The sequence below is a fragment of the Magnolia sinica genome, chromosome 7 (genome assembly GCF_029962835.1).
Source record: "Magnolia sinica isolate HGM2019 chromosome 7, MsV1, whole genome shotgun sequence".
Taxonomy (NCBI): domain Eukaryota; kingdom Viridiplantae; phylum Streptophyta; class Magnoliopsida; order Magnoliales; family Magnoliaceae; genus Magnolia; species Magnolia sinica.
Genome location: NC_080579.1, coordinates 91,387,658 through 91,459,746, shown reverse-complemented (window position 1 = coordinate 91,459,746; position 72,089 = coordinate 91,387,658).

Here is a 72,089-nt window from a genome sequence, read left to right as displayed (position 1 = left end):
TTGTAGTTTTCATCTTAGATATATTGAAGGTGACGCTCTTAAACAAAGAGAGTCAGATCGTTCCTAAAGCCTTTCGATTCAATAAAAATCATTCATCATCTGTCATCTTTTTTGGTTTCTTCTCTTTTCCTCCTAGAGGAATATAGAAGTCCTTCTGATACAGATATTCCTCCATCTGCATCTTTCAGAAGGCAAAGTTTGAACCATCAAACTTCTTAATTATAGTCTTCCCTTCTTCCATCATCGCTCCCAATAGAACTAAAACCAATTGCTTTAATATCAGTTGTTGCGCAACACGCTAACAACGCAGTGAACCGAGATCCAATCTCCGGTATCACCCACAAACGATAAATAGAAAGAAATATAAACTAGAAAAAGAATCAAAGCATTCTAAACAAACCATAAGACAAGATACACGTGGAAAAACCCCAAACAAGGGTAAAAAATCACGGATGCAAACTTCCACTATGAAAGAAAATGAAGATTACAAGGTAATATACTAACCTCTCCCTTGGAAGTACAGAGAAAACCCTTTGCCCATACAATATAATTATTTTCCATTATATAGAAAAGCTTTCCCATGCATTAGAAAAGCCCTAAGGACACCTATTTATAGTTTAGGCAACTCCCCTTTCGTACCTCTATGAAAATCGACTCAAATTTTCGCAGTCCGAATCAAATTCGGACTCAAATCTGTGTAAGCTCGACTGGTTGTGTGGCATCTTCGACTGGTCGAGCGGCACCTACGATCGGTCGAGTACATCCCATGACTGGTCGAGCACCTTGGAAATCTAAAATCCCAACTCGCTGGAAAATGAGTTGAGCCAGTCCATGACTGGTCAAGCAGGTCACTCGACTGGTCGAGTGGCCGTCCAGATGTGGCTCCACATCTCAACAATCTCCCTCTTGGAGACACATCGCCATAAGCTTTTATCTTCTTCATCCAGAGTGCACCATCTCACTGTCTTCAAGCCTGAAGACAAATCAAAGCTGAATAGAGCTTCAGCTTCTCCCATGTGAATGCCTTGGTCAGCATATCCGCAGGATTCTCACTTGTATGAATCTTCTCCAGAGCAATCAATCCATCTTCCAGTAACGAATGTATGAAGTGATATCTAATGGCAATATGCTTGGTCCTTGAATGAAAGGCTGAATTCTTAGCCAAGTGTATTACACTGTACAGCTTGCAATCTGCTTGCTTCTTACCCAACTCTTCCATGAAACCCTGCATCCATACCATCTCCTTGCACGCTTTTGTAGCCGCAACATATTCTGCTTATCGTACTGATAGATACTCTCTTCTGTAACTGAGAGACCCAACTGATTGCAGCACTACCCAGAGAAAAAACATAACCTGTAGTGCTTCTTCTGCTGTCGATATATCCTGCCAAATCTGAATTCATGTAACCTTGTAGCTTGATTTTTGATCCTCCATAACAGAACCTTAAATTCTTAGTACCTACTAGGTATCTAAGGATCCACTTCACAGCTTCCAAATGTTCCTTCCCGGGGTTGTTCATGAACCTGCTAACAACTCCCACTGCTTGAGCAATGTCTGGCCTCGTTCTTACCATAACATACATGAGACTCTCAATAGCTGACATGTATGAGACTTTAGCCATGTAGTCCCGTTCCTCCTGCGTCTTTGCCCCTTGCTCCTTAGATAGCTTGAAGTGACTAGCTAATGGAGTGCTAACCGGCTTAGCACCTCCCATATTGAATTGATCAAGTACCTTGGCTATGTACTCTACCTGTGACAAAAATAGTTTCTTATTTTCCCTGCCACCTTTATCCTCATGCTTAGGATTTGTTCTGCAGCTCCTAAATCCTTCATGGCAAATTCTCTAGACAGTTGTCTTTTTATATATGAGATGTCTTTTATGCTTGAACCGGCCACAAGTATATCATCAACGTACAGAAGAAGGATGATATACGACATATCAAGTATCTTTAAATAACAATAGTGGTCTGCATGACATCACCTAAAACTATTTCCCGACATGAAACTGTCAAACTTCTTATACCACTCCCTCGGGGCCTGCTTCAGGCCATATAAACTCTTCTTCAGTTTGCACACTTTGTTCTCCTTTCCCGGTGTCACATATCCTGTCGACTGATGCATATATATCTCTTCTTCTAGGTTCCCATGAAAAAAGACTATCTTAACATTTAGCTGCTCTAGATGTAAGTCTTCTGTAACCACTATACTCAAGAGCATACGAATCGTAGACATTTTCACTACTAGTGAAAATATTTCAGTGAAATCAATACCTGCCTTTTATTGAAACCCTTTCACAACCAATCTGACCTTGTACCATTTTGAACCATCATGCTCCTCCTTTAGTCAGTAAACCTGTAACGTCTCGAAAAAAATCCCTACAAAGACCCGAGTATCACCTTAGGCAGAAATCGCTAAGAATCAAATTATATAGAAATTAGCCAAAAATTAACTAAGTACTAAATTAAATTAATTAGTAGATTACCTTGAACCACTTTCTATGCGAACTGCCAGACCCAAAATTAGTAGAATCGCTAACTCTATATTACCTAAAAACCTAGGAGAAATCTCAAAACCTAGTTGCTCTCAGGAGCACACTGAAACTTCGTATCGGACCTGGACCACGCGTCGATAGTCCGATTACTATGAAACTATATGATTATGACCGCCTTACTGGGCTTGACAATCAACTCAGGAATCAGGTCCAAATAGTATCCAGAAACGTACAACTTGAGCTTAGAGCGAAGTGTGTGAGAAACGCGAATATCTTTAGAAAATAAACTCAAACTTAAGTGAATTGGGCCGCTCACTTGCATGCCAAATTTATGGTTTCAAATCGTCAGATTCTGACTCAACTACACCCTTGGATCAGGGAAATTTTTCAATACATGTCAGTATACTTGTGGCCCTGATCGAGTGACAGTGGCCGTTGAACTGAAACTGGTCCTCCACGGTCGATCTACAAATTCGATCAGACCCAAACTTTAACCTGGTAAAGATCTATTGTCAGGAAACTTTCTTCAGACCGTATGCAGGTAATGGACCTCGAGATGAGCTCTGTTGGCTCGAAATAGCCACCTCTTAGCTATAACCTAAGTATACCATGGCCCTGGGGCCATTGACATCACTTCTGGGCTTATTTGAAGCCCTAAACCCACCCCTCTTTCATTCCATATGAATTTCCTAAAACCCTAGGAGAGAGAAGAGAGAAAAGAGGAGAAAAGAGTGAGGAGAAGAGAGTGAGATCAGTGGTTAGTTGCTGGGATTCATTCCTACCACTCCACGTACTGAATCATCTCTCTCGTGTCACTACACAGTCAAATTTGAATCCATTTTTAGGTAAGAAATCCTAACCCTAATCTATTTTAGGGATCCAAATAGAGAAACCGGTGAAATAGTGTAAGTGCTATAGTTTATATCCCTGTTTGTTGTCAACTTTGTGGTGCCAAAATCACTGTTATGTTATATATAACCTGCTTAAGTGAAGCTCTCTCAAGGATCAACATACATGAACAAACTAAGCTCACATCAAGCAAAGCTCTCAAGTACAAGACTCAAGATCTTGAATGCAAGAGCTGCTCACAAAACAAGACTCAAGCTGAAAAGAAAAAGAAAGTACAAGGCAAGACTCAAGCTGAACTCAAGACTCAAGTTGAAAGTCAAGCTGAACTCAAGACTCAAGCTGAAACTCAAGCCACTTTCATGATTGAGCTACTTCAAGGTTTAGTCTACATCAAGACTTCAAGGCTCATTCTTCATGGTCTCTTGTTTCAATGTCCATACTTCATGATTGAGGTTTGTTTGACCATAGGATGACCTTAGAAGTAGGTCATTTCGGATACATAAGTCGAATGTTATTTTACATGTGATTGGTCTGTTCTTCGACCAGTCTTAGGTCTGCTTCGACTAGTCCTAGACTTGCTTCGACCGATCTAAGAAATTCCTCGACCGATCATAAGTTTGTTACTGATTTTCATAAAACTGTTAGCCTTCGACTAGTCCAGAATCATTCGACCGATCGTAGGAACAGTGTCGACGACTTCGACCCGTCGTAGAATCTACGACTCGAAGTGCCGCGAACCTTTGCAGGACCTACGACGAGTCGAAGGTACCTACGACCCGTCGTAGGTGACCTACGACCGGTCGTAGGAGGGCTACGACCAATCGTAGAACGGTCTGCGCTTATCCCGCCTAATCTTTCAAATATCGGTGATGGCTTGACTACTCGAAGAGCACTCTACAGAAGTCGAAGACCTGATCTTCTCACCTATAAATAGAGCACGAATCTCAGAAGAAATCATCGATTTAATTATAGTATTCAAGCCAATCTTCGTCGAACTTCTGAGAGATAATTCTGTGCTCCATTTAAGCTAAGTGTGCTTATTAATATCTTCTTTCCTTAGCTTTATTTTAATTGATTTTGTTTCTGCTATTCCAATCTGATTTGAAAAGAGGAATTGTTATTCCCTTTCTTTGGAATCAAAATCAATTAAGGCAAGCCCTATTTGGTTTAATTTAAAATCTATTAGAACTAGAACCATTGTAATCGAGTATTGGACATTGAACTTGGACATTCAATCATCTACTTTGATTTGGTTCTACCGGGCTGCTATCGAAGGAGATATTCACGTATTTTACATATTGTAAATTCCTTTCTATTATTTTGGTTTCTTTCAAGATTTGCCAGAAAAATCTTGTTATATTGGTTATCTGAGGAGAGCCAGGAAAACTCAGAAGTGGGGGTTTTTAATTGTGTAAGCCCACATACAAAGACACAATTGTAAGGGTTTTGGGTGAACCGGGAAAACCTATTTTTAGTGAACGCTAATATCCCTGTGTGAGGATATTAGGAGTGGAGTAGCTTTTTGTGTGGCTGTTGGATAACAGTTGGTGAACACACAGGCGAACCACTATAAATCCTTTGTGTTGTGGTTGTTTATTTTATTCTTTTAATTTTTTTTTATTCTTTTTGTGGGATGTATGTATGGTGATGAATGTTGTAATTATTTCAAGCTTTGTGAGAATGTTGTAATAGCTTAGAATTTACTTTCTGCTATTCCTTTATAAGCTTGTTTTTCAATTTCATTTGAAAGTTGTTCCAGCAAGGTTGCCCTGCCATTTTTATGGTGTATGGCTGTCCCTAGAACAATACATCTTTAATTACAAGTTATTTCAATTCAGTTCATATTTGTTTTTGTATTCCTCTTCGATTTGAGACTTGATACAAAGACCTTTCTAGAAATAAGGTTGTCCTACCATAAACTCTGTTTTTGGTGTAAGGTTGTCCTTAGAATAACGTTTGTATCAACCTCTCAAGATCTGAATTTTGAGGTTGTTTTACTTTCCTGCATTGTTATTTAATTTGGCTATCATTTTCTTTATTATTCCGCTGTTATAAGTTTTTATTTGGCATTGTCTTATTCACCCCCCCTCTAGGACATATAGCTTGGCCTTTTCAAGTGGTATCAGAGCCTAATAGCTCCTTTTTGATTCTTGGATTTAATTCCTGAGCTAACGATTTAAGCTATTCAGATGTCAAATTTTGATAGCCTTTCAGTCACTAGGCCTCCACCCTTTGATGGCTCCAACTATGCTTATTGGAAAGCCAAAATGAGGATCTTCCTCAAATCAATGGATGAAAATGTGTGGCAAGCCACAGTGACTGAATGGAATCCTCCTATCATGGAAGTTACTGGGGTTGATGGTTCAAAGTCTATGAAAACCACACCATATTACCAATGGACCACCCTTCAGAAAAGTGAGAGTAGTGCAAATGCTAAAGCACTAAATGCAATTACTTGCGCACTATCACCGGATGAGTTCAAAAGAATCATCTCTTGTGATACTGCAAAGCAAGCTTGGGATATATTAGAAATGACACACGAGGGTACTACAATTGTCAAAAAATCTAAAGTCCAACTCCTCACAACCAGATTTGAAGAAATTCATATGGAGGAAAATGAGATGTTTATGGACTTTTACACTAGATTGAATGACATTGTAAACTCAATGTGGGGTCTTGGCGATAAAATCCCAGAAAGTAAAGTATGTGCAAAAATATTACGCTCACTTCCTGAACGGTTCAATTCTAAAGTAACCGCAATCCAGGAACTTCGTGATACGGATAATATGAGGGTTGAAAAACTAGTTGGTTCTCTACAAACCTACGAGTTAAACTTTAAAGCTCCTAAAGGTAAATCTATCGCACTAAAATCTTCTAAATGTAGTTCAGAAGAAAATTCTGATTCAGAAGATGACATTGCTCTTTTAGCTAAAAAATTTTACAAAATTTTCATAAGCAATAAAATATTTAATTTTAAAAAATCAAATTACAAAAGAGAATTTTAGACCAATATCTCTAAATTCTTTGAAAGATAGTCAATGTTACAACTGTCTAGAATATGGGCACTTAGCAAATAGATGTCCTAAAAGGGACAAACCCAAGAAGAAGGGTATGTTGGCTACATGGGATGAATCATCTGATTCTGAAGGTTCTTCTGAATCAGAAGATTCTGAAACCAAGTCGGGCAATGAGGTCAAAGCTCTTATGACTCTAGCCAAATTCACATTTTCGGATAATGACTCTACAAGTGAAGAAAATCGAATAGTGAATGTGAAAATGAAGATGATCTTCAAGATGCTTACAATGCCCTATATAAGGAAAGTTGTAAAATTGTTACAAACTTAAACTTCAAAAAGAAAAGTTTTCTAAACTCAAAAATTGTTTTGAATCGCTTGTCTTAGAAAAATCACAAATTTCAGATAATTTTGAAAAATCAAAATACGATTTGGAATTTAAAAACTCTCAAATTGTTGATTTAAAATCTGAAATTGAGAAACTTAAAACTGAAGTTTCCTCTCTTCTGAGTTTAAAGGACACATGGAAATATGCCCAAGGTGATCCAAAGTTAGAAAAATTGTTATCCGGATCAAGAAAATGTGGCGATCGATCCGGGTTGGGCTATGATAAAAATCAACCTCCTAAACAAAAGTATACTCCTCCTATGTTTGATAAAGGAGAGTCCTCAAACTCAAAAGGGAAAAGTACTTATTAAGATTTTTTTAGAAATTCAAAAACTTTTCAAAAACCTAGAAGCAGCCATGTCAACTTTAATCAGAATCAAAATCCACTAGCTGAAAAGATAGTTGATTTACTCAAGGAGCTATTAAAATCTAACTCTATAGGTCATTCCTACAAATATACACAAAAGAAGACCAACTATGTTCCTAAACCCAAAACAGTTATGAAATGGGTTCCTAAAGTCACCTGCTTGGTTGCTCACACTGCTTTCAAAGCAACAAGTCATTCAAAGTGGTACCTAGACAGTAGATGCTCCAGGCATATGACAGGTGACAAAGCCTTATTCACCGATCTGAAAGATATGACTGATGGTTCAGTCACATTTGGTGATGGAAGCAACTGCAAGATTTTAGGCCAAGGTACGGTTCAACTTTTTAATCTTCCAGTGTTTAAAAATGTTTTATATGTTGAAGGCCTAAAGCACAACTTGCTTAGTATATCACAAATATGTGATAATAACCATAATGTTCGGTTTTCTAATCAAAGTTATGAAATACTAAATAATAAGGGTTCTGTAATATTAACTGACGTAGAACGTCTGAAAATTGCTATATTATTAGCGAATCCAGCTCATCTAATCAAACATGTTACATGGTCCATACAGACGAGACGATTTATGGCACAAACGTCTTGGACATGTACATTATCGAAATCTATATCGATTGAGCAAACGAGAACTTGTAAGAGGTTTACCCAAACTTCAGAAATTAGATAAAATATGTGGTGAGTGCCAGATAGGCAAACAAACAAAGAACTCACACAAAATGGTGAATTCAAATACCACATCAAGACCACTCGAACTTCTCCACATGGATCTGATAGGACCTACCAGAACAGAAAGTCATGGTGGGAAAAAGTATATCCTAGTAATAGTTGATGACTTTACCAGATTCACTTGGGTAGTCTTCTTAAGGGATAAATCTGAAACCCTTGAAGAAGTAAGAAAAGTTCTCAAAAGGATTCAAACTGAAAAATCCTCTCAAATCAGTAAAATTCGTAGTGATCATGGATCTGAATTTGAGAATAGCAATTTTGAGAAGTTCTATACCGACCAAGGAATATTACATGAATTCTCTGCTCCCAAAACTCCACAACAAAATGGAATTGTAGAAAGGAAGAATAGGGTGCTTCAAGAAATGGCTAATGTCATGTTGAATAGCATGAAGCTCTCTAAAAATCTTTGGTCTGCAGTCAACACACTTGCTATATTATTAACCGAGTCTACACAAAAAGATAATAATAAGACGGCTTACGAATTGTGGTTCAATAAAAAGCCTCTGTTAAATACTTTCGAGTTTTTGGCGAAGTGCTATATTTTACGTGATCGTGAAAATTTGGAAAAGTTCGATACGAAGAGTGATGAAGGTATTTTTCTAGGATACTCTTTAAACAATCGAGCTTATAGGGTCTGAACAAAAGGATTGGTGTGATTCAAGAATCCATTAATGTTGTCATTGATGATCATTTAAACACACCTACTTCTAATTCAGCTAATGATGAAGTACTAATCATTGATATACCTGATACTTCATCAAATCAAACTGATTCTGAGTTGTGGACTGTTAAAGATCATCCAACCACACAAATTCTTGGAAACCCTCTCACCGGTGTTCGCACCGTAGACAACTTGAGGATATATGTAATTATGTATGTTTTACATCCCAAATTGAACCATCTAACGTAAAAGAAGCGCTTACGGATGAGAAACCGGATTGTTGCGATGCAAGATGAACTCAACCAATTCATAAGAAATGATGTTTGGTATCTCGTACCAAGACCTAAAGATAAACACATCATTGGAACAAAATGGATTTTCAAAGATAAGTCGATGAACGTGGAAATATAATTAGAAACAAGGCTAGACTGGTGGTACAAGGTTATACTCAAATTGAAGGGATTGATTTCGATGAAACCTTTGCACCGATAGCACGTCTTGCATCTATCAGACTCTGTGTATCCATTGCATGTTTTAAAAAGATAAAGATCTATCAGATGGATGTAAAAGTGCTTTTCTAAATGGCGATTTACATGAAGAAGTCTATGTTGAACAGCTAATGGGTTTTGAAGATTCCAAAAATACTGATTATGTGTATCGGCTTAAAAGGCACTTTATGGATTAAAACAAGCACCTAGGGCATGGTATGAGAAACTAACGAAATTTCTTTTAACTCATAATTTTCAAATGGGATCTGTTGATAAAACTCTGTTTGTTAAAAAACAAAATGATCATATCTTAATAGTACAGATTTATGTTGATGATATCATTTATGGATCAACTTGTACTGACTTGACTACTGAGTTTGCAGATTTGATGAAATCACAGTTTGAAATGAGCATGGTTGGGGAATTGACTTATTTCCTTGGATTGCAAGTAAAGCAACAATCAAGGAATATTCATTTCTCAATCTAAGTATGCCTTGAATCTAATTAAGAGATTTGGATTTGAGAATGACAAGAATTTCGATACTCCTATGAGTACTATCCTGAAACTATCAAAAGACTCTAATGGTAAAAATGTTGACTCAAAACTTTATCGGAGTATGATTGGTAGTTTGTTATATTTAATCGCTAGTAGACTGATATTTCTCTAAGTGTTGGTATTTGCGCAAGATATCAATCGATCCAAAAGAATCTCACTTGATTCTGTCAAGCGAATTATTAGATATGTCGCAAGTAATGTTAATCTCGGTCTCGGTATCCTCATGAAACCAATGTTCAATTAGTTGGGTACTCGGATGCTGACTGGGCCGGTAATCTAGATGATAGAAAATCAACCGGTGGTGGTTGTTTTTCATTGGAAATTGTCTAGTTTCTGGTTTAGTAAGAAACAAAATTCTATATCACTTTCAATAGTTGAAGCTGAATATATCAGCTGGTAATGCGTGTACACGACTTGTTTGGATGCAACGAATGCTAAGTGATTATGGAATTAAACAGGATTCTATGTTATTACACTGTGATAATTCCAGTGCGATAAATATTTCAAAAAATCCTATTCAGCATTCTCGTACTAAGCATATTGACATTAGATTTCATTATATAAGGGAATTAGTAGAAGAAAAAGTTATATCTCTAGAATATATTCCTACTGAAGATCAACGTGCTGATATTTTCACAAAACCTCTTGATAAAAGCAGGTTCAAAAAGATGATATTTGATCTTGGCATGTGCATTTTAAATTGATAATTTATGCCTTCTTGTATATTATTGTATATATTTGCTAGATTAAATTTCAATTTTTGTGTATATTGCAAGATATTGAATTTTTGGGGTTTGTACGACCAGTCGTGAGTATACACGACCAGTCGTACTACGACCAGTCGTAGATACCCACGACCTGTCGTGGAGCACGGATTTCACTTCATATTGGGGATTTTTCACTTTCTTCCTTATTTCTTCTTTCTTCTCCTTGGAGCCGAACTTCGACTCGTCGAACCCATCCTTCAAGTTCTTCAAGGTTAGTGTTCCAAATCCGTTTTTCTTGCATATTTGTGTCAAGATTGCTTCCCTTTCTCTCTTGAAGCTTTCTATCTTGAAAATCATTGAGATTTGGGGTTGAGATTTTGAAAAATCTGTTTTGAGCAAATCCTCTTCTCAATCCTTTGCAACTTCTTTATTCCTTTAAATCCTTGTTGCAAATGGCTTCTAGAGGTAAGAAAACTACTTCACGTGGTCCTTCTTCTTCCTCCAGATCTACCCCTATATCTAAACGTCATCTTCTTGTTCCCAATGATGATCCATCATTTGTTAAGGACATTAGATCTCGTAAGGTTATCGTTGAACATCCTGTTGATGTCAATCATATTGCTCCATTTGACATCCTTCCTATACTTGAAGCTGTAGGTTGGACTAACTTATTGCATTGGGGTGGGCCTGCATACAGGTCCATTGCCCAATCCATGTTTTCACGTATTAGTGCATTTTCACAGGATAATTTATCTTTTCAAATTTCTACTAGAGAAGGGCCATTTGACATTGATCGTCATTTAATTTCAGCCCTTATGGAAATTCCTGTGAATGATGAGGGTATTCCAATTCATAATTTAACTGATAAACCCTCAATGACTGAAAAACGCATGCTCACTAGAGACTTGTGTAATATGGATGTTCAATGGACTCAAAAAGGGAATGCGCTCCCTGCAAGGTATTTGTTACCCAAATACAGAATTCTTCACAGAATCTTTGTGTCTAATCTGTATCCTTGATCGGGTAATAAATCTGATTTAACTTCATTTATGGTTCGTGTTATCCATGCTATCTCAAATGGTACTCAGATTTGTTTACCTTCCTTAATCTGTCATTTCATTATTCAGTTTCGACTCCATCCTGGTCATAGTGACATTCCATTTGCATACTTTATGACTGTATTGGCTACTCATATGTTAGTCGATATGCCTGTTGATGAAGCACCTATCCATCATCTGATCTTCAACAATACAAATATTAATAAGATGAAGTTGGATCTGCTTCCTGAACAAGGTGGTGGTGTTGGTGGTGATCTTGAAGAAGCTGGTGTTGATATTAATATGGATGATATTTTTGAGGAACTGGATTCTGACTCAGCTAATGATCCAGATTTTGTACCATCTGATGTTGATGCACGTTTGAGTGCATTAGAAGGTAGAGTTGAGAATATTAATGTTAAGTTGGAGAACATGTCTGTTGCTCATGATTTGCAATTCAAGTATATGCGTAAATATCTTAGGCGCTTGAACAAAGGCATGCACCAACTTGATCCTTCTATTCCTGCTCCATCTTCAAGTTCTAATTCTGACTAGTTTCTATGAGACTTTTGGTATGTAATAACTTTATTACTTTGCTCTTGTTTGATTGAGTTTGAGTTGGATTCTATGCTGGATATTTGTTCTTAATGTACTATTTATGCTGGATATCTGTGATGCTATCTTGAGTATCTCTATGTCTCTTTTGCTATACTCTATTTCCTCCTCATGTTTACTCTCATTCCTTTATTTAGTTCTCCTTTGTCATATTGTGACAAAAAGGGGGAGAATGGTTTGTTGTTAATGTGCTTGTGAGAGGAGTAGCATTGGTTATGTTACTCAGGGGGAGTGGGGTGTCAAGAAGAATATATGTTTGATCTTGTTTCTTGTTGAATGTTGAAACTGGCTGAATGTTAAATGTTGATTATTGATTTGCATGTATTAACCAGCTGTTTTACTTTTGTTTGGTTATGTGTTTTTGTCACTAATTTGACAAAGGGGGAGATTGTAAGTGCTATAGTTTATATCCCTGTTTGTTGTCAACTTTGTGGTGCCAAAATCACTGTTATGTTATATATAACCTGCTTAAGTGAAGCTCTCTCAAGGATCAACATACATGAACAAACTAAGCTCACATCAAGCAAAGCTCTCAAGTACAAGACTCAAGATCTTGAATGCAAGAGCTGCTCACAAAACATGACTCAAGCTGAAAAGAAAAAGAAAGTACAAGGCAAGACTCAAGCTGAACTCAAGACTCAAGTTGAAAGTCAAGCTGAACTCAAGACTCAAGCTGAAACTCAAGCCACTTTCATGATTGAGCTACTTCAAGGTTTAGTCTACATCAAGACTTCAAGGCTCATTCTTCATGGTCTCTTGTTTCAATGTCCATACTTCATGATTGAGGTTTGTTTGACCATAGGATGACCTTAGAAGTAGGTCATTTCGGATACATAAGTCGAATGTTATTTTACATGTGATTGGTCTGTTCTTCGACCAGTCTTAGGTCTGCTTCGACTAGTCCTAGACTTGCTTCGACCAGTCTAAGAAAATCCTCGACAATCGTGAGTTTGTTACATATTCCGGATAAAATCTGTTAGCCTTCGACTAGTCCAGGAATCTGTTCGACCAGTCGTAGGAACAGTGTCGACTGATCTTCGACCAGTGGTAAAACCTTCGACTCGAAGTCCAGCGAAGGTTTACAGGACCTACGACCAGTCGAAGGAAACCTACGACCAGTCGTAGGAGATCTACGACCAGTCGTAGAACGGTCTGCGCTTATCCCGCCTAATCTTTCAAATATCTGTTATGGCTTCGACTAGTCGAAGAGCACTCTAGACCAGTCGAAGACCTGATCTTTTCACCTATAAATAGTGCACGAATCTCAGAAGAAATCATCGATTTAATTATAGTATTCAAGCCAATCTTCGTCGAACTTCTGAGAGATAATTCTGTGCTCCATTTAAGCTAAGTGTGCTTATTTAATATCTTCTTTCCTTAGCTTTATTTTAATTGATTTTGTTTCTGCTATTCCAATCTGATTTGAAAAGAGGAATTGTTATTCCCTTTCTTTGGAATCAAAATCAATTAAGGCAAGCCCTATTTGGTTTAATTTAAAATCTATTAGAACTAGAACCATTGTAATCGAGTATTGGACATTGAACTTGGACATTCAATCATCTACTTTGATTTGGTTCTACCGGGCTGCTACAACGAAGAAGATATTAAGGTATTTTACATATTGTAAATTCCTTTCTATTATTTTGGTTTCTTTCAAGATTTGCCAGAAAAATCTTGTTATATTGGTTATCTGAGGAAAGCCAGGAAAACTCAGAAGTGGGGGTTTTTTAATTGTGTAAGCCCACATACAAAGACACAATTGTAAGGGTTTTGGGTGAACCTGGGAAAACCTATTTTTAGTGAACGCTAATATCCCCTGTGTGAGGATATTAGGAGTGGAGTAGCTTTTTGTGTGGCTGTTGGATAACAGTTGGTGAACACACAGGCGAACCACTATAAATCCTTTGTGTTGTGGTTGTTTATTTTATTCTTTTAATTTTTTTTTATTCTTTTTGTGGGATGTATGTATGGTGATGAATGTTGTAATTATTTCAAGCTTTGTGAGAATGTTGTAATAGCTTAGAATTTACTTTCTGCTATTCCTTTATAAGCTTATTTTTCAATTTCATTTGAAAGTTGTTCCAGCAAGGTTGCCCTGCCATTTTTATGGTGTATGGCTGTCCTTAGAACAATACATCTTTAATTACAAGTTATTTCAATTCAGTTCATATTTGTTTTTGTATTCCTCTTCGATTTGAGACTTGATACAAAGACCTTTCTAGAAATAAGGTTGTCCTACCATAAACTCTGTTTTTGGTGTAAGGTTGTCCTTAGAATAACGTTTGTATCAACCTCTCAAGATCTGAATTTTGAGGTTGTTTTACTTTCCTGCATTGTTATTTAATTTGGCTATCATTTTCTTTATTATTCCGCTGTTATAAGTTTTTATTTGGCATTGTCCTATTCACCCCCCCTCTAGGACATATAGCTTGGCCTTTTCAAATAGCTAACTTATTTCAATGTTTAGGTAGTAGTTGTGCCGTAGATAAAGACGTGGTGTACGAACCGAGTTTGTAACGAGCGTACTAACAAAAGGTGAGGACTATAAATGTTTAGGTTATGGTTTTCAAGGCTTTCAATGTCAGTTAATGATTTATGACTGGCTTGATTGCTGTCACATGTATTTAGATGCGATGTTTCCCATATATTACACATATATATGAACTATGTTGAATATAATGTATTCCATGTGTTTGTTGAAATGTTTGAATGAATATGGAAATCATGATTTGTACTTGTCATGATTATTGATTAAGAATACATGTTGTTGTATGTGTGGCAACTCCTTGTGAAAGGATTTGCTATAATATATGTTATAACAAATTTATTACATGTACGTTGATATGTGTAGTTTAAGTGTTTGATAAAATGCCTGAATGAGAAATGCTTGTTGAAATGTATTTAATGAGGGTGTTGAGATATGATTCTTAATTACCTTATTTATAGATACAGTTTCCTTCACCTATCTTGCTACTACGTGAGTTATGGATGAAATGCCTATGTATGGCAACTGTGTCCTATGTGTTTGTTAAAATGCTAAAATGAGATTTATATTTGAATTGGTTGTCACATGCTGTTTGACTATCATGTATGGATGCCTATTGTGTTTGAGTATGATTGGCACTAATACGTAGTCCAGGCAATTGATAACGGTTTACGATTACTGGCCGAACTAGTTCACCACAATGGATACGTTCGATGAATCCGAGTCGTACGGTGATTATCGACAGTGGTTAGGCCACGAGGAGTACGTATGCACTCCATGTTGATTAATTTAACATGCGCTCGTACCAGTCGATCTTGTCAAGTAACCCGATTGGCCTAATGTATGTTCACCATGTATGGACGCTACTGCTTGAATCTAAGGTACCACTTACCAGTGAAAAGCCCATTTAACCTTGGTACCATGATCTGCTAAGACTCATGAGCCGGGTATGGTGGTATGGGACACTATGGTCGAGCTGTCGGCCTACGCTGGGGTGATGGGCCTCCCTGTAATGTCCAGTGAGCAAACCAAACTCATAAGCTGAATACGGTGATATGGGACACTGTATTCGAGCTGCTGGCCTACGCTAAGGTGACGAGCTTTTTCATAGTAACCTTGAGTATAAACTAGGCCTAAGTTGAGGTGACGAGCCTCTCCGTAGTGACCTGAACTTGCCTATCTACTGCTTTTCAATCAGGGGTAATGTTGCCCTATAACATGCCTATCGTATGTGATTAACTAGGATTGACGACCCTAGATGGATCATTGTTTGGGTAAATGATATAAAGGGAGGTACCTTAGCTTTCCGAACTTGCTGTATGAATAAGCCTAATTAAATATTGGCTAACATGACCATGCACCGCATTGCATGTGCTTTGGCAAGGAAGTGCACATGTCTGGAGTGATGCATGTGCGATCATAAGATGATGTCGCTGTGGAGTGCAGGCGAGGGCATGTATCATTGTCGCATACCATTCTTGCATTAATAAGAGTACTTAGGATATGATTGCTATATTGCTTTATCATTACTACTTGCCTTATAGCTCCACTGACACTACGCCAAAACTGCGAAAAAAGGACGGTCCAAAACCGTCTCAAATGATCAAAAAGGACGGTCATGGACCGTCGCAAGGGCCGTCAAATTTTGACGTGTCGTATTACTTAAAGGACGGTCGAAAACCGTCATTTTTATTGACAAAAAAAGACGGTCATGGACCGTCCTAAAAAAGGACGGTCGTGAACCGTCCTTTAAAAGGACGGTCTCGGACCGTCCCTTATAAGCCTTTAAAGGACGGCCATCGACCGTCCTTTAAAAGGACGGTCATGGACCGTCCTTAAAAAAGACAGTCCTAGACCGTCTCTTATGGGCCTTTAAAAGGACGGTCATGGACAGTCCTTAAAAAGGACTGTCGTAGACCGTCTTTGATAAGCCTTCAAAGGACGGTCATAGACCGTCCTTTAAAAGGACGGTCATGGACCGTCCTTAAAAAGAATTGTCATGGACCGTCTCGTATGGACCTTTAAAGGACGGCCATAGACCGTCCTTTAAAAGGACGGCCATAGACTGTCCTTAAAAAGGACTGTCATGGACCGTCCTTTTTATCAGGGTCAATATACACCTGTTACAATATATTTCATCATATTCTTCCTAATATACACCTGTTATATAATATATATCATCATATTCACATTCACATCCATCTAAACAACCCAAACTACGTAAATCCAACACAAATACATTTATCCAAACATAAACTATATCCATCCAAACACAAGCAATCTTATCTACATTACATTCATCCACACATAAATACATATAAGTTTAACATCATAAATAAAAAAAGAAAAAAAATCAGCAACAATTTTCTTTTTGTCTTTCACCTGAAAAAAAAAATTATTAAACCAACAAAACATTATAATTCAGAATCATGAAAAATTGCATAAACTTCTTCCAAAAAAGTGGGCACTTTTTAAAAATAAAACTGATCATTAAAATAGGTTTAGGTTTAGGTTTTAGGTTTAGGTTTAGGTTTTAGGTTATAAGTTTAGGTTATAGGTTATAGGTTAAGGTTTAGGTTATAGGTTTTGGTTTAGGTTTAGATTTAGGTTTAGGCTTAGGTTATAGGTTTAAGTTAAGGTTTAGGTTTTAATTATAGATTATAGCTTTAGGGAATTGAGAATAGGTTAAGGTTAAGGTTTAGGTTTAGGAAATCGGGTCCAAGTTCGGGATCAGGTTTAGGTTTGGGTTATCAAGTTTAGGTTTAAGTTTAGGTTAGGGAGTTGAGATTAGGATTAGGTGTAGGTTTAAGTTCAAGGATTTAAGAATACATTTCGATTTTAGGTTTAGGTTTAGGTTTTAGGCTTATGTTTAGGTAATAGGTTTATGTTATAAGTGCAGGTAATAGGTTAAGGTTTATGTTAGGTTTAGGTTATAGGTTATAGGTTTAAGTTTAGGTTTAGGTTTAGGGATTTGAAAATACATTTAGGTTTTGGGTTTAGGTTTAGGTTATAGGTTATAGGTTTAAGTTTAGGTTTAGGTTAAGGTTATAGGTTATAGGTTATAGGTTTAGGTTTAGGTTATGGTTTAGGTTTAGGTTTAGGTTTAGGTTATATTAGGATTAGGTGTAGCTTTAGGTTTAGGGATTTGAGAATACATTTAGGTTCTGGGTTTAGGTTTAGGTTATAGGTTATAGGTTATAGGTTTAAGTTTAGGTTTAGGTTAAGGTTATAGGTTATAAGTTTAGGTTTAGGTTTAGGTTATGGTTTAGGTTATAAGATATAGGTTTAGGGAATTGAGAATAGGTTAATGTTTTAGGTTTAGGAAATCGAGATCGGGTTCGGGATCGGGTTTAGGTTTAGGTTAAGGAGTTGAGATTAGGATTAGGTGTAGGTTTAGGTTTAAGGATTTGAGAATACACTTAGGTTATAGGTTTAGGTTTAGGTTTAGGTTAGGTTATAGGTTAAGGTTTAGGGAATTGAGAATAGGTTGAGGTTTAGGTTTAGGAAATCGGGTTCGGGTTCAGGATCAGGTTTAGGTTTGGGTTTTCAAGTTTAGGTTTAGGTTTAAGTTAGGGAGTTGAGATTAGGATTAGGTGTAGGTTTAGGTTTAGGAATTTGAGAATACATTTAGGTTTTAGGTTTATGTTTAGGTTATAGGTTATAGGTTTAGGTTAAGGTATAGGTTTAGGTTTCGGTTTAGGTTATAAGCTATAGGTTTAGCGAATTGAGAATAGGTTAAGATTTAGGTTTAGCAAATCGGATTCGGGATTTGAGAATAGGTTTAGGTTATATGTTTTGGTTAAAGTTATATGTTAAGGTTAAGGTTATAGGTTTAGGTTTAGGTTTAGGTTTAGGTTATATGTTTAGGTTTAGGTTAGGTTATAGGTTTTTGGTTAAGGTTTAGGTTATAGTTAAAGGTTTTGGGATTTGAGAATAGGTTTAGGTTATAAGTATAGGTTTAGGTTAGGTCATAGGTTAAGGTTTAGGTTTAGAAAATTGGGTTCGGGTTCAAGATCGGGTTTAGGTTTGGGTTTTCAAGTTTAGGTTTAAGTTTAGGTTAGAGAGTTGAGATTAGGATTAGGTGTAGGTTTAGGTTTAGAGATTTGAGAATACATTAGGTTTTAGGTTTAGGTTTAGGTTATAGGTTATAGGTTTAGGTTTAGGTTTGGTTTTGGTTTTGATTTAGGTTATATGTTTTAGGTTTAGGTTAAGGTCTAGGGAAATGTAATAGATTTTGATTTAGGTTATAGGTTTTAGGTTTAAGTTTAGGTTTTGATTTATGTTATAGGTTATAGGTTTAGGTTAAGGTTTAGGTTTAGGTTATAGGTTTTGGGATTTGAGAATGGGTTTGAGTTTAGGTTATAGGTTTTGGTTATAGGTTATAGGTTTAGGTTAAGCTTTATGTTTAGGTTATATGTTTTGGAATTTGAGAATGGGTTCGGGTTTAGGTTATAGGTTTTGGGATTTGAGAATGGGTTCGGGTTTAGGTTATAAGTTTTGGTTTTGGTTTAGGTTTAGGTTATAGGTTTTTGGATTTGAGAATGGGTTATGGTTTAGGTTTAGGAAATCGGGTTCAGGTTCGGGATTGGGTTTAAGTTTGAGTTTTCAAGTTTATATTTAGGTTTAGGTTAGGGAGTTGAGATTAGGATTAGGTGTAGGTTTAGCTTTAGGGAATTGAGTTTAGCTTATAGGTTTAGGGAAAGCTTACGTTTAGGTTATAGGTTTTGGGATTTGGGAATAGTTTTAGGTTATAAGTATAGGTTTAGGTTAGGTTATAGGTTAAGGTGTAGGGATATGAGTTTAGGCTATAGGTTTAGGTTTAGGTCTAGGTTTAGGTTTAGAGAATTGAGTTTAGGTTATAGGTTTAGGAAAAGGTTAGGTTTAGGTTATAGGTTTTGGGATTTGAGAATAGTTTTAGGTTATAAGTATAGGTTTAGGTTATGTTATAAGTTAAGGTTTAGGGATTTGAGTTTAAGTTATTGGATTAGGTTTAGTTTTAGCAATTTGAGTTTAGGTTATAGGTTTAGGTTCAGGTTTTAGGTTTTAGGTTTAGGTTTAAGTTTAGGTTTGGGTTTTAGGATTTAGTTTTGATTATATGTTTTGGTTTAGGTTACAGATTATAGGTTTAGGTTTTAGGTTTAGGTTTGGTTTAGGTTATAGGTTTTGATTTAGATTATAAGTTAACGGTTTAGGTTATAGGTTTTTGGATTTGAGAATGGGTTCGGGTTTAGGCTATAGGTTTTGGCTTTGGTTTAGGTTATAGATTATAAGTTTAGGTTTAGGTTTAGGTTTAGGTTTAGATTATGGGTTATATGATTTGAGAATGCGTTCGGGTTTAGGATATAGGTTTTGGTTTTGGTTTAGGTTTTGGTTATATGTTTTGATTTAGGTTTAGGTTATAGGTTAAGGTTATAGGTTTAGGTTAAGGTTTAGGTTTAGGTTTAGGTTAAGGTTATAAGTATAGGTTAAGGTTTAGGTTTAGGTTTAGGTTTAGGTTATAAGGTATAGGTTTAGGGAATTGAAAATATGTTAAGGTTAAGGTTTAGGTTCGGGTTCGGGATTGGGTTTATGTTTGGGTTTTCAAGTTTAGGTATAGGTTTAGGTTAGGGAGTTAAGATTAGGATTAAGTGTAGGTTTAGGTTTAGGGATTTGAGAATACATTTAGGTTTTAGGTTTAGGTTTAGGTTATAGGTTATAGGTTTAGGTTTAGGTTTAGGTTAAGCTTTAGGTTTAGGTCATAAGCTATAGGTTTAGGAAATTGAGAATATGTTAATGTTTAGGTTTAGGAAATTGGGTACGGGTTCGGGATCGGGTTTAGGTTTGGGTTTTCAAGTTTAAGTTTAGGTTTAGATTAAGAATTTGAGATTAGTATTAGGTGTAGGTTTAGGTTTAGGGATTTGAGAATACATTTAGGTTTTAGGTTTAGGTTTAGGTTTAGGTTATAGGTTATTGGTTTAGGTTAAAGTTTAAGTTTAGGTTTAAGTTTAGATTTAGGTTATAAGCTATAGGTTTAGGGAATTGAGAATAGGTTAAGGTTTAGGTTTAAGAAATCGGGTTCAGGTTCGGGATCAGGTTTAGGTTTGGATTTTCAAGTTTAGGTTTAGGTTTAGGTTAGGGAGTTGAGATTAGGATTAGGTGTAGGTTTAGGTTTAGGAATTTGAGAATATATTAGGTTTTAGGTTTAGGTTTAGGTATAGGTATAGGTTATAAGCTTATAGGTTTAGGGAATTGAGAATAGGTTAAGGTTTAGGTTTAGGAAATCAGGTTTGGGTTCGAGATCGGGTTTAGGTTTGGGTTTTCAAGTTTAGGTTTAGGCTAGGAAGTTGAGATTAGGATTAGGTGTAGGTTTAGGTTTTGGGATTTGAGAATACATTTAGGTATTAGGTTTAGGTTTAGATTATAGGTTACAGGTTTAGGTTTAGGTTTAGGTTACGGTTATAGGTTATAGGTTTAGGTTTAGGTTTAGGTTATAAGCTATAGGTTTAGGGAATTGAAAATAGGTTAAGGCTTAGGATTAGGAAATTGAGTTCGGGTTCGGGATCGGGTTTTAGTTTGGGTTTTCAAGTTTAAGTTTAGGTTTAGGTTAGGGAGTTGAGATTAGGATTATGTGTTGGTTTAGGTTTAGGGATTTGAGAATACATTTAGGTTTAGGTTTAAGAAATCGGATTTGGGTTCGGGATCGGGTTTAGGTTTGGGTTTTCAAGTTTAGGTTTAGGTTTAAGTTAGGGAGTTGAGATTAGGATTATGTGTAGGTTTAGGTTTAGGGATTTGAGAATACATTTAAATTTTAGATTTATGTTTAAGTTATATGTTATAGGTTTAGGTTTAGGTTTAGGTTAAGGTATAGGTTTAGGTTTCGGTTTAGGGAATTGAGAATAGGTTAAGGTTTAGGTTTAGGAAATCGGGTTCAGGTTCGGGATCGGGTTTAGGTTTAGGTTAAGGAGTTGAGATTAGGATTAGGTGTAGGTTTAGGTTTAGGGATTTAAGAATACATTTAGGTTTTAGGTGTAGGTTACAGGTTTAGGTTTAGGTTATAAGCTATAGGTTTAGGGAATTGAGAATAGGTTAAGGTTTAGGTTTAGGAAATCGGGTTGGGGTTCAGGATCGGGTTTAGGTTTTGGTTTTCAAATTTAGGTTTAGGTTTAGGTTAGGGAGTTAAGATTAGGATTAGGTGTAGGTTTAGGTTTAGGGATTTCAGAATACATTTAGGTTTTAGGTTTAGGTTTAGGTTATAGGTTACAGGTTTAGGTTTAGGTTTAGGTTATAGGTTACAGGTTTAGGTTTAGGTTTAGGTTTAGGTTAAGGTTTAAGTTTAGGCTTAGGTTTAGGTTATAAGATATACGTTAGGGAATTGAGAAAAGGTTAAGGTTTAAGTTTAGGAAATCGGGTTCGGGTTCGGGATCGGGTTTAGGTTTAGATTTTCAAGTTTAAGTTTAGGTTTAGGTTAGGGAGTTGAGATTAGGATTAGATGTAGGTTTAGGTTTAAAGATTTGAGAATACATTTAGGTTTTAGGTTTACGTTTAGGTTATAGGTTACAGGTTTAGGTTTAAGTTTAGGTTAAAGTTTAGATTATAAGATATAGGTTTAGGGAATTGAGAATAGGTTAATGTTTAGGTTTAGGAAATCGGGATCGGGTTCGGGATCGGGTTTAGGTTTAGGTTAAGGAGTTGAGATTAAGATTAGGTGTAGGTTTAGGTTTAAGGATTTGAGAATACACTTAGGTTATAGGTTTAGATTTAGGTTATAGATTTAGGTTTTGGTTAGGTTATAGGTTAAGGTTTAGGGAATTGAGAATAGGTTGAGGTTTAGGTTAAGGAAATCGGGTTCGGGTTCAGGATCAGGTTTAGGTTTGGGTTTTCAAGTTTAGGTTTAGGTTTAGGTTAGAGAGTTGAGATTAGGATTAGGTGTTGGTTTAGGTTTATGAATTTGAGAATACATTTAGGTTTTAGGTTTATGTTTAGGTTTTAGGTTTATGTTTAGGTTAAGGTATAGGTTTAGGTTTCGGTTTAGGTTATAAGCTATAGGTTTAGCGAATTGAGAATAGGTTAAGGTTTAGGTTTAGGAAATCGGGTTCGGGATTTGAGAATAGGTTTAGGTTATATGTTTTGGTTAAAGTTATATGTTAAGGTTAAGGTTATAGGTTTAGGTTTAGGTTAAGATTATATGTTTAGGTTTAGGTTAGGTTATACGTTTTTGGTTAAGGTTTAGGTTATAGTTATAGGTTTTGGGATTTGAGAATAGGTTTATGTTATAAGTATAGGTTTAGGTTAGGTTATAGGTTAAGGTTTAGGTTTAGGAAATTGGGTTCGGGTTCAGGATCGGGTTTAGGTTTGGGTTTTCAAGTTTAGGTTTAAGTTTAGGCTAGAGAGTTAAGATTAGGATTAGGTGTAGGTTTAGGTTTAGGGATTTGAGAATACATTAGGTTTTAGGTTTAGGTTTAGGTTATAGGTTATAGGTTTAGGTTTAGGTTTAGGTTTGGTTTTGGTTTTGATTTAGGTTATAGGTTTTAGGTTTAGGTTAAGGTTTAGGGAAAGGTAATAGGTTTTGATTTAGGTTATAGGTTTTAGGTTTAGGTTTAGGTTTTGACTTACGTTATAGGTTATAGGTTTAGGTTAAGGTTTAGGTTTAGGTTATAGGTTTTGGGATTTGAGAATGGGTTCGAGTTTAGGTTATAGGTTTTGGTTATAGGTTATAGGTTTAGGTTAAGCTTTATGTTTAGGTTATATGTTTTGGGATTTGAGAATGGGTTCGGGTTTAGGTTATAAGTTTTGGTTTTGGTTTAGGTTTAGGTTTAGGTTATAAGTTTTTGGATTTGAGAATGGGTTATGGTTTAGGTTTAGGAAATCGGGTTCAGGTTCAGGATTGGGTTTAAGTTTGAGTTTTCAAGTTTATGTTTACGTTTAGGTTACGGAGTTGAGATTAGGATTAGGTGTAGGTTTAGCTTTAGGGAATTGAGTTTAGTTTTTAGGTTTAGGTTATAGGTTTTGGGATTTGGGAATAGTTTTAGGTTATAAGTATAAGTTTAGGTTAGGTTATAGGTTAAGGTTTAGGGATACGAGTTTAGGCTATAGGTTTAGGTTTAGGGAATTGAGTTTAGGTTATAGGTTTAGGGAAAGGTTAGGTTTAGGTTATAGGTTTTGGGATTTGAGAATAGTTTCAGGTTATAAGTATAGGTTTAGGTTAGGTTATAAATTAAGGTTTAGGGATTTGAGTTTAGGTTATAGGATTAGGTTTAGTTTTAGGGATTTGAGTTTAGGTTATAGGTTTAGGTTTAGGTTTTAGGTTTTAGGTTTAGGTTTAGGTTTAGGTTTGGGTTTTGGGATTTGGTTTTGATTATATGTTTTGATTTATGTTATAGATTATAGGTTTAGGTTTTAGGTTTTGGTTTTAGGTTTAGGTTTGATTTAGGTTATAGGTTTTGATTTAGGTTATAAGTTAACGGTTTAGGTTATAGGTTTTTGGATTTGAGAATGGGTTTGGGTTTAGGCTATAGGTTTTGGCTTTGGTTTAGGTTATAGGTTTTGGTTTAGGTTATAGGTTATAAGTTTAGGTTTAGGTTTAGATTATGGGTTATAGGATTTGAGAATGCGTTCGGGTTTAGGATATAGGTTTTGGTTTTAGTTTTGGTTTTGGTTTTGGTTATATGTTTTGATTTAGGTTTAGGTTATAGGTTTAGGTTAAGGTTTAAGTTTATGTTTAGGTTATAGGCATAGGTTAAGGTTTAGGTTTAGGTTATAAGATATAGGTTTAGGGAATTGAGAATAGGTTAAGGTTAAGGTTTAGGTTCGAGTTCGGGATTGGGTTTATGTTTGGGTTTTCAAATTTAAGTATAGGTTTAGGTTAGGGAGTTAAGATTAGGATTAAGTGTAGGTTTAGGTTTAGGGATTTGAGAATACATTTAGGTTTTAGGTTTAGGTTTAGGTTTTAGGTTAAGGTTTAGGTTTAGGTTAAGGTTGAGGCTTAGGTTATAGGTTAAGGTTTTAGGTCATAGGTTTTGGTTTAAGTTAAGGGTATGGTCCCTGCAAATACAGATATAAACACGGCCATCCGACGCAAATGCCAGGCCCTTCCAATGCTGTCCATAAAAAATGGATAGCTTCATCATGGTCATAATAGCGGTTCCCTCTTTCCAGGGAACCCCGCTCTTACGAATAGCTCCGACGCACATCTGGGTCTGCTCCTTTAATTTCGATCAAATATATAAACACGGCATGTCCAAATGGCCAGGCCCCTCCAATGCTGTCCATAGGAAATGGACAGCTTCATCATGGTCATAACAACGGTTTTCACCTTCCAGGGACCACCGCTCAACATCCGGATAGCTCCGACGCACATCCGGGTCTGCTCCATCAATTTCGAGTTAATACATAAACATGGCCTGTCCAAATGGTCAGGCCTCTCCAATGCTGTCCATAGGAAATGGACAGCTTCATCATGGTTATAACAGCGGTTCCCACCTTCCAGGGACCCCCGCTCAACATCCGGATAGCTCCGACGCACATCCGGGTCTGCTCCATCAATTTCGAGCTAATATATTTAAAAACAACATAATTATATCTAAAAACATCTAGATACCTGGGGAAGGCATCCCATATTCGTATTGTTGGTTACTCATCCCTTTGTCTATAAGCCATAATCGACCAACACTTTCTATCGCTACCTGTACTCTGAAACCAACACAAATATAACTGGAAAACAATATAAGGAATAAAAAAAAATGAATTTACCTTTAAAAAAAAGGATAAAATAAATTTATAGAGCTTTAAACAAATGGGAATTAGTCGTCAAAATATATCTAACAATGATTTCCTAAGTACTATTGAAACATGGATTTCATTTTTGGAGTTCTTATTTGGAAATACCCCTTTTTCCGTTCACTTTTGCTACTCTTATATATCCTCAAAGGATTGAAAAGTTTTTTTTTATATATATAAAAAAAAGGGGCCTAAATATCATTTCTCAAGAAAAGAGGGCCGACTTCTTTTACAATTCACCCCCAGGAAAACAATAGTGATTGGTTATAGGTTTAGGTTTTAGGTTATATGTTATAGGTTAAGGTTTAGGTTATAGGTAAGGTTTAGGTTTAGGTTATAGGTTAAGGTTTAGGTTTAGGTTATAGGTTTTGGGATTTGAGAATAGGTTTAGGTTATAAGTATAGGTTTAGGTTAATGTTGTATGTTATAAGTTTATGTTAATGTTGTAGGTTTTAGGTTTAGGTTTAAGTTAAGGTTTAGGTTTAGGTTATAAGCTAGAGCTTTAGGGAATTGAGAATAGGTTAAGGTTAGGTTTAGGAAATTGGGTTTGGGTTCAGGATTGTGATCGGGTTTAGGTTTGGGTTTAGGTTTTAGGTTCTAGGTTTAGGTTATAGGTTTAGGTTTAGGTTATAGGTTTAGGGATTTGATAATAGGTTTAGGTTATATATAGGTTTAGGTTTAGGTTTAGGTTAGGTTATAGGTTTAGGTTTAGGTTATAGGTTAAGGTTAAGGTTATAGGTTTAGGCTTAGGTTAGGTTATAGGTTTAGGTTTAGGTTTAGGAATTCAGGTTCAGGTTCGGATTCGGGTTATATGTTTGGGTTAAGGTGTAGGTTTAAGTTAAGTGGTTATAAGTTTTGGTTTTGGTTTAGGTTTAGGTTTAGGAGTTGAGATTAGGATTAGGTGTAAGTTTAGCTTTAAGGATTTGAGAATACATTTATGTATATCTACAATGAGACCTGGAATAAGCTGGATAGACATGCACAAGTTTTGCTTGTTTTAATGTTCCTCTAGAAGTATGTGAATTGGAATAGATAACCCCTCTCCCTGCCCACCCTGGGGAATAAGCTCCATTTTTATGTATACTTCTACGAAGTTTCTCTTTATAGAAGCTTACAAAAAAAGAAAGGAACTTTTCTCCAGAGATGCCACATAGTAACAAGTAGCCTCATACATTCTTCCCATTCTCCTATGTATCACCAATGCTAGATCTACATGTCAGGAGTTATTCTTTATCTCTGATATATTTCCATAACAAATAAATACTGAGTAGTGACAGTGAATGCATGTGTTAAAAATAAAAAATAAAAAAAATCAAAGATCGTAAGGGGTCATTTGGCTCCTTGGAAAAGTACCCACCTCAAAATAGAATCTAAGTAGGGGTAAATTCCTGTGATTGGGATTGGGAAAGCCTAGAAATGATTTCTAGTTAGAAATTCCAGCATTTTGCATTTTTTTTAAAAAAAAAAATTCCTAGCCACAAGTTCAATTAGAAATTCCAAGCAACTGTATTCCTTCCCAACTATCACTTCTTTGAAATTTTTTTTTTATATAAATAGGTTCCCACACCATAGAATTCCTTTCAATTCTTTCCCAGTATCCAAACAAATTTTATAGATTCAACAACATCACATTTCCCATGCCCAAATGTGACAAAATGAATCTTTCTCCAAGGATTTGGCTTCCTACAAAATGAAGTCTTTATGCCCTTTGAAGAAAAAAGTTTTGCATTCATACAAAAATGCCACTGAATAGTATATACAATATCAAATTTCAAGATTTATATTTTCAGTAAGCAAGTGATATTGAGAAGAAATCTTTACCTGAGAATGCATATAGCTCATTCCTTGAGTAAAAGAACCCTGATGAGTAATCTAGCAAATTCATTTACCACCGAAACAATCAGAAGACATTATGACAAGCTCATGCAAATAACACTCAAATCTACTATAACCATGTGATGTGAACATCACAATAAATAAATAATAATAATAGGCACTGCAACCACATCCTTTTTGCCAAATCCATCGCCAGCCTTGGTAGGTCCTTTAGTATCACCCTATCAAAAGTTCCACTTAAAGAAATATATATATATATATATATATATATATATATATATATATATATATATATATATAACCTAAAGCATATACCCAAACCTGTGTATAACCAAAAAAGACGATATAAATTTTGGTTACCTCTAGCTGCAATGGTAAATCCATCCCTAAGAATCAATATAAAAGAAAACAAAAGGGTGTCAGTTTAAACTCCTAAAACCTCAAAATGCATGTAAATTTTACCAATTAAAAAAAAAAATGAAGACCAATATTACTGCTCTTCTCCATTAAAAAATAACATCAGACTTCTTCCCATTGCACACAGGACCATTGGCTATATATTAATTGCAATCGATCATCAATAGGGCAATCAACAAAAAGAAAAAAAAAATAATATAGAGACTAAATGTAAAAGATTATGGACAAACAGCCATTTGTTGTGTCACCAAGAGCATGGACATGGAAGCCATGGAGCCCAGGTTTAAGACCATAGAAGCTTCCAGTCACTGTAGTTGGGACATGTCCTTCCTAAGTGAAGTACACAGTGCCACTAACTCCCTCCTTGCTATTAAGAACAGCAACAGCCTTCACCATTGTTATATGTGATCTCAAAAATCTTAATCCTTGATATACTTTCCCTAACTGGATATTCTCCATCTGATGACCAAACAAATTCCAATGCTGAACCAAAGGATCTATTTCTCTAGGCCAAAGCTGTGTATATATAATGTATTCTCCATCCCCACAAACCACAACAAACCTCCCATTTGGGTTGTGTTATAAGCTCTGGATAAGAAATATATAATTAGAACAACAACACAGTCACCCAATCAATATATATTGTCCAGAAACCATAGACATACTGCAATTCAAAAAGTATCAACAAGCATTTACATCAGTTACAAAACCAGAAAGCAAAGATAAGTTGGCATGTAGCCTTTCTGGTAGCTAGAGTATTTCTATTCTACCAACTAGGAGTTCCCTTTTTCAAGAGAAAATTATGTTGTACCACTTGATGTCACTCAAATTTTACCAACATGCCCATAAATGTCCATAACTATTGCACAACATTTAATTTGACACAGTTCTAGAATGCTTATAGGGATGACTGTCAATCACCTTGACCAAAAGTGAACATCTACCACGTACCCTCAGACACCATTCAACGGACCCTGATACATTACTTGAAAGAAGAAAACAACCTGTGACTTTATGAGAGTTTATCTAATTCCAACAGATATCCTTCTGCAATGACTGTCACCAGAATCTGCCTCATGAAAATTTTGATGATCCTCATGAAGATCCAACCAAGATCCTAAAGCCGCAAACACCAAACAGTATGAAACAAAGGATCTTGATCTAATTGGTTCCTACATACTTTTCACTATAGGTGACACATGCATAATTTTTTTTATATAAACAGATTTTGCATAATCAAATCTCAACTGGACCAGTCTGGTGGCATGCCTTCTGATTGGTACAATCAACAGCAATGTGGCCCAGCTTGTAGCAGTTGTCGCAGAGCTTGGTGTCAAAAGCGGGTAAGACAGGCACATTTGGACAGTCTCTTGCAAAATGCCCTGGTAGGAGAATCTAACAGTAGGAATGCTGTGAACATGCATCTACAAATGCCAATGACAGCCCACCTCTTACTGCTACAACACAAGCTCCAACCCACATAATCAAAGCAAAACAACCCTCTGCTCAGCTATATCCACACAAAACATTCCTTATTGAGCCATTTCATCAAACAATTAGCATGCATGAATTATAAGAGATATTATACAAGGGACTTTTTAGTTTTTACAAGTGTACCATTGTTTAGTGACCTAATAAAATGATGATATTATGGTCTATGCACCAAAAATCTAAAAAGGGCTAAAAATCTGAATGGCAGAACAAAATCTGAGAGAGTGAAACAGAGAGAGAGAAATATAACCCTAATCTCAACAAAAAATAAAGAAAATGAGGTCATAGGAGAGAGCAACAGAGAGGAAGAGATCGAAACTGCAGGGAGGAGCAGCAGATTCCTTCGATTTCAAGACATCAAACATGTGCGAATGACAGATCTGTGCTGATTCGAGTTCAAAAATTGTATTAAAAAAATTACAAAAGAAAACTTCAAAAGGAAATCATACCTATGGAGAGGAGCCTCGGATTCCTTCGGTGCTTCACGGCTGCTGCAATGGAGGTCCAAGAAAAATGATGACATGAGGGAGATAGAAGAGACGGCGGAGATGCATTGGAGAGAGAGAGGGAGGAGATTGCGAAAGATGGGGCAGAGATCGGATGAGAGGGAGGGTTTAAGGAACGGAGAGAGAGACGGCGGAGATGCATTGGAGAGAGAGAGGGAGGAGATTGCGCAAGATGAGGCAGAGATCGGGAGAGGGAGGGTTTAGGGAACGGAGAGAGAGAGAGAGAGAGAGAGAGAGAGAGAGAGAGAGAGAGAGAGAGGAAGATGAGACGGAAAATAAAGGGCTCTTGGGCGCGCGCTGTTTTGGGTGGGCGCCCATTTTTAGGCGAGACCATGGAATGTGCTCTGTGGGCCCTACCATGATGTATGTGTTTCATCCATTCCGTTCATCTATTTTTAAAGATCATTTTATAATTTTACGTAAAAAATTAGAGGGATATAAATCTCAGGTGGTCCACACCACATGAGAACAATAGTGATTGGATATCCACCATTAAAATCCTCATAAGGCCCACTGTACTGTTTATTTGACATCCAATCTGTTGATTTGGTCATACAGGACCAGATGAAGGGAAAAAATAAAAATCAGCTTGATCCAAAACTTTTATGGCTACCTAAATGTTTTTAATGGTCGACGCTCATTCAACAATGTTTCCTTTAATATGGTCCACTTGAGATTTGGATATATCTCATTTTTGGTCTCATATTGTAAAATTATCTGTAAAAATATATGGACGGCATGGATGAAACACATACATCATGGTGGGGGCCACAGACCACTGACCACCAGTCATTGGATGGTGTCAAGGGGAGTGCTGTCGAGGCACTATAACTTATAGTGCTTCTGGTTATATTCAGACACTTAGAAGGTCCAATCGGTTAATCTCAACCGTCTATTAAGTTCAGAACACATTTCTTGGGCTACCTTGAAAAATATTTTAACTGAACGAGTAATATAATCTATGATTAATTTGGCCTTTTTCTCTAACCATCCTTTTTCCAAGACATGGATAGGATGCTTTCAATTGGTTAACAAAAGTGATTCTTTAGACTCATAAGCAATCCATGATGGTCCCTAAAAATTTGATGAATCAAATTATTGATCGGACCTACTTTTTTGTAAATGATCTTGATCGTCCATTTTTAAGACCATTGATCAAATCCTTTTTTTTAGTTAGATCAGTATGATTTATTCATGGTAGCCTATGAAATATGAGTTGGACCTAATAAACAGTCTAAATGAATGGATTGTACTCATAAATTTCCTAATACAACCAGGAGAACTGTAGAGCACTGTAAATAGTGCTATAAGAGCACCGGGGCATTTTCTTAATTGCTATTATAGGTTAGGAAGTAGAGAAACGATTTGATACACCGGCTCTATCGAAGTTATGAAACAGCATCTTCTTTTCCATCAACCTATCAAATAAGTAAAATAAATGTGGGCCACACCATGGTGGTCATCTGATATGAAATCAGGTGAATCCAAACATAGATCGGGGAAATAACGTCAAATATCAATGGACAACCATTGTTGTGACATAACTTACATGTGTGGAGCTTTCTGTGAGTGGAATGGCTAGATTTTCATAATAAATTATTATCATTGTGTGGGACACATTTTGTACGGATAGGATTTACTAGATATGTGATAGAATGGAGGAAAAAGTTATATCTTAACTTATGATCAGCAACGAGGTCTGATATTTTGCTTCGATGATGTAAACCAAGTTGATTGCGTCCGACGAAAGCTATGATCGAACTATTGGTAAAAGAGGAGCAGACCCCGATACCAAATGGTTTTGGGATCATCGTCTCAGCGTATGTAGAGAAGGGTGAGATGGGGAAGGCGGTGGAATATATGAAGAGGGCGATTTCGGTATTTCTAGGGAATGATGGAGGCCAAACAATAGGGTGGTTTCCACTTCCAGTGTGTTGGATGACGAAGGTGATGCTGAAGGGACAAAAGCTTTCGTGCGTTTGTTGAGTACTGTGATTCCAATGAATAGAGAGACGTATCATGCATTAATCAAGGCGAATGTCAGAGCAGAGAAGGATTGCATCTACCAAGATGTCCTGGTACGTAATTTATTTATTTATTTATTTTTTTTCAAATTTTTTTTTTAAAAAATTGTAAAAAAATCTGAAGCGATCCGAATAGTGCCCCATCCGATCCGACTCGGTTTTCCTGATCGAGTCGGACTCGGATCGGATCAGGACATGTATACTTCGGGTCGGTTCGAGGCCGGCGACCCAAACTTGGTCCCGATTCAGATCGAGTTCGGGTTAAGCCATTGAGATTTCGGATCTGATCAGGTTGGACCTAATCCGGTCCGACTCGGACCGATGTCCAGCTTTAGTATTAACTTATAAACAGGTTGGATATCAAATAAACATCGCGGCGGGCCCTAAGAAGGTTTCAATAGTGGGTGTCACTATCCCACTCTTTTCTATGGTGGGTCCACTTGAACTTTGGATCTGCCCTGTTAGTCAGATGCACCATTCCATGGTGGGCCATGAGCTTAAAAATAAAGTCAATCCATGACTTGGGTGGGCCACACCACATACTATAGTTGAAAGGGTTACCCTCCCATTAAAACATTCATAATCATTTATCAGGCCCACCTAAATGTGGTTCATAGATCCAGCCCATTCATTATGTGTCCCACTTGGATGAGGAGTCAGACCAAGTTTCATACACATCTAAAACTCATGTGGGCCCCACCAAAAGCTTTTATATGTTTTAGGGATGTCTTCGCATAGTTTTAGATGCTATGGCCCACCTAAGTTTCGTATACAACTGATTTTTGGACTTAAAGGGGATACATCAAATGCATGGTGTTGATGTTCTACACACATCATGGTGGGGCGTACAGATTAACCTCATGGAAAATTTCCATGAGGTGACCTTATAGTACCATTTCACTATTTAGGTAACTCCTTTATGGGTGTTACTCTTACCGTGTAGGGCCCACCTTGATATATTTTATGTATATTGACACCGTCTATATATTTTTCCATTATATTTTAGGATGTAATTTCAAATCACAAGAACTCAATAATCTCAGGTGGGCCATACCAATCAAAACGATGATGAATAACTATTAAAAACCTTTTGAAGGCCACAAAAGTTTTGGATCAATTTGATCTTTGTAGTTTACATTCATCTAGATCTTCTTTACATTATCAACAAGTTGGATTGCAAATAAACATTACAAAAACCTTATGATGGGCTCTTTATAATTTTTAATGGCGAGATCCTATATTGGTCCGCTTAAGATTTAAATCTACACAATTGTTTACACCCGGGCCAAAAATAAGTTGGAGAAACATAGGGGCGCTGGCAAGGATATACAACACATCATCAAAATCTCACTTTTGTTATCTAACTTTTTAATTTTTCTTGTCAAAATAAAAAATCTAGTTTTCTTTTTTCAAAAAAATTTATTTTTTTACAATTTGTCAATTTTTTCACAATTTTGTTTAATTTCTTAAATTTTCTTTTTCAAAATATCAATTTTTTAATCTCACTTTTGTTATATAACTTTTCAATTTTTCTTGTCAAAATGCAAAATCTAGTTTTCTATTTTAAAAAATATATTTTTTTCAATTTGTCAAATTTTTCACAATTTTATTTAATTTTTTAAATTTTCTTTTTCAAAATATCATTTTTTTAAATCGAAATCTTGTTATATAACTTTTTAATTTTTTTGTCAAAATACAAAATCTAGTTTTCTATTTTAAAAAATATATTTTTTTCAATTTGTCAAAATTTTCACAATTTTATTTAATTTTTTAAATTTTCTTTTTCAAAATATCATTTTTTTAAAATCAAAATCTTGTTATATGACTTTTTCATTTTTTTGTCAAAATACAAAATCTAGTTTTCTTTTTAAAAAAGTATATTTTTTTTTTTTACAATTTGTCAAAATTTTCACAATTTTGTTTAATTTTTTATATTTTCGTTTTCAAAATATTATTTTTTTATTGAAATCTTTTTTTTTTTCAAAGTTATCAACATTATTCAAAGTTCTTAATTTTTTTTTCAAAATCTAGATTTTTATAAAATCACAATTTTTTTTTTCAAAATTTAAATTTTTCTTAAACATTGTTAATTATTTTTTCTAAGCTTCTTAACTATTTTTTTTTTTCGAATTTCATAAATTTTTTGTTGTTTTGATCTGAGCATTAGAGGTTAAAGCAGGTCTAAAATGACTGTTATAAGACGGCTAAGGACTGTCTCTAACAGAGACGGTCATTAACAGTCTCTAATAGAGACGGTCTTTGACAGTCTCTTATAGAGACGGTCTTTAACAGGGATAAAAGACGGCTACGGACCGTCTCTAATAGAGACGGTCTTTGACCGTCTCAGATTATAAGTAAAAGACGGCCAATGACCGTCTCTAATGCAGACGGCCACTGACCGTCTCAGATGACCGCATATAAGACGGTCAACGATCGTCTCTAATGTGGACGGCCAATGACCATCTCTAATGACCCATATAAGACGGTCAACAACCGTCTTAAATGATTTATGGACGTTCAAATTTTTAAGACAATATTAAGGACGGTCAGGGGCTGTCTAAAATTTTAGAGACGGTTTACGGCCGTCTCTAAAGTGTCTTTAAACCAAGCAATTTTAGAGACGGTCTAGAACCGTCTCTAAATCCGTCTTTTTTTTCCATTTTTCACATAGTGTGAGTTGATCACTCACTCCCACTCTAGGACGGTGTTTTAAAACACCAACCAAACTCTGTTTTAGCTGTAGATGATGGCGATGCTTACGAAGCGGACCCTGACTTTTATGATGACGAGTTCTCCTACATGCAACTCTCTGGCGGGTCTATGTAGACCTGGAGTTGCGTCGCCTGGATTACAGGGATACGGATTAGACGACCATTACTTTTTACCATTTTGTAAATTTTGAAACTATACATGTATATATTTAGCCTGGTGACATGATTATAATATGGGGATTTGCAACCACTTATACACTTTATACATCTAACATAGTCTTCCGCTTGCTAAATTTAATCATTTCTAGAGTATGATATACTATTTTTGTATAATCCCACTCATGTTAATGCGCTAATATGGATAACATTTAATCATCACTATCTATGTTGCATAAGTGATGTGTCGGAACTCGGGAGTTGAGCTTCTGCTTGACCCTCGATTTTTGGGGCATTAGAAGTTGGTATTAGAGTATAATTTGGATTAAACTGGACCTGGGTTATGGACACACAATGCATTCTGACATACTTTGACTTAGGAGGGGGTGATGAAAGTAGAAAAGAACGTAGGATTCCAAGTTTCACCGATGGGCGAAACTGACCGTAGAAACGGGACCCGTATGCATCTATGATCATGTGAGATGATCCCAGTTCTTTTCTAGACCATCAATCGATAAGTTTAAATGATAATTCAACATATTCCAAACTTAAATGACCGGAACGCGTGAATATGCGCGAGATAGACTCTGAAAACATCTCAAGTGGACTTGGGGGCCTAAACGACACAAATCGGGGGGGACCAAAGTGGCCACCGTACATTTCTGGCACCCGGGGGGGGGGGGGGTGGGGGGTGGGGAGGGATGCCATCCAGTGGACCGCGATGGTATCGTGCCTACCGCGAGGCCTCGCGGTCCAGCTACAGCGGGCCGGTCAGGTCGCAGCGGGCCGACGATGTACATGCATGTGGGGCCCACGAAACACATGTGGGACCACCCTATATGCCCCTTTTTCTTCATTCTTCCATTTCCAAGCTACCAAACCCCTCCAAGCTCTCAAAAATCTAATTTTTCTCTCTCAAGTCTCCCTTTATTCTCATATCTTCTTCATCTTTTTCATTACATACCCACCTTCCACCATTCCTTTTAAACCCATCTCCTATCTCCCTCATTTCCTCCCATTTGAGCACACAAACCCTTTCTTCTGTCTTAAAAATCTCAAAGTCCACCAATCCATCCTATCCCTCCATCTTGTTTCACTCTTATGGCTCTTTTCGAGCTCGTGGCTGCTATCTTCTCTCTCTCCACACTTCTTTCCCTCATGGGAAAGAAGAGGGCTTCCACAGATGAAGCTGAGCCTAGCCGCTCAACCCGTCCAAGGAAGAAATCGGGTGCTGAAGCAAGTACAAGCGCCACACGAGAATAGAGGACGAAGTGGGATCTCGATCTCCAAATTCCTCTCGAAAGAGCTCTATCGGCGGACATGGGACATGGTAGGTTTCAAGGCCGTAAGTCATCTTTGAAGCACACCTGAACGAAAAACTATTTGGGCTTTATCTGGCGATGGACCTCCTGTTGGACGCCGGGTGGGGTACCATATTTGAGGGCAAGTCACGTGCAAATGAGAGCACCGTCCGAGCCTTTTAAGCCCACATACGAGATCCACTGCTGGAGCCTCAGCAGTTCTCTATCCCTGTGGGAAGGCATGAAGCCATTGACAATGTAGATTTGATAGCCCGAATTATGGGGATTCTGTGTGGAGAGGTACATGCTAGCGAGAGAAATCTCAAGAGTATGCGTGAAAGAGATTGTCGTACGCGATTTCTTTACAGCTGACTGATCCACTGGAATCAAGGCAACTGCCTCCCAACGACCAAGATGACTCACGACTTCCACCTACTCCACCACATATTTACACACAATGTGTATCCTAGGTGGAGTAATCACAGCGAATGCACGCGTTTGATGGTAGACTTCCTATACAGAGATGGACAAGGAGATAAGTTGTGCCTGCCTACGTACGTACTATACAGATAGTTCAAACCACATGCACTCCTAGGATAGACATTTCACTCCCATTTGGTTGACTTATATGCAAGCTTGCTCATGAATTCGGCTACAGACTTGGCTCAGAAAATCTTACGCCGACCCATTTCATCAACGACACTACGCTTAACAACATGGGTATTGGGCTATGACAACGTCAAGCCCAACCCGAATAGAGTGAGGATGAGATGGGAAGTGAAGAGGAAGAAAGTGATGAAGAAGATGATGAAAATGAAATAGAGGAAGGAAGCGAGGAAGATGGAGAGCAGGAAGAGGAAGAAGAGGAGGCCCAAGACTCTGATGAGGGCTCTCCACCCGCTACACATGAGCGCCACCATGATCGGGTTGCTTTAGAAGCCCACTTGGCTCAGATTGAGGAGGGCCAAGTCACCCTGAGATAGGAGGTTAGAGAGACCTAGGCTAAGCTTGAAGAGAGTCAGGCCTATGTGAAGCAAAGATTTAAGAAGGTGTCTTGCTCCTTGACGGCTCTCCTGTGCTGTATGTAGGATAAGGGTACTCCACCATCACTAGATTCATACGACTAGTCCTATGTTGTAGTCATCATTGGGTCTTTTCTTTCCTTGTTTTTCTTGCTTTTTATGTCACAGCCTTGATAAGCTTAGTAGTAGGGTAGAGTTGTTGGTGTGTTTTGGTGATTAAAGCTTTGTTAGATTAACTCACATGCATCTTCTGTCATGATTCATGTAAAACTACATCTCATGTATTGTGATAATTTTGGTTAAATGAAATGCATGCAGCTCTTTTTACTATAAAATGTGTAGAATGCTTGAGAAATCGAGAGTTGTTATGCAAAACCTTACACATGTTGCACCCTATGTTGTATATAGGGAATGCCATCTAAGGCTACTTAGAGTACGGCACGTCTTACACTTGGCGAATTGAGTGACGGGGCACCTCCCCTGAGCGATAGCCACGGACCCCAGTTTAGGCCCGAATCACGACACTATGTCGGATTCTCTACCGGCCACTGGCCCCACAAATGGGTCGATACCTAGGGCACCACCGGTTCTAGAACAGAACTGTGCGTCCTCGTCGACACCCCACATGCATCAGGCTCCTCCTCTTGATAGGTTGGAGCAGATGATGCTCCTTATGCAGCAGCAGCAACAACAGATTTAGACCACCATCGCTGGGGCCCTTGCCCAGAACATGAATGTGGTTCCGCTTGCACCACCTGTGCACCCTGCTGAAAACTTGAATGCTAGCGGCTTATTCAAGCGATTCCAATGCTTTCGACCTCTCACTTTTACAGGTACTCACAGACTCGAGGAGGCCGAGTATTGGCTTGACTGCATCTCTAAGATGTTGAAGCCGCTGCACTGCACTGAGGCAGAGCAGGTTGAGTTGGTCATTTATATGTTTGAGAAGGAAGCTAGTCTCTGGTGGGACAACATCCTTTGGACCGTTCCTGAGGGGTATTTGTGGACATGAATGCTTTTGAGACCCGCTTCCATGGAAAGTATTTCCCCCTCACCTACCGTAACGAGAAGGAGGGTGAATTCCTTCGCCTTCGTCAGGGAGTAATGACTGTGGCTGAGTATGAAAATAGATTCATGAAGATGGCCAAATATGCTCCCTTGATACTAGCAGACAAGCTGAAGAAGATGCAGCATTTTTCAGATGGTATGCGGCTCGATATCCGCACGAAGATGTGTTGCGCTAGCATTTCCAACTATGCTGAGCTAGTGAACATGTCTCTGCGAGCCGAGCAGGACGGGGACAGACTATCCCGTTCACGTGTTCCCATGAGTCCGAGGCCTCGACCAGATTTTCCGAGCAGGCCGTTCCTTGGCAAGAGGCCACATGCAGATTCGCCTCATAGGCTTACGGCTTCACCGACCCAACCGAGGCAATCAGATCTGTGGTGCACCTATTGCAAGAGGTCGGGCCATGCAGATACTTACTGTTTCACCAAGATGAGGGATAATGGCTTCTCACCGCCTCAGAAGATCAATCACCAGCTTCCTCAAGCTATCTCAGCTCCACCTCTACATTCGGTACCACCAGTATAGCCTTTCTATAGGCCAAATGTACCCTGTAGTAGGCTACCTCAATGACCTATGGTACCACAGCCAAATCGTTCTCAACAAGGTCGTGTGCACTCACTTGTAGCTGAGGCATCCGAGATAGTAACCGCAATACCACTGGCTTTCGAAGTCACGACACATATCCAAGGTATACCAGTCTTCCTATTGGTAGACACCGGGTCCACTATTTTGATAATATCGTGCGCAGCAGTCAAACGACTAATGTTGGAAACAGCTCCTACGAAAGGGGTGAGAATCCTTACCGCCACAGGGACCTTTTCAGACGTTACCAAGACTTGTAGGGATTGCTCGATAGACCTAGGAAGTAGGGCAGTACTTGTTGACCTGATTGTTGTTCCACTTTATCATTACGACATTATCCTTGGTATGGATTGGCTCACTAAGATGAAGGCAGAGATCGATTGCGACCAGAGTGGTGACAGCCCGTGCACCTGAGGGCACGGCCTTTACTTTTTCAATTCAGGTCAGTTTGCCCTACCGCATGAGTTGTTATGCTTTCTTATTGGAGAATGTTGATGGTCCAACACTTGAGAACATGTCTGTAGTCTGAGATTTCATGGATGTATTCAAGATGATACCTGGATTACCTCCTCAGTGCGAGATCGATTTTACCATCGACCTAGTGCCTGGTGCGACACCTATATCTTTACCGACGTATCGCATGCCTCCATGTGAGATGGAGGAACTGAGGAGACAGATCGATGATCTGTTGGATGCAGGCATCATACGACCGACTGTATCTCCTTGGGGAGCAACCGTGTTGTTCGTGAAGAAGAAGGATGGATCACTGCGATTGTGTATTGATTATCGCAGGTTAAACCAAGTGACAGTGAAGAACAAGTATCCTTTGCCCAGGATAGATGATCTGTTCGATTAGTTGAAAGGGGCACATTATTTTGCAAAGATCGACTTACAGTCAGGGTATCACTAGTTATGCGTCAGGGATGAAGACGTGTAGAAAATAGCGTTTAGGACCAGTCTTAGGCACTACGAGTTCCTTGTGATGTCGTTTGGACTCACAAACGCATCGGCTATGTTTAAGGACCTGATGAACAGGGTGTTTCGGCTGTATTTGTATCGATTCGTCATCGTTTTCATAGATGACATCCTCATATACTCCAAGAGTCAGAAGGATCACGAGGAGCACCTACGAGCAGTCTTTGATACGCCCAGGAAGAACTAGTTGTTTGCCTAGTAAGAAGTGTGACTTCTGAAAAGAAGAGGTCAAGCTCCTGGGACATGTGGTGTCCAAGGAAGGAATAACTGTGGACCTTGCTAAGGTGACTATAGTTCAGGACTGGGAGCAGACCGGTTCAGTTATTGAAGTGAGGAGTTTCCTTCGCCTGACAGGTTACTATTGTCGATTCATTAGGGACTTTTCCAAGGTAGCCAGACCGTTTTCTCAACTCACTCGGAAGGATCTCAAGTTTGCTTGGAATGAGAAGGCAGAAGTAGCCTTTCAGGAACTGAAGGACAAGTTCACATCCGCACCCGTGCTAGTATTGTCAGAGCAGGGGGTCAAATATATGATATACACCGACGCATCTCGTGTTGGTTTAGGTTGTGTTTTAATGCAGAAGGAAAGAGTGATTGCTTATGCCTCGCGACAGTTGAGGAAGCACGAGGAAAACTATCCTACGCACGACCTAGAGTTAGTGGTCGTCATCTTTGCATTAAAGCTCTAGAGACATTACCTCTACGGAGACAAGTTTGAGCTCTTTTGCGACCACAAGAGCCTCATGTACATATTCATGCAGAGAGACTTAAATATGAGGCAGCGACGGTGGATGGAAACCTTGAAGGACTTCAAGTTCGAGGTCCCCTACCATCCTAGTAAGGCCAACGTTGTGGCAGACGTGTTGAGCCGCAATAAGACGATAACATTTGCAGCTTTGCTGATGATCGATGAATGGAACATAGTAGAGTTTGTGCGAGACTTTGAGCAGAAACTTACGGTAGAGGAATCGTTCGAGAGCATCACACATATTCGTGTACAACCACTTATTGATGACCGAATCATTGTGGCTCAGAAGGAAGATGAAGGGTTGACAGAGTTGAGAAAGTGAGCTAGTGATGATGAAGATTCGGAATGGAGAGTTGGTTCAGATGAGGGTTTACGTTATCGAGGCCGCCTATGCGTCCCAAATCTTCATGACTTGAGAAGGGAAGTTCTTAAAGTTGCTCACAATTCAAGGATGGTGATGCATCCTGGTAGTACGAAGATGTATCAAGATATGAAGCGTTTATATTGGTGGGACAACATGAAGGCCTACATAACAGACTATGTATCCTATTGTCTCACGTGCCAGCAGGTCAAGGCCGAACATCTCCAACCTCCTGGTTTACTTCAGCCCATGCCCATAGCTAAATGGAAATGGGATTTCATTTATATGGATTTTATTTCAGGGTTACCGAAGATGAGGAAGGGAAATGATTCCATTTGGGTGATTATGGACCGGTTGACGAAATCGGCTCATTTTCTCCCGATTAGAGTCTCAAACTCAGCAGACAATTTGGCTAGGCTGTACATCAAATTATGTAGAAATTAGCTGAAAATTAACTAAGTACTAAACTAAATTAATTAGTAGATTAGCTTGAACCACTTTTTATGCGAACTGCAAGACCCAAAGTTAGTAAAATCGCTAACTCTACATTACCTAAAAACCTAGGAGAAATCTTAAAACCCAGTTACTCTCGGGAGCACACTGAAGCTCCGTATCGGACTTAGACCGTGCATCGAAAGTCCGATTACTACGAAACTATATGATTATGACCGCCTTACTGGGCTTGACAATCATTTCAGAAATCAGGTCCAAATAGTATCCAAAAATGCACAACTTGAGCCTAGAGCGAAGTGTGTGAGAAATACAAATATCTTTAGAAAATAAACTCAAACTTAAGTGAATTGGCTGTTCACTTGCAGGACAAATTTAGGGTTTCAAATCGTCAGATTCTGACCCAACTACACCCTTGGATCAGGAAAATTTTCCAACACATGTCAGTGTACTTGTGGCCCTGATCGAGTGACGGTGGCCTTTGAACTGAAACTGGTCCTCCACGGTCGATCTACAAATCTGATCGGACCAAAATTTTAACATGGTAAAGATCTATTGTTAGGGAACTTTCTCCGGACCGTATATAGGTAATGGACCTCCAGATGAGCTTTGTTGGCCCGAAACAGCCACCTCTTGGCTATAACCTAAGTATACCATGGCACTGGGGCCATTGACATCACTTCTGGGCCAATTTAAAGCCCTAAACTCACCCCTCTCTCATTCTATACGAATTTTTTAAAACCCTAGGAGAGAGAAGAGAGAAAAGAGGAGAAAGAGTGAGGAGAAGAGAGTGAGATTAGTGGTTAGTTGCTAGGATTCATTCCCACCACTCCATGTGTCGAATCATCTTTCTCATATCACTACACCATCGAATCTGAATCCATTTTTGGATAAGAAATCCTAACCCTAATTTGTTTTAGGGATCCAAATAGAGAAATCGGTGAAATAGCTAACCTATTTCAATGTTTAAGTAGCAGTTGTGCCGTAGATAAAGACATGGTGTACAAACCGAGTTTGTAACGAGCGTACCAATGAAAGGTGCGGACTATAAATGTTTAGGTTATGGTTTTCAAAGCTTTCAATGTTAGTTAATGATTTATAACTAACTTGATTGCTGTCACATGTATTTAGATGCGATGTTTCCTGTATATTACACATATATTTGAACTATGTTGAATATAATGTATTCCATGTATTTGTTGAAATGTTTGAATGAATATGAAAATCATGATTTGTGCTTGCCATGATTATTGATTGAGAATACATGATTGTTGTATGTGTGGCAACTCCTTATGAAAGGATTTGATATAATATATGTTATAACAAATTTATTACATGTACGTTGATATGTGTAGTCTAAGTGTTTGATAAAATGCCTAAATGAGAAAATTCTTATTGAAATGTATTTAATGAGGGTGTTGAGATAGGATTCTCAATTAACTTATCTATAGTTACAGTTTCCTTCATGTAACCTATCTTACTAGTACGTGAGTTATGGATGAAATGCTTATGTATGGCAACATGTGTACTATGTGCTTGTTAAAATGCTAAAATGAGATTTATATTTGAATTGGTTGTCATATGCTATTTGACTATCACGTATGAATGCCTATTGTGTTTGAGTATGATTGGGACTAATACGTAGTCCAGACAATCGGTAACGGTTTACGATTAATGGCCGAACTAGTTTGCCACAACAGATATGTTCAATGAATCCAAGTCGTACAGTGATTATCGACAGTGGTTAGGCCATGAGGAGTGCGTATGCGCTTTATGTCGATTAATTTAACGTGCGCTCGTACTAGTCGAGCTTATCAAGTAACCCAATTGGCCTAATGTATGCTCACCATGTATGGACGCTATTGCTTGAATATAAAGTACCACTTACCAGTGAAAATGTCATGCCCCAAACTCAGAAACCGGGCTCACAAAATTCCCGATCGCCGAATCCGGCACCGACAGCCTCCGTAGAACCCCATTCTCGGCTCCCAGCGCCCATTCGCCAGGTTCCGATCCTGGGATGCTACAAGGAGGATTTTCAGCATCAGTTTGATTCGTAATAAGTATAACCAAAGGCATAACCCACAAACAACAACCAAAAACTTCATCACATTTTCACTATAATCAAAAACTTACAAGTACAATGAGCATAAGGGAAATACAATGAAGATGAACAAAACTCCAAAAATGATCTGTCACGCGCCTAAGCCTCAGCGCTGCTGCGATCCAACGTCACCTGCACGTAACGGTCATGCATAAGCTTATAGAAAGCTTAGAGGGTGGTAAAAGTGTATGCTCAAGGTGGTAATGCAGTTATGCAGTATCAGAGTAATGCGGAACATGCTGATGAAGGCTAAGAATACTATAGCCGTACCAAGGCCATGCGATGCAAAGCATGAATGATGTCGGCCATACCAAGGCCATGCAATGCGAAATGCAACTCAAGCATACAAATCCTCATCTAAGTCCACATATCAATACAGTTCAAAATCTGGAATATCACCGGGGTCTAGTACACTCCAAGCCAGATTGCCGCCCCATCACGCTCAATAAGGTGAGTGAAAAAGACTTCACTATTCGCTTACCAATATCGGGCTCGGCTCGTCAATAGCGGATCCATTCCTCGAGCTGGTCAGACTCAGCCTAGCATTGCCCCCTACTCTCGGGCGGGTAAGGTCGCACCCCTTTCCAACCGACCACGACACAGTGGAAAGCGCAACCGTTTGGTAATCGGCACTCAGCGCTTATGCATCCACTCGGTCTAGACGTTGCAGCAACCTCCTGGTACCATAAGGGTTTAGGGACTTTCACCCAGGGATATCTATCGCACCCCATGTAGAACAGTATTTCCGGTATCCAATCTTGCCAACCACGATACGTCTGTGGAGGCTACGGCCCTGATGTCGCTAGGACTACAGTAATCATATCACATAATGCGAATGCATGAATCACACTATTCAGTCATGCAGCAATCCTGCGCGTATCGTGCGCTCATGTAGGGCAACACCCCCTGTACGGGAGCCCCTAAACAATCTGCCTGAAGGCATATGCTATGATCAGTCATTTCTCATATCAAGCATACGTATGATGCATATGATCATGAATCATGGAACTAAATATGTTATATAGGATGGATGATGTGCATAACGAAGATGGGCCTAGACGGCCTATACATAACACGTACGAGCCTAACAATGGGCCCTAGGGAAAGTCATAATGCGGACATTTAACCAACACTATACTTGCAATGGGGACATCAAACCGCCATTGCTCCCAAGGTACAGCCTGACGTAAACATCATTACATAACCCATATTGGGATCGTACATTGCAATGGACCTTAGGTACATCCCATTGGGCCTTAAATACGTCAAATGGGCCATATCATATGGGCCTTATATTCATCAAGTGGGCCACATCATTGGGCCGCACCAATGGGCCCTATGTGCATTGCAATGGACCATGACCGTGGGCCTTAGAGTGCATCAAATGGGCCTAATCTTATGGGCCTTATGTGTATCAAATGGGTCACACCAATGGGGCCCCAAATGCACATCAAATGGGCCTCAACCCATAGGCCCCAATACGTCTTAATGGGCCTTAAACCATGGGCCCCTAATACCTCAAATGGGCCTCGACCCATGGGCCTTACATGCATATCAAAGCGGGCCTTAATCATGGGCCACAAGTAACTGAGGTGGGCCTCCCATACCAGTAAAATATATATATATATATATAATATAGTATATAATATATATATATACACAATACATACAATATTATATATAATATAATATTATATATATGTATATATATATATATCTATATATATAAATATATATACACATGTGCACATCCACACACGCACGCAAACACAAGCATCACAGTGGGTTCCACCGTCCAGGCGGACGGTGGAAAATAAAACACTTACATCACTGTGGGCTCCATGTGGAGCCCACCATAACGTTTATATTCCATCTAACCCGTTGATAAGGCCACGTAGGCCTAGATGAAGGGTGAACACCAATTCCACCCTGATCCAAAACTTCTGTGGGCCCTAAAAGGGTTTCAAAGGTAAAGGTTCAATCCCACTGTTTCCAATGATGTGGGCCACCTGGGTCTTAGATCAAGATGATTTTTGGCGTGGGACCACGTCAGGGGGTGGCCCACCCAATGGACGGGTCAGATGACAGATAAGCCTTAAGGTGGGGCCCACGGCTACAGCCGTGGGTGGCTGTACATACGTCCGTCGGCCCGGACACTGGCGCAGGCAGCGCTTGCTGCGGTCTGACACAGCAGCAGCGGCTGCTGTGTTGTTGTTTTATTTTTTTTTTATTTCTATTTTTTCATGGATTTTACAGGTGGGGTCCACATATTGCAAATCCACTCCGTCCAATGGCTCTCCATGCCTCACGACAGGCAAAACAAGCCCAATATTGGACATATTTCAGCCTATAAACAATCAGGGAAAGTTTCAATGGTGAAAACCACCATTTGCTATGGTATGGCCTGCCCGAAGGTCTGATTGATCCCATCTTTCGGGTCAACGCCTAAAAAGGGCTTGGGAAAGGAATGGATGGTGTGGATTTAATACATACATCAAGGTGAGGCCTACATGAGTGGGCCAACCAAAGCTTGAACCAAGCTAGTATTTGTGTTTTCCCATTAAACGTCCAGCGTACAGGGACGCTGGACGGTCTGCCATACAAGGTGGGCCTGCTCAGGTGGGCCACCACTGATGAATGGTGTGGGTACTACACATATAAGGTGGGCCCCACTTATAGATGTCTTAAACAAAATACATGCTTCATGGTGGGGTCCATTCAAGTGGGCTACACAATCATATCAAGATAAAGAAAATAAGGAAAAGAAAAGATAGGGAGAGAGATAGAGAATGAGATCCGCCTGATGGAGGGATCCCGGCACTATGGGCCCTCCCTTGCACCAAATCATACATCAAGTGGGTCCCATGACATGTGGGTCCATGAAATTGAAATCCAACGGTGGAGATCCCTTCTTCACTAAAATAGACGGTCTAGATGACCCTAAGCATGCAAGAAAATAAACATCATGATGGGGTCCATGGAGAATGGCCCCATCATGGAATGATCATGATGATCCAAGTGGGCCATTGGCCACATCTTAGGGTCCAAAGTGAGATCCAAACCATTGATTAGTTGGCCTCACTTGGCCCATCTTAAAAGCATCAAAAACTACCCTATCAAGACACCCACCGCTTGATCTTCTTGCTCCCTTGGCTTCCTTAGCTCCTTGTGCTTCTCTTTGATGGAGGAAGATGAGAAATGGATGGTTGAGATGAGAGATCTAAGGATGGAAAGGTGGGCCACACATGTAGCTTGGGAGGAATGGGAGAGGCTCATACGTATGAGATATTTGCTTATGGGAGAGTTTGAAATGAGAGAGAGACTTGTAAGGGAGAGAGAGAGAGAAAGTGATGGGTGATGGAGTGATGGATGAGAGAGAGGGATGGGTGTAAGAAGCTTTTTTGACTTTTTTTGGCAAAAGTTGTAAGAGAGGTATGGGTGGTGTAAGAACTTTTTGACTTTGGGGTTTGCTTGGGAAAGGGTGAAAGGTGATGTGTACTTGACATGATGGGATTGATTGATTGATGTGACACATTGTAGAGATTCCATTGAAATTCGCATGCGCGGCATTTTTCTCGCACCGAACGCTGGCCCACATCTCTCAACCGCGGTATCCCCTCGGCGCGCAAGTCGCGGCATCGGAACCGCGGCGACGACGCGGTCGCTAAGGTATAAGCCCTGAGTTGAGTCGACTCGGGTTGACGATATGAGAATCCAGGTCACGCGCAAATACCGGTTAAGGGTCGAAGGTTGCCAGAATTCGACTGGAAAGACCGCGGAAGCCTATGGAATGGTACGGTCTAGGATACGGGGCTTATAGAAAAGCCCGTTTAACCTTGGTATCACGATCTGCTAAGACTCATGAGTCAGGTATGCTGGTATGAGACACCGTGGTCGAGTTGTCAGCTTATGCTGTGGTGATGAGCCTCCCCGTAGTGTCTAATGAGTAAACCAAACTCATGAGCCGAATATGGTGGTATGGGTGTGAGACTCGTATCTTAGCCCATACTATTCCATCTACTCCCGCGATCCTTCCTATCGAATTTCGATAACCCGCGACCTATGATCGACGTTTGCACACAACCCTAAGTCGTATCCCGTAGATTTGAGTCGGCTTAATTTGAGACGTATACCATTGCAACTGCGTCGTCGCCGCGGTTCCGACGCCACGTATTACGCACCGATCCGAAACCCTGGTAGGGAGATGTGGGTCGGCATTTATTTCGAAGAAAATGCCACGCGTTTATAATCTCAAGAGAATCTCTTCAAAATATCCCATCAATCAATCACTCAATCAATCAATCAATCAATTAATCAATCAATGCTTTCTTTCTCCCTAAGTTAAGCAGCCACCAAGTCAACTCTCTCTCACCCTCTCTCTTACCCACCTATAAACGTCAAGTACATCACTTACCTCACCCATCACTCTCCTCACATCCCTCACTCCTTAAAACCCTCTCTCTCTCTCTCTCTCATTTCTCAACACATTCCAAGTTAATCAGAAAAAAAGGGACGTGCAAGCTCTCCCATGTGAGAGAAAAGTGCATGTGTATGGCCCACTTCCCACCTTAAAAACCATCATCCTAGCCATTCAAACCTCATCACCCTCCATCAAAGTGAAGCACAAGGAGATTGGCTTTCCAACAGACTAAGAAGATTAAACGGTGGATGCTTTATAGGATAGATTTTCATATTTTTATGATGGGCCAAGTGAGGCATACCGATTGATGGTATGGATCTCACTTTGGACCCTAGATGTGGCTGATGACCCACCTTGATCCTCATGATCATTCCATGATGAGGCCATTTTCCATGGACCCTATCATGATGTTTATTTTCTTTGGTCATCTAGACCTTGCATTTCGGTGGAGAAAAGATCTCCATCGTTGATTTTGATTGGTGGGCCCATATGCAATGGGACCCACTTGATGAATGTTATAAGTCATGTAAAGGAGGGCCCATAGTGTCGGGGTCCCTCCATCATCACGTGTGTCTCACTCCCTCTTTCTCTCTCTCCCTCTCTTTTTCATTTTTTCCTATTGTATGTGATGATATGGCCATGTGGCCCACCCGGATTGACCCCACCATGAGGCATGTATTTTATCCAAGTTATCTATACGTGGGGCCCACTTTATATGTGTTGTATCCACACCATCCATCATTTGGTGGCCCACCTAAGTAGGGCCCACCTTAAGCATGTGTGCGCCCAAACCGTCCAGCGTCCAGGGACGCTGGACGTGTAATGAGAACAAAAATACCAGCTTGGTTCAAGCTTTGGGGTGGGCTGCCCATGCAGGCCCCACCTTGGTGTATATTTTTAATCCAAGCCGTCCACTCCATTCTCCCGATCATTTTAGGTGTTGAGTCGAAAAATGAAGCCGATCCGAGTATCTAGAGCGCCAAAGCATAGAAAACAGTGATTTTCACCATTAAAATATACTATGATGTTTTTATACTCTAAAATATATCGAATATTGGGCTTATTTGGCTTGTCTTGAACCATGGGAGCCAATGGAGGGGTGGATTCACCTGATGCGGGCCCCACATACGAAAAGCTGCAAAAATTCATTTTTTCATAAACAATATATATATATAAACAGCAGCAGCGCGGCATCCTCTGCGCGTGGTGGGTGGGGGCCAGGGACCACGGTCCCAGCCGTGGACCCCACCGTGATTTGCTTTTAATATCCATGCCGTCCATTTTGTATGCCCTTAGGGCAATGGGCCGCCCTCCAAATTTCAGTCGTATATGTGACTCAGGTGGCCCACATCATAGGAAACAATGGTGATTGAATGGCTGCCATTGAAACCCATTTGGGTCTTCACAGGAGTTTTGGGTCAATATGAAATTTGTTTTTCCTTCCATCCAGGTCAGCGTGACCTTATCAATAGGTTGGACGGCATATAACATTATGGTGGGCCCCACGTGGGACCTCAAGATGTATGTGTTCTATCCACACCGTCCACAGCAGTGGATGGTGGAACCCACTATGATGTATGTGTTTTAGTCACACTGTGCACAGCAGTGGATGGTGGAAACCACCATGATTTATGTGTTTTATCCACACCGTCCACACTTGGACAGTGGGACCCACCATGATCCATGTGTTACATCCAAACCATCCAACCATTTGGCTAGCTTGTCTTATAAGCTTGAGACTAAAAATAAGACAGATCTAGGGTTAGGGGGGCCACATTATAGAAAACAATGGGTTTGAACGTACACCATTAAAACCCCTTTCAGGTCACTATGACCTTATGATCAGATTGGATGGGAAATAAATGTTATCGTGGGCCTTGGGAATTTTAATGGTGGAAATCACTATCACCACTTATCTTTGGGTATGGCCCATTTGGTATGCATGGGGCCCAATTGGTGTGGCCCATTTGATATACATATGGCCCATGTGATGTGACTTACTTACCATATGAGAGCTCATTGTGATGTATTCAAAGGCCCATGGGATATGGCCCATTGATGCGGCCTATTTAATGTATCTGAGGCCCATGGGTTGAGGCCCAAAGAAATGTATAAAGGCCCATTGCAATGTGTAATTCCACCATGGTTTGTAATGATGTTTAGGGCGAGCCATGCCTTGGGAGCAATGATGGTTTGACGTCCACATTGTAAGTACAATATTTGTTAAATGTCCACATTGTAACTCTCCTTAGGGCCCATTGATAGGCCTATACTTGTTGATAATTCATCACTTTATAACATGCTTAGTATAACTCCATGATTCATGCCCATACACATCATATGTATGCTTGATATGAGGAATGTTTGATCATAGCATGAGCCGTTGGGCTGAGACATTTACGGGACTCCTTATAAGACGGAGTGCCCCACATGATCGTGCGATACACGCAGGATTGCTGCATGACTGACGATGTGACTCATGCATTTCGCATTGTGTGTCGTGATCATTGCATGCCCTAACGACATCAGGGCCGTGGCCTTCACAGGCACATCGTGGATGGTTGTATCGGATATCGAAAATATTGGCTCTAGCATTATGGGCACTTAGGATGTCCTTGGGTGAAAATTTCAGAACCTTTTTGGTACCAGGAGATGCTTCAACGTCTAGACCGAGTGGATACACGAGCGTCCGAGTACCGAATACCAGTAGGCTACCTCTCCCATTGTATCGTGGTCGGTTGGAAGGGGGTGTGGCCTTATCCGCCCGAGTGAGGGGGCTATAAGCTAGGTTGAGTTTGACCAGCTTACAAATGAGTCCGCTATTAATGAGCCAGGTAGGTATTGATAGGCTACTGGCCAGGCGGATAGTGTGGTCTCTTCCACTTGCTTGGTTGTGCAGTTAGGGAGGAGGCAGTCAGTGTGAAGTGTATTAGACCCCGGTGATATCCAGAGAGGAACTGTACTAATATGTGTACTTGATGAGGACTGACATGCTTGCTTTGCATCTCGCATACGATATTTGGCTATATAGGCCTTGCATCGCATAGCCTTGGTATGACCAATAGCATTCATGCCTTGCATCATATAACTTTGGTATAGCTGATAGCATTCATGGACTTACCGCGTATTTCTGCATTACTTTGATATTGTACACTTGGCGCTCGCCTTGCACACACACTTACACCACCCTCTAAGCTTTTTTAAGCTTATGCACGTTAGATGCGTGCATGTGACAATAGGACACAGTTGAGCTGGGGCAGGAGCGTGCGATAGAGCTTCTGGAGATTTTATTATTTGCATGTATTTCATTTTCAGTATTGTAATCAAATGATTATATTAGTGGATATGTGGTGATGATGTTGTTCTTATGACTTGGGTACACTTGTGGTTATGCTCCATTACAAAAACAAATTCATGTTGAAAATTCTCCTTATAGGGTCCCAATATCGGAATCTGGTGTATGGACGCTGGGTGCCAAGAATGGGGTACTACGGAGGTTATCGGCACCGGATTCGGTGATTGAAAATTTTGTGAGCCCAGTTTTCGAGTTTAGGGCGTGACAATGACACACTGTATTCGAGCTGTCGGCCTATACTAAGGTGACGAGTCTTTCCGTAGTGACATTGAGTATAAACTCGGCCTACGCTGAGGTGACGAGCCTCTCCGTAGCGACTTGAACTTGCCTATCCACTGCTTTTCAATCAGGGGTGATGTTGCCCTATAATTTACCTATCGTATGTGATTAACTAGGATTGATGACCCTAGATGGATCATTGTTTGGGTAAATGATATAAAGGGAGGTTCCTTAGCTTCCTGAACCTGCTGTATGATAAGCCTAATTAAATATTGGCTAACATGACCATACACCGTATTGCATGTGCTTTGGCGAGGAAGTGCACGTGTCCGGAGTGGTGCATGTGCGATCATGAGATGATGTCGCTGAGGGAGTGCAGGCGAGGGCATGCATTATTATCGCATACTATTCTTGCATTAACAAGAGTACTTAGGATATGATTGTTGTATTGCTTTATCATTACTGCTTGACTGAATTGATAACATGTTAACTTTTGCCTTATAGCTCCACTGAGTTGATTACTCACTCCCACTCTGGGACGGTATTTTAAAACACCAACCAGACTCTATTTTAGCTGCAGATGATGGCGATGCTTACGAAGTGGATCCTAACTTTTATGATGACGAGGAGGAGTTCTCCTACATGCGACTCTCTAGCGGGTCTATGTAGACCTGGAGTTGTGTCGCCGGGATTACAGGGATACAAATTAGACGACTATTACTTTTTACCATTTTGTAAATTTTGAAACTATACATGTATATATTCAGCCTGGTGACATGATTATACTCTGGGGATTTGTGACCACTTGTACAATTTATACATCTACCGCAGTCTTCCGCTTGCTAAATTTAATCATTTCTGGAGTATGATATGCTATTTTAGTATAATCCCACTCAAGTTAATATGCTAATATGGACAACATTTAATCATTACTATCTATGTTGCTTAAGTGATGCGTCGGAACTTGGGAGTTGAGCTTCTGCTCGACCCTCGATTTTCGGGGCATTACAAAACCCACTTGTTATGAAGAGCTTTCCTACCCTTGGGTAGAGTGACTAGCTCTCATGTATGATTAGAATTAAGAGAGTCCATCTCATCATCCATGACCTGCTCCCACTTAACTCATGTATCTGACTGTAATGCCTCTTCAAAACACTCTGGTTCACCATTATCTGTTAGCAGTAGATAATGTAAGGAGGGTGAGTATCGGACCGTGGGTCTCCTCTCCCAAGTGGACTTCCTCACAACCGGTGTCTGTAGCTCTACCTCATAATGCTCCTGTGCATGATCATCCCGTGGTGCTGTAACACCCATATCCAGTAACTCTTCTAACTCTACAAATTCTTTTTCCTCAGCCTTATTTTCCTACACACTGTCCTTATGCATCACTTTTTCATTGAAGAGTACGTCTTTGCTTTTGATGATTTTCTTGTTTCTGCATCCCAAAACCTATAACCAAAATCATGCTGCCCGTAGCTTATAAATATGTACCTCTTGGACTTCGCATCCAGCTTGTTTCTGTGCTCTACATCAATGTGAACATATGAAGTGCAACCGAACACTCTAAGATGTGCAAGGTTCACTTCTTTCCCAGTCCACGTTTCTTCTGGTAGCCCACCATCTAATGGTGTTGAGGAACTTCTATTGATGAGATATGCGACATTATTCATAGCATCTACCCAAAATGTCTTAGGGAATCCTGCATGTAGCCTCATACTCTTAGCGCGCTCAAGGATGGACCAGTTAATGCGCTCAGCCACACCATTTTACTGTGGTGTCCCTGGAATCATTTTTTGATGTTTGATTCCATTTGCTGCATAATACTCCTCAAACCTCTTATCACAGTACTCTCCCCCATTATCAGATCTGAGACATTTTACTGTTTTACCTGTCTCATTTTCTACCATAACATTCTACTTCTTAAATACATCAGATACATCAGATTTATGCTTTAAAAAATAGACCCACAGTTTTCTACTAACATTATCAATAAAAGAAACAAAATAACGTGAGTCACCAAGAGATGATACCTGTGCCGGTCCCCACACATCAGTGTATACAAGCTCTAACAGATGCGTCTTTGGAGCACATACTGTCTTCTTGAAACTTACCCTCTTCTGCTTGCCATACACGCAGTTATCGAAGAATTCCAAGTCAATAGACTTCAGCCCTGGTAGCTTCCCTTTTGACAATATCACTTTCATCCCTTTCTCACTCATATGTCCCAACCTCTGATGCCATAACTGCCCATTCACTCCAGTTGATGCGACTGCGAGTGAACTATATGATCTTGAAGTCACGTACAAAGTATCTTCCTTCTTACCTCGAGATATCATCAAGGCACCTTTTGTGATCTTCCAGGAATCACTAGTGAATGTCGTTATATAACCGGTATCAGCCAACTGCCCCATTGAGATCAAGTTCCATCTTAAACTTAGTACATGTCTGACATCCTTCAGTTTCAAAGCCGTTCCGTCTTTCTGATTTACATGAACGTTTCCCTTTCCAACAATACTGTATGCCTCATCATCACCCAGCTAGACTCTCCCGAAGTCACCTGATACATAATTACGCAAAACTTCCTTACATGAAGTGGCATGAAACGAAGCACTCAAGTCTATAATCCAAGACTTATTCCTTGTATCAAGAGACAAGATCAACGCCTCCGTGTCACTCTTCTCAGATAGATTCACTGAATCCTTCCCGCCTTGAGAGCTTCATTCTTATTTCTTGAGCGCCCTGCAATCACGTTTCATGTGTCCCTTTTCGCCGGAATGCCAACACCTATCTTTGTCTTTCGGTCCCTTAGACTTCTTCCTCGACTTAAAACGTTCGTTTTTATTGCCTTCTTTGTTTAACGATCTTCCTCTTCCTTTAATGTTTAGAGCATTCCCTGAATCCCTTAAAACTCCTGATGCCTTTCTTCTAGATTCTTCGTTGAGAATTAGACCGGCCATATCATCAAATTTCAGCTTTGTCGACCCTGAAGAATTGCTCACAGTAATCACCAAACCATCCCAACTGTCTGGTAAACTGGACAAGATCAATAACGCCCTGACCTCATCCTAAAAAATGATGCCAACGGATTCCAACTAGCTTGTGAATGTATTGAAATCGTTTAGATGTTCAGCCATACTCCCACACTCCCCCATCTGACATCTTCATGTTGAATAGCTATTTCATAGAAGGGTTTTTTATACATGATGGCTAGGGCTTCCATTAATTCTTTTATGATTTTCATCTTGGATATATTGAAGGCGATGCTCTTAGACAAAGAGAGTCGGATCGTTCCTAAAGCCTTCCGATCCAATAAAAACCATTCATCATTTGACATCTTTTCTGGTTTATTCTCTTTTCCTCCTAGAGGAATATAGAGGTCCTTCTGATACAGATAATCCTTCATCTGCATCTTCCAAAAGGCAAAGTTTGAACCATCAAACTTCTCAATTCTAGTCTTCTATTCTTCAGTCATTGCTCCCAATAGAACTAAAACCAATTGCTTTGATACCAGTTGTTGCGCAGCATGCTAACAACGCAGTGAACCGAGATCTAATCTCTGGTCTCACCCACAAACGATAAACAGAAAGAAATATAGACTAAAAAAAAAATCAAAGCATTCTAAACAAACCACAAGATAAGATATATGTGGAAAAACCCTCAATAAGGGTAAAAAACCACGGATGTAAACTTCCACTATGAAAGAAAATGAAGATTACAAGGCAATATACTAACCTTTCCCTTGGAAGTATAGAGAAAACCCTTTGCCCACATCTTAAAATTATTTTCCATCATATAGAAAAGCTTTTCCATTCATTAGAAAAGCCCTAGAGACACCTATTTATAGTTTAGGCAACTCCTCTTTCGCACCTCTGCGAAAACCGACTCAAATTTCCGCAGTCCGAATCAAATCCGGACTCAAATTTGCATAAGCTCGATTGGTTGTGCGAAGTTTTCGATCGGTCGAGCGACACCCATGACCGGTCGAGCATATCCCACGACTGGTCGAGCACCTCAAAATCTAAAATCCCAACTCGCTGGAAAACGAGTTGAGTCAGTCCACGACTGGTCGAGCGGGCCACTCAACCGGTCGAGCAGGTCACTCGACTGGTCGAGCGGCTGTCCAAATGTGGCTCTACATCTCAACATATCTCACAAATCACCCCACTCGAGCCTAGTGTGAAAATGTTCCTGCATTAGGTTCTCCTCTCCCTCTCTCTTATTTATAAAGAAATAAAAAACTTAGTAGCTAGTCTATTACAGTACCAAACAAATACACCACTCTGACACCATTAAAATAAGAAATTTATCTTTCACTCCTAGGCAACATGATTAGTTTGTGCAGTGGTCCTGTACATTCAAAATTAAGAAAATCCCAATTTTGGTGGGCCCATGCCCTCCACCTTAGATTTGTCCCTAAGGTGGCACTTTCCACCAAGTAAGTGCAATCACCGAAGTTTTAGACAAAGAGCATGAAATGCTGCTAAGTGCACTTATGCAAAGAAAAGCACTACTTCAGCTTGGGGAATCCTACATGGAGAGCATGAGCCCAACAAAATCATGATTATGAAGCATCCCCTACTGAAACGGACACTTACTAATATGTAGTCACCATGCAATTGAATAAGTGGGCACACAAGTAACTCAAATAAAACCGTCCAAATTCCCGGTCTTAATTTAGGTAGATTTTAAACCGAAAGTTGCACGGATTGGTTTTTCTAATTGGACCATGAAATGAAAAACAGTTAGCGGTTCAAATAATCCATAGTAACCATTGATCAACGTTTAGTGTCCCTCAACTCATCTTCTTTTACCACGACGACCCATTGGTTACATCCGGCAATTTGGTCCGTTTAGTTCTGTAAGTGTATGACACGGTGAAAGGTGACTCAACAAGCAGACCGTTTGGATTGCATATAAACATCACGTGAGATAAGTTTTCAAAAAGTGCTCATGAGTTTGCATGAGAACCGGTTCTAGGTGATCATTACTCTATCACACGTGTGCAATTCTAAAATATGTCATATCAACATGTAACTCTTCCAGAGTATTGAATAATCCGTTGTCAGCTCATTTATGAAATTTTCATCCTTTAAGTTGTCTCTTAGTAGTTAACTTTAGCACTGGCCTTTTACTTTGGACACTGGTATGAAAGGAAAATTTATGAAAATCTACCTATTTAATTATTGAAGAATTTTCATTTTAATATCCTTTACAAAAGAAATTTTCCACATGGCTACTTACCTTCCAGTGTGTGGACCAAAAGCCACGTACATACTTTAAACAATTTATGAAAAACCACCTAGCTTGGAGCTAAACACAAACCGAGCAAGCTCGGTTAGCTTGCTCAGCTTGGCTTGGTTAAGCTGACTCGGCTCAACTTGAAAGCTAGGTTCTAGCCAAGCTGGGCCATTTTTTGAGTTAAAAAAATTCGAGCTAAACTTGAGCTGGATCAAGCTCGACTCGAAACTGGCTCAAACTCTATTAAGCTTGGCTTAATTTGTAACTAATATATATATAATATAAAAATTACCTTTTAGGACTTGAGCACCCTTCATGATTTCCATTTCAGCTTGTTTTACAAAATAGTTCCAAACTTAGCTTGAAAGCTCAAGCTCAAATTTGGTTCAACTTAGCCGGAGCTGCTGGCTGAACTGAGCCAAGCTGGCTACTACGGCTTGAGGATTGAGTTAAGCCAAAGTCAAGCTGAGGTAGTCTGTTCCAGGCCAAAATGAGCCAAGCCGTGACAAGCTTAACTCGGTTCGGCTCGTGTCCAGCTTTAACCTAGCTTTCGCACCATTAGCGAAGAAACCCCTTGCCGCTAGTCTCCTGTATGGTTGGACCGTTGTTTTTTCATATCAATGAAAGAGCCCAGTGCATTAAGGTGCTCTCGACTTCACCTTATGATGTAAGTAGAATCCATTATAATGTTTTTTTGAGAAATCTACTCCGTCCATCCATTTTCCATCTCATGTTAGATGATAGGCCAAAAATAATTCCTCAAAAACAATATAGTGGGCCATCACATTTTCAAGAGCCATGCTGTTTCAATTATGCATATTAGTTTTTAATTATTTCAAGTTGTGTGCTTACTTGATATTTGGATCTGCTTCTTTTTTAGCCTCTCCCTTGAAATATTGCCACATGGTGGATTATTAAAACCATCACGGTTGGCTCCTAGAGCTTTTGAGCCGTAGGTTTTAATACCAACATGTGATTGCATGCATGGATTAACCAATGGTCTCCTTGAGTTTTGAGCCGTGGGTTTTAATACCAACTGTGGGGGCATGTGATGTATGTGTTTTGTCCACACGGTTCATCCATCTTGACAGCTCGATTTACAGCATGGATCATAAAATGAGGCTGCTCCTTCCAAGGTTCAAGTCTACATTACCACCGGAAACAGTAGAGATAATGATGCCACCGTTGATACCTACCCAAGGCCCACCATCATGCTTTCAAGAAATCCATCCCATCCATCCCTTTGGCCAGGTCATGTTAGTGGGTGAGCCAAAAATGAGAAAGTCCAAAACTTTAAGTAGGCCACATGGCTGGAAACAGTGGGAAGGGAAATGCCTACAATTGAAACCTTGTTGGAGTCTACCATGCTAGTTATATCCCATCCAAACCAGTCATAAGGCCATTCTCTTTGGGATGAACTAAAAAAATTGTAGACATGTTTGGATTTATAAAAAAACATTAGAGTCAAGCTCCATGACTTTTTCATCAAGAGAGAATTCAAAGACCAACATTCAGTACTGCCTATTTCTAGTACCGTGTAACCCACATGAGTGTTGGATCTGCCTGATTTTTTGGGCATGCCGCATAACATTACATGTTAAAATAGTGGAAGGGTTGGATTTTTCAAAAACATCATGTGCTAAAATGGTGGAAGGGTTGGATTTTTCAAAAACATCATGGTGGCAGGCAGAGAGAGAATTTAACAGCGTTTAATACCACTGTTTTCTATCATGTGTCACACTTTATTGTTAGATTTGCCTGATTTTGCAGACCACGCTGTAAAAGCATGTGGCTAAAATGGTGGGTGGGTTGGATTTCTCAAAATCACCATGTTGGCTCCATGACTTTTTCAAACTGAGAGAGATAGTTCAATGGTTTTTGCATTCATTATACAGACTGTTTGCTGTCGTGTGGCCACTTGAGTATTGGGTCTGCCTGATTTTTGGGTCTACTCCATAAATTATGTGGCCATAATGGTGGATGGGATGGATTCCTCGGAAATATCATAATGGGCCCTGCCACTTTTTCAATGGCCAGCTAAGAAAGGGAGTATTTCAACTGCGAGCATTCAATATCTTCTGTTTCAAGAGGTGTGGCCCACTTGAGTTTTGGATCTGTCTCTTTTTTTGGGTTATTTTTCACATAAGGGTGGGAGTACACCACCTATAACTTTATTGATATGAAAACAAAACAAGGTACATATATTTGGGTGGGCTTAAAAAAAAAAAAGAAAAGAAAAGAAAAAGAAAAAGAAAAAATACGGGCCCCACCTATAATATAAACAACAATTTCCAAACAAAAAATTACAAGGATGAATGATCTATAGACTGAAAATAGACGCCCCTGCTGCCAAAGTAAAACTGGAAAACAAAAAGTGATAGTCAAAGCAGTAATTGGCCCACTACATCAAAGCAACTATAATAACCTAAAAAAATTGAAAAACCATCCACCAAAGGCTACAATTGGACTCTCTAACTGTTGTTGATGTCTTAAATATGTCAATAACAAAGTCTATACATGCCATCGGAAAAATCAGAAAAGTTCATGTTGGTTATTGGGACGTTTTGATGTTAATATTCGATGCCATCGAAGGTGTTCGATGCCATTGAGATCTTTAATGGGATGTCGATGCCATCGAAGGTCCCATCGAGCGCGCACATAGAGTTGTGTAAGTGCGAGATTTGTTTTATATTCGAGTTATGATACTTTATATATCGGGTGTAATTGGGATTTGTGAGAGAGAGGTGTTCTAGAGCTTTTTAATTCGTTCTTAAGGATTCAAGGGAATAACTAGGGCTTGTGAGGAAGATTTGAGGCTTCTTCGAATCGGTAAGACTTTCTCTTATAATTTCTACTTTCATAGTGCATTACTCATTGCTTTGTATCATGGTTTTTTCCCGTAAGGGTTTTTTCATATAAAATTCGGATTGTTCTTATTTGGACTTGGTTGTGTGATTGCGTGTACCTTGCTTGATTCGTTTCTTTGTGCTTCTATGGTTTCTCAACAAGTGGTATCAGAGATAATGTTGGGAAGTAGATCGAATTTGAAAGCAACGTATCAATGACATCTAACCAGAAGTTTGATGTAGAAAAATACCCCAGTAAAAATAACTTTAAGCTATGGAAAGTTAAGATGAATGGTATCATAGTTCAACAAGGATTGAGTGAAGCTCTCTTTGAAAAGTGACATGAATCTATGAAAGAAGATGAATGGAAGAAGATGGATAAGAAAGCTAGAACCTCTATTCAATTGTGCTTAATGGATGAAGTCTTATATAATGTCATGAAAGAGAAACTGTAGTAAATAATGGACAAAATTAGAGAATATCTATATGAAGAAATCTCTTGAGAATCGTTTGTACTTGAAGCTACAGTTGTTTAATCTAAAGATGACTAAAGGGGTTGATGTTGAGGCTTATATTAGTAACTTCAATATGTTGATTTGTAAATTGTTGGATGTGGAAGAAACAATGAAAGACGAGGATCATGTATGTATACTGTTGAATTCTCTCCCAGGTTTATATGAGTTGTTCAAGGACTCTTTGTCCACTGGTAGAATGACTATTAACATTGAGACCGTTATATCAACCTTTTAGTCGAAGGCGTGAGAAAGAAAAATGGTGATATGGGTGCTTCTATAGATGTATTGGTTATGAGGGGGCAAAATTCTGAGTGGGATATTAGATTTTTGCTATCAGGGTACAGATCCAAAGGGTAATGTAAAATAAAAGTTGAAGTGATAGAATTGTGGCATGGCTAGGTACATGAAGAAGGATTGTTAGAATTGTAAGTCGAGGAAAGAGAATTCAGAAAGTTCTTCCAGGGAAGCCAATACTACGGAATCCAGTGAGGAAACGAATGATAGTGACATGCTAACCGCATTAAAAGTCGGGTACTTTAACGAAGAATGTATTTTGGATATGGGGGCTTTGTACCACATGATTCATAATTGGAGTTGCTTCACTAGTTATAGTGAGTGCGATAATGGCTAAGTATTTATAGGCAATGATAATGCTTGTAAAGTGATAGGTGTTGAATCAATACGTATCAAAATGTTTGATGGCATGGAGCGTATCTTGACCAAAAGTTAAGATTGTCCTATTGTGAAGACCATCGGGTCATAGTCAAGGATTGATGTAGAGCGGGTCACAAATGTATTCTTAGTACAACTGGATTAAAAGAAGTCTGAATGAAAGTGAAATTACTCTGTTAGAACTAGGCTTAGTCTTACATAATGCATGCTGTAATTGGGCCTCTATATATGTCTAGTTAAAAAAAATATTCAACCTGGACGTTAAGAAATTACCGTTTGAAGTGTTGACTAAAACAACCACAATTTTTGATACAAACATCATTAAAAAATGCATGACCTATTGATCGTTATATAATGGTGCATCCAGGCTAGTCTGCTATGCCGGCCAAAGATGTCCATTTTGTGAGAAAACGCATGGCTTCGGTCTTAAAATCGAGGTTTCAAGAATTTTTTACTACATTGGTAATTTTCACTTTTATTGTATCTTTTTATTTTTGTAGTTTTAGGAGTTTTACATCTTTTAGAAGTTACTTGTAATAATGTTGGGAATGCTCTGGTAAGGTTCATTTGTCTTTTCTATTTTTTGTGAATTTAGCGTTTGGGAGAGATTTTGTTATTTTGAGTAATTTCTATTCAAGTTAGGGTTTTGGGTTGTCCATATAAATAATGTAAATTAGTAATCTTATTATTATTCGTCAATAAAATATCTGAATTTTTGCTCTTACTTTGTGGATTTAAGAGCTTGTCTTCTGTATTCAAGGTTTTAATTACTTAAGCTTCTTGTCATTTCACGCCCTTCCCAGTAACCAAATTTCAAAACTTGCGAATGCAGATAGTGCAAAGGTATGGACAGAGTATCATATAATTTCACTTTGGATAACCTGTTCATAACTTGGAAAATCTTGCTTTATAGCTCTGCTTAAGTGCCTGTCATGACAGAAATCAAAATGAGAGTCCTTTACTGTCTCCTTTTTTCTCACTTATCCCAAGCGCATGATGATTACTAAAAAAAAATTACTATGTTTAAGACTAGAAAGAATACGTTATTAATCACTAATAAATAGTAATTTATCCTAAAAGAATAGGAAACCCCAAGAAAAAGAGAGCCCTTGATCATAGTGTCTACGTTTCATTCCATCGATTGGCTACAATTTCTCTCGATCCCCTTTTCGTCTGCCTCCTATGATTAGCATCTCACAGCTATAATTGTGGGATCCACATGGGCCTTTTCTTTTTTCACTAGAAAATGGACTAATGGATCATCCTACTCTTCCCCCACACGTGCTTATCTACCGCGTGTGGGTAGGTTGTGGATCGTCCGTTGGTGGGAACATTAATAATGTATCGACTGTGGCCAGAAAAAAAACGAGGCAAAGTTGGTCATCAGGCGACACACTGCCAGAATTCAATGTTGGATTGTGGCCCATGTAATGACCGGACTGGCAACCTGATGAACGGCCTGGATCTAACACACATGCTGAAAAGTGGCCATGCAGGGACTTGCCGTTGGGAGTAGGCATGGCAGTGTTTTACTTTCACTGATTGGTGACGCGGTATTTGGATTACAGTGGGCCTCTGATAACTAATAGAGGGAAACTTCAATACTCTGTGAAGTATGATGGTTGATACGCAGGCACCTGAACTACTAGAAACTGCAAACCTGGAAGACAAGTAATTCAAATTAAACTTTCTAAACTGTGGGTCCCATTTTAAATGGATCCTGAAAAAAAACAGTACGCATATGACTATCAGATTAGTGGACAGTTATTAGGCTGTTAAAAATGAAAAGTATTAAATGGTACTGTTTCAAAAAATAAGTGTACATAAATCAACGGCTGAGATTGTTCAACCAACTTAATTTTGGGACCCTGGCCTACCGATAGCAGATTTTGTTGATTTCAAGCCGGACACGTGGCTACATGTGTCAAATGTTCAGAGTCTACTCGAATCAACTGAATGATTGTGACCATAGGTGCTGAACTAGTTAGATTAGGACAAGAACTGTGGAGGTTGGTCTAACTATTCATATATCAATTGTTATAGCATTCAGGTGATTTTAGAAGGATAGGGTTAGTCCTTCATGATGAGATTCTTTTACCTTGGAATTAAGGACATTTCTTTCAGTGGTGACAGCATATTAAGTTTCTCATTAAAACAATAAGGATCAGAAAGAATAAAAAATAAGGCCGGATCATCGATTTTATTGATTAGATCATAACCATGGTATAATTAGCGAATAGAAAAATAAAACTAAGTAGATAGAATAAATACTTACAATGGCTTGTGTTGGCAAAACGATCGTGGAAACTACCAAATAGTCGTGATGTTAAGTCAGCAAGATGTAAGGATGTATCAAGTAAAGACTCGGTAATCGAGGGACTTGATAACGGTGGTCATTGATATTTAACATATTCCCAAGGGGGTGTTTGATGCATGGTATTAGGTGGGATTAGGTGGGATGGAATTGCATTTGGTCCTGTGCTAATTCCACTTAATGTTTGGGAAGAATGGAAAAGCTTGGAATTAGATTAGATAGAAATGCATTTGGTCCCGTGCCAATTCCACTCAATGTTAGCAAGTTGTGTAAGTCCCACCATGATGTGTGGGCTATATCCACACCGTCCACCCAATTTTTGAGATCATTTTAGAGCATGGGCCAAAAAATCAAGTAGATCTAAAGCTCAAGTGGACCCCACCACAGAAAGCAGCGGGATTTGAACACCTACATGCCTCATTTTTAGGCCTATGCCATAAAATGAGGTTACAAAACAGATGAATGGTTTGGATATAACACGTGTTATTCTCAATAGTTTCAAATGATGGTGGGTATATCTATTCAATGTAATAAACTAAAGAGTGAATCCCACAATATCACAAGCATAGCATGGAATTAGGCTTATCCCATGGTATCAGGGGACAATTCCTGTCATATGTAATAATTACATTTTTTGAATCCCATCCCACCTAATCCTTCCCAATAGCACGAGCCAAGCACCTCCTAATTAGATCTGCAATAATGCACTGGACAACAACGATTCCAACCTAAATGAATGGCTCCAAACTTGCTACTATTGGGAGACTACTGAAGTAAACCTCGAATTTAAATCACACAAATGAGAGATAAACATAAATAAAACAATCTAGAGAATACAAGATTTTATGTGGAAAAACCTTTATAGGAAAAATCTACGACACAAAGCGAGAACAAATCCACCTTAGAACCCTTCTCCAAACCCTAACCTTTTTCTCTAGAACAATCCCTTTGACAACTTAATTACCCTAGTCCCACACACACACACACACACACACACACACCTGAAATGGAATAGGAAATAATTTGTGCAATTACGTAAAACTACGCACGTCATCGATTTAAGCATTGATTGAACAACCCTTGATTGATCGAGCCCCATATTCAATTAATCAAACATGGAAAAATGGATGAATGACATGGATAAAACACATACATCATGATGGGATCACGAAGCTTTCTGAGTAGCACACAAAACTGACATCGGTGCTGTTTGCTGTATTGCACAATCCAAGTTCGATGAAACCAGCAAAAGTATATAATGACCTGGGGCATCAGATTATTGGGCACTTTCGTTGAACTTCAACCATTAAACTTTGCTAGATTAAGGGTTCATACCAAGCTTGAAAAGATAACAAGATTTATGAACTTTTAGGACCTTTTGGGATTTACGGTCAAGATTATGTTGCATTATCTTAATCGTTAAATAAGTGCATTCAACCTGTTTGAATTGGAATTAAAATTCGACGCCTATCATTCCCTTGAGTACATTACCGTATAAAATGAAAAATTCAATGCGTCACAATAGTTAACTGGAAAATTCAATGCATCATAATAGTCAACTAGAAAAGCCTTGAGCAGTGCGAAGCTCTCATTGCACTATATTGGAAAAGACTACCATTTTTGTTTTGTTTTTATGGGTGAAGTTTTGGTCAAACTCTCACACTGCTCCGTCTTCCTCTGGTCCTTCATCGTTTCCCTATTCAGAAAGAGAAATCTCTTCATTTGGGCCATCGTCATCGGCGATGAAACTTCTAATCCAGAAGAGGAACACTCGGTTCTCCGTTTCTCATATTGTCATTTTTTAGCTTGTCCGCCACAACTGTTTTCTATTGTCTTCACCTCCATCATTGTCTCGAGTTTAGGGGTAGAGTTCCATTTACCTAATAGAGATATGTATGTAGAGTCCATCACTCCAAAAAGATCCCTACGGCCACATCAACAAGTGATGTTTTTCAGGCGAAATGATCACAACAATATACCGGTCGTTTTCCTTTTAAGCCATTTTTTAATTACTTTAGGCCATCTTTTTCAAGAGGGTGTATATGGTAGGGCGGTAGTCCACCGGTTTAATCCAAACCCTAAAGTATACATCTCGCATGATTTACCGCTGCATCCGGCTTATTTTGCAGATGAATCCTACTGAGGCCCACATCACCTTCAATAGGGTATACCAGCGCATCCAATTTCCTTTTGATTACTATAGTTCTTCTTACAAAATTGTCTTCTTCTACCACTTGGAATAATAATAATAATTTTTAATATTCTTTCATCAATCCAAAATAGTTTGGAGCGTGTATTATTGCTCGTGGTCATACTATAACCAGGCTACTCTTGGTAAGTCCCACAGTGTAATGGTTTTGGACGACCCAACTCCTGAAAGAGAACTTATACAAGGCAGCCCATGTACTTATTAGCCAAACGTACATTAGTACTTCAGGCCGGGGTTGCATACTCTTCCTCGAGTAATTTGATCCAAACGATCGGCTCTCCTACACAATTAAAAGGATGTCAATTTTTGCCGAGCGTATATTTGAACAATATGAATATATGATACAGTACAATACTATATGCAGATCCAAACATACCCTTGGTATTAGGTCCTGAATAAGGGCCAAGCGAACGGACAATTTACATACCGCATGGTCAAACGTCACGTGCGTATAAGGTTCGTGAATCTCGATCACCTATATGTTGGCCCCAACTGACAAAGACCCAACCTGGAAGCAACCGCCCAAATAAAGAACCCTAGCCACCGAGAGTTGCCAGCTTCAAGTATTCCTTTACCAATTGCATGTGTATCATCTTCACACCGTCAGCGTATCAATGCTTTCCCTATAGTTAGCTTGTCTGAGTGCTAAATATTCATGCTCATGGTACGCGTATCAGAGATCCGGGCCATTCATCATGTAAGGACCACCGAAAGTTGGAAGAAAAATTTAGTCCCTTAAGGGCATTTTAGTCATTTCACATAATTAATCGAATGGCATCAGACGTTAATTAAAATCATAACCGTTAGTCCAGGAGGTGTTTGAGGTTCGCAGCAAATGATAGGGGGTATTTAAGAATTTCAGAAACCATGAGGGAGTATTTGATATTGTCAGAAACCAAAAAGGGTTATATATAAATATAATCTCTTTCTTTAGAGTATCTTGTGCCTGACGGTACATGCCATCATTTCCCACAACATGCCATTTGGGTTGACATCAGTGCCATGAAAATGGTAGGGCCCAACATGAAGATGACATCCTGAGAACAAAATCAAGCTTTAATTTACGCTAATCAGGTGGACCACACATTATAGTGCTAGTGTATGTAGGTTATTAGTTTTCACCTAATAAAATCTGTAGCTTTCTTTATAAATCATTAGGTGTAGACTATTGGATGGGGTTTTGAGTGATGGATTTAAATGGTCTCAAAATCCATGTTTCTATTTCTTTTCAAGAATAATAACTGGTTGAGATTTACTTTGGTGATTGATGACCAAAAGAGAAACTACTTATTGATTGATTTTCAATTGTGTGAACAGTCATTGAATCCAACCAAAAGGTTGGCCCTACCATAAAAGATGCCACTTGGATCTGCGGCTGCCCATTGTTTTCTTCCGCGTGGTTTTGGTGGATGGGATTGACCTTTTATACTGTTTTTGATGGCGGGTTGACCATGAGAGGGGTTGGATCTTGTATGCGCGCGATTGATAAGTTGGCTGCTGAGAGCATTGATTGAAGACTGGGTGACTCGGACCAGCTGGTTACATCCTGAGTCGACGTGAATCTGCTGAGTTGGGGGTGACTCGTCCAAGTTGAGCATACTATCAATGTTGATGGCTAATTACTACGGGGCGTTTGGCACCATGGAATTGGGGGAATTCGAGGGGATTTCCAATCTCTTAGTTGTTTGGCACTAAAGTACCTATGGGGTTTCAAATTCCCTCAAAGAGGGGTTTGAAATCCATCCCGAGAGCTTAGATTACATCTAAAATCCTTCCAAGAGGGGCATGTGTAATATGTGTGTCACTAGGCTATTAAACTATTGGGCACACAACTGACTAATGATATCCCAAAACAACTAAATTATCAATTACATAACTATAATTACTTTAATATGATGATCAGTGCTGTATAAACATTGTCCATTTAAATCAACGGCTAAAATTCGTTGGTTAGTCACTCGGACATGATTTTGTGCTTGCGGGCCATCCAAGACTTGGAATTTCATCAATTTTGGGTAAAATATATATTTCAGTAGGATTATTACAACCATTGTGTCAAACATTACATATGTTCACTAATTAGAAATATTAAAGTTGATTTAACAATTAAATTCAAATCCCTGTAGTGAATAGCTACTTCTGGATTAAAGTTGATTCCCAATCCAGGTGCCACACACAATAGGAGTATTTGAAATTCAGGGGGTCTCAAATTGAGGGGGTTCGAATCCAGGGGGTTCTCAACTCTGATTAGACTCAAGTCACCCAACTGAGTCTGAGTTGACTCAGATATGGCGCATCTGACTCAGATGAGTCGGCAATCCATTATCAAGGGTCTGCATTCAATGACTAGCTGCACATGCCTACTAGACATTAACCCTCTTTGCAGAGTTGCGCTCCTTGCTAAGGGCCCGTTTGGCTGGGTGGATTGGAAGGGATTGAATGGTATTAGGGTGGATGGCATGGATTTCAAGGTAAAGATGGTGTTGTCAGTGGATTGTCTTAAGATCCATGGGATTGCTATATCATGTCTATTTGGCACGCCCAGCCAATCCCGGTATTAAACCTTCCCATCCCTTCCAATCCCTCGAACCAAACACGTCCCAGACAAATTTGAACGGATTAGGGTGGATTGGATGGGATTTAAAGGTAATGATGGTGTTGTTAGTGGATTGTCTTAAGATTCATGGGATTGCTATATCCCAGGATTAGATCACTCAGTCTGTTTGGCACGCTTGGCCAATCCCGGGATTTAACTTCCAATCCCTTCCAATATCATCCAATCCCTTCCAATCCGCCCAGCCAAACGGGCCCTCTAGTGAATGGCTGCTAGAAGAAAACTTGTTTAGTAGAATGTTTGTTTTGTACACTTAGGAGAAAAGCATCCTCGTAAATATGGTTGATATGATGGAAAGCATTCGTAAATAAAGAAAGAGGAAAAAAACAAAAATTGTACTAATTAAAGAAGTTTTTAGAAAAATTAAAATTTAAGTAGAAGGTAATGATAATTCACTATGATAATTAGAAATTATTAGACATAACTGAAAATTCAATATTTTATATTTAAACCAAGCACATCAATGTTCAATATCATTTTATTTGTAATATGGGAGAAGATTGATAGATCTTATTGTTTAATATCATTGATGTTCAATATAATTTTTTTAACACACACCTATACCCCATGCATTCACACACCCACCCATAGAGGTGTACACGAACCGAACTAGCTTGGTTAGCTCGCTCGACTCGACTCGAAAAAGCTCAATTCTAAGTTGAGTTCGGGCCAAGTCGAGCTGATTTTTTGAGCTTGAAAACAAGTTCAAGCCGAGTTCGAGCGGGCCCCAGCTCAACTCGACTCGGATCGAACCGAACTCGAACCGAACTCGAATCGAACCAGTTCGGTGACTCGGTTACTTTGATGTTGATGTTGCTCACCAAGTGTTAGAAGAAATGACTCAAAGAAGTGTGGTTGGTGGCAAGGAAGGTATGTATATGAAACCAATACCCTTTTTTTTCTTGACTTTTATGTTGCTTAGAAGGTGTTTAATAAAATACCTGTAAAACCATTGCTGCTATCTCAAATACAGTGAGATTTTGAGGTGCAGTCCAGGTGTTTGTGAAAATGCTGTAATGGCGAACTCGACTCGAACTGGCCCAAGCTGCTGACTGAACCAAGCCGAGCTGGCTAGTCAGGCTCGAGGACCGAGCTGAGCTGAGTTCGAGCTGAGGCCAGCTCAACTCGGTTCGACTCAATGTACACCCGTACTCACCCTCACCAAATGAGCACTCGATCCCTAATCTCGATGTTAAAGTAAAGTATGTCTATTACTGATCAGTTGTGGAGCTGGACTTAGACGAAGCTTATTTCAAGTGAAAAGTTTGTTTTGAGCAAGACTTTTCTTAAGCTCGTTGTTACCAAGTATTTGGTGATGTTTGAGCATTTGTTGTTTGGGAGTATTTTTCCTACTGTTAGGAAAAATAGACTTCAAGTGGGAGAACGCTGAGGGGGGTCAGAAGCGTTTCCTAGAAGAAAATAACTTCTCTCTCACGCTTACATACATGCGTACACACATATGATATGGTGAAAGCTAATTGGAGTAGACTTTGTCATGTGCTCTTTCATGTGGTGTTTTCTATTTAAGGAGAACAAAAGGGAGAAAATATATTCTTTTTAGAGTATTTCTTGGTGAGACAGTTGTTATACAAAGAAAGATTAGGAGATAGAAAATCTTATATTTCTTATTTATCAATTTTAGAAAAGAAGAAAGTTCTATGCCTTTACGAAAGTATGTTGCCAAATCACGTAAATTTTTATAATTCTTGTCTCTTATTTTCTCTTTAAAATTTGAAATTTGATTTGGCTCTTTACCAACATTGATTATGTGTTGGAATTTTTATGCAATAAGTAACAAACAAGCTAACAAGGAAGATGGGTGTTTTTGGCCATTTATAAGCAAGCTTAAGTGGACTTTTGGTACAAATCTATTTTGGACACTATTCTACTTTTGGGCAAAGCACCCATCTTAGACAAAAGATCAAATATGCCACTTCACACCTGACATATAAAGATGATGTTAGGTTGACCAACCATTTTACAGGTTGATGGGCTGAACTTATGTGTTGAGCCTACATTTATGGTAGGAGTGGATGTAGATTACATAACATGGTGCACAACACCAATGTAGGTATTGTGTGCTATTGATCAAAAAGGTTTGTGACAAGCCTCGTCATGATATATGTGTTTTACCATGCCTTCCATCCATTTTCGACCTCATTATTTCAAGGCATGAGTCTAAAAATAAAAAAGATCTATATTTCCAGTGTACCACACCATATAAAATAATGACTAAAAACTTCCTAAGAGATACAGAAGCTCCTTGTCAAGCTGACTTGTGTGTTTTCCCTTCATCCAGGTCTGTGAGACTTTGTAGGGTTTTTTTTTTTTTTTTTTTTTAAATTTAAAATTTATTATTATTTTATTTATTTATTTATTTATTTTGGGGTTAGCTTGTTAGTACACACCCATGTTAGTACACACACTCCATGTTAGCCACCCCCGCTAGGGATCAATGCCAAGACCTCAAGTGTTGAAACGAGGTATCTCCACTTAGTCTGTAAGTTGAGCTATGGATCTGGGTGTAACTTAATTAGTAGGTTGGATGGCAAATAAAGATTGCAGTGGACTCTAAGAAGTTTATAATGTTGGCCATTCCGTCACCATTATTTCCTGTGGTGTGGTCCACCTGAGATTAAGATCTACCTCATTTTTTCGTCTCATGCCCTAAATGACCTCAAAAAAATAAATGGACCACGTGGATAAAACACGTACATCATTGTGGGAGCATATAAAGCTTTTCCACACAGTACTGACTTTGTGCCATCTGCTGCGCCACACAATCCGTCCGGTAAAAGCGGCTGAAGTTCATAATGATCTAGGCCATCAAATTAGTGGAAGCAGATTGGTTGGTATACCTCACATCAGCTATATAGCTGTTGTATTGAGGTCAGCAAGTTTTGTAGGTTTGATCATGAGGTATGTATTATATTCAAACTATCCATTCATTTTACGAGCTCGTCTTAAGACTTTAGATGAAAAATAAGATAGATCTAACTATCAAGTGGACCACACTGCAAAAAAAAAGTGGGGGATTGAACGTCTACCATTGAAACCCTTTTTAGGGTCACAGAAGTTTTGGATCAATATGAAATTTGTTTTTCCTCTTCATTCATGTCTTTGTGACCTTATGAAAAGATTGGTTACCAAATAAACATTATGGTGGGCCCTACAAATTGTTTAATGGTGAAAATCATTATCTCCTCTGCTATTTATGGAGTGGTCCATATCATCTTTGGATATAATTTGTTTTTCGGATAATGCTCCAAATTGATCTCTAAAATAGATGAACGGTGTAGATATAATAAATACAACACTGTGGGGCCATGTAACTTTGATTTCCATTGAACCGTTCGTACAACTTGGAGCTCGAGGACCATCAGTGCTCGTCTTTGCACGACACATACCTACAGCAGCTATATAGCTGGTGTGTGGTACACCAGCCAATCTGCTTCCCCGATTAGTGAGCATTCTTCTTTTAAACTTTTCTATATTAAACGTCCATTAATCCAAGCTCGCAATAAGAGCAGGATATTTCCATACTTTTATACTTAGTATTTGGACATGACTAAGGGCTGCCTGTTGGGGGCCATGCACAAAACCTTAGGATAAAGCCTCCCAAAACAAACCAGAGTTATGGGATAATAAAGCAATGAAATAAATCAAAGCACAAACCACACGACACAAGAGATTTTTACGTGAAAAACCCTCAAAGAGGTAAAAATAATAGAACCTCGTCCAGATCAACAATCCACTATGAAGTAGAACGTTACAACCTTCTTCACTCACGCAGAAGTGGATAAACAATAAGAGAATAAAAGAAAAATGGAGAGATCTCACCGATCACGAGGACGTAGAAGCGCTAAAATGTTGATTGCACAGTAGATCATCTCCAGGAGCATAACCTCCCTTCTATAAGCTTCATTTTTTTTTTCTCTCTCTCACACATACACACACATACCTTTGATAGCCCTAAACCCTTTAGCAAATCCTTGCAAAGCTTTAGGAAAGCCTCTTGCCTTACCTAAAAAAGCCCTAGGTACCCCTATTTATAGTTTAGGAAACTCCCTTTCGCACCTCTTGCGAAAGGGCCTCGGATTTTCGCAGTCCACATAAGATCTGGACTTAAATCTACGTAAGCTTGACTGGTCGAGCCAAGTCTTTGACCGGTCGAGCGACGCACTCGATTGGTCGAGCATCTCCCTTTACTGGTCGAGCAGCTCGGAGAAAATATATAAATTGGTCGCTGGACTTTGAGTCGAGCCCCACTCAACTGGTTGAGCGCTACCCAAGAACGGTCGAGCAGCCCACTCGACCGGTCGAGCAGCACGGTGAATTACTCCAAATTTTCAACCCGCTACACTGTCTCTCTCCTGAAATGAGAAGGAAAACCCCATCACCACCAACGAACAATCTACGTACCGCATGGTCAACCATTATGTGTGTTTAAGGGTAGTGAATCTCGACCGCTAATCTAGTGACCCCCACTGACAGACCCAACGTGGAAACAACCGCCCAAATAAAGAATCCTAGACACTGATTTGCCGGTTCCAAGTATGCGTTTACTAAATAGTGCCTTTGTATCATCTTTCAAACCGTCGGAATATCAATGTTTCCCCCTAGTTAGCTTTTTCAAGGGCTAAATAATCATCCTTATGGCACACGTGTCAGTGATCCAGGCCCTTTTTTCTTCAATTAATAATTTTTTTTTGATATATATGCTTTTAAAACTATACGTACTGGACTCAAACTCAGACTCTTTGGGCTGCCTCAGGAAA